This window comes from Elephantulus edwardii, unplaced genomic scaffold (assembly GCF_000299155.1).
Source record: "Elephantulus edwardii isolate Elephantulus edwardi_28Jun2011 unplaced genomic scaffold, EleEdw1.0 scaffold00096, whole genome shotgun sequence".
Taxonomy (NCBI): Eukaryota; Metazoa; Chordata; class Mammalia; order Macroscelidea; family Macroscelididae; genus Elephantulus; species Elephantulus edwardii.
The window spans coordinates 5,127,288-5,184,788 of record NW_006399846.1 but is presented as its reverse complement, the minus strand read 5'-3'; the positions used below and the strand labels follow the sequence as shown (position 1 = coordinate 5,184,788).

At 45.6% G+C, this 57,501-nt stretch overlaps 1 protein-coding gene across 1 annotated transcript; it reads left to right on the top strand.

Moving 5' to 3' along the window:
* The first annotated feature begins 21,338 nt into the window (after positions 1 to 21,338).
* On the top strand, positions 21,339 to 47,236 carry CCND2 (cyclin D2). The gene is made up of 5 exons (XM_006891299.1): positions 21,339 to 21,774; positions 23,536 to 23,751; positions 26,808 to 26,967; positions 35,909 to 36,057; positions 46,082 to 47,236. The coding sequence occupies exons 1-5, from the start codon at positions 21,580 to 21,582 to the stop codon at positions 46,229 to 46,231; spliced, it is 870 nt and encodes a 289-aa protein (XP_006891361.1). The 5' UTR covers positions 21,339 to 21,579; the 3' UTR covers positions 46,232 to 47,236.
* The last annotated feature ends 10,265 nt before the right edge of the window (positions 47,237 to 57,501 follow it).

The window sequence follows — 57,501 nt, the reverse complement described above, 5'->3', positions numbered from 1 at the left end:
GCAAGACTAGGATTTTTAAACTCCATCTCACATACTTTGAGCACATGGCCAGGAGGGACCAGTCCTTGGAGAAGGACAATATGCTTGGAAGGGTGGAGGGACTGTGCAGGAAAAGAAGATCCCGGATGAAATGGATTGACCTGGTAACTGGGACAATGGGTATAGGTGTGTCAGAGACTGGCTCAGGATAGGGTAGGTTTCAGAGCTATTGGGTCTCTATGAGTCTCAGATGACTTGATGGCATATAACAACACCAACAACACCACCATAATCAACAATGGGTCTTCCAGATCTCCAAGGACAGCTAGTCATGCTGTTCATAATGTAGATTTAGGGAAACTCTTACATCTTCTTTCAAAAAGGGTGTTTCTAAGATCCCTGGGTGGTGTAAATAGCTTGTGTTCATCTATGAACCTAAAGTTTGGTGATTCTGACCCTGCAGCAATCAGTGTCCTGAAAGAAAGGCTTGCTATTCTTTTTCCATAAAGATTACAGAAATAAAACAAAACAAAACAAAAAACAGTTCTCACCATGAGTCAGAATCCACTCTAGGGCACAAAGTTTGGTTTGGTTTAGTCTTATACTTTCTTAAAATTTTTGGTTGGACTCGGGGGGCAGGGGGCGGGGAAGGTGGCCTGAGAGCCTGAAATGCTTCTGCCCAGTGACTGGACATCACTGAAATGTGGTGGTTCGCCTTGGGGGGCATCATTTTTCTCTGGCTGCAGCTGTCATTCCCGATACCATGCACCCTCCTTCTGCAGAGAAGGTGAACACATTGACATTGTTTCTTCTGACCAATGGCTTCTCTCTGGCCTGTGATTGGTACCCCTGAGATTCCATTGCAATCCAGGCATCCCAGCTATGTCAGCGTGACTCAAGTTGTGTGTGTCTGACATCTGCACGGCCCCATAGAAGGCTGGCTACAGCGAAAGGCTATTTGGAACACTGATGCATGTTTGAAGGTCTGTCAGGTTATCTTTCTGGGGTTAAGCCATTAAAGTGGCATCTGATGTTTTATGGAACGAAGATGATAAACTTCAAGGTGAAATCCACGGTGCAGACTATGCATGGAGGGGATTTCTAGAGGTAGGTTTTTACAGGGGCAAATAAATAAGGAAGTTTTTCGTGGTGGTGGTGGTGGTGGTTGTTTTGTTCCCTTCAAAACTGTAAGTTTTCTTCCCCCAGTTTTTTTCCCACTTGACCCTAAAGCAGAAACACCCCCAAAAGATGAAGCAAAATGACCCATAGCAATAGATTCATTAAAAACTGGTACTCCAACTGATCTATAAAGAACACAGCTCTATCTGGCTCATATCACCCCCAATAAAGAACTGTCTGCTCCACCCTTAAACTAGCCACACAACTTTTACCAACACCCAGAATTAAAGCTTCTTTTTCAAGTGCAACAAAAACCCCCCAGGTACTTTTTATTCAGTCTATGATTGTGACTTCTCCCTGTATTCCCTTTCATCCCAAGGTGAGTGACGTTCCAGCCACACCAGACAATTCTTGGTCCTTTGCACACATTGTGCACTTGTCTACCTCAGTCCCCAGGCTTTGTTGTCTCAGTTCAGGTCACCCACCCTTTCCATCTCTGCCCCATATTCACCGGACAAATGGTACAACAAAGAGTCCGACACAAAACAGGCTTATCTCCAGGTAAAGAGACGAAGATAAGCAGACCAATCATTAGAGATCCCCCATCATTTTAGTGCCCCTCCCTCTAGCAACCTGCTCAGCTGTCCTCTCACCGAACCCCAGTCTCACTCTTCCTTCTATCCAAAATACTTTCTCAACTCCATGTTCCTCTTTCTTATACTAAAGTGAAAGCTATGCATATAAATGTCTGCACACCTAAAATACTTGTCGATGTTAGGTACCTTAATGTGTTTATTTTCTTTCTTGGACCAGGGAATTAACATTTTTCCCACCAACACTTAAATGTACAAGCAAACAAGCACAACAATGCAGGGTGGAAGATTATAAGACGGCGGGGGGGTGGGGGAATGGTGATAGAAGGAGCACCCAAGGGTCCATAAGAATTGTTTACATTATGGACAATCCTGACTATGGAGAAACACTCTGTGATTACAAAAAATAAAACAGATCTTTTGCATGGCTGCATAGAAAGACAAGATATCACCGTTAACCACAAAAATCAAGTTACAAAGCATTGATCAGAGTGATCCTATTTAGATTCTGGATGTATTAAAACTTCTCAGATGTGTTTAGAAAGGTTCTGGATTATCTGAAAATGTCAGTGAAGTAGGAGATTACAAAAAAAAAATTAAAATGAATGGTATATACCTTAAAATGTTATTTGAATTTAATATGCATCAGCATAGCTTCATAATATCTAATGTTGTTGTTATGTGCTGTGGAGTTGAGTATGACTCATAGCAACCCTGTAAACAGATCTGAACCTTAACCTATACTGTGTCATCCTCTTAATCTATGACATACCCAAGCCCATTGCTGCTGTAACTATATCAGGCCACCTGGTTGAGGGTCTGTCTCTTCTTCGTCGTCCTTCCACCTTCCCAAGCATGATGTCCCTCTCCAAGGAACAGCCTCTCCTGGCTGGCAACATGCCCGAAGTTTCTGAGATGAAGGTTTATCATCTCTGCCTTAAGGAACATTCTGGCTGCACCTTCTCTGTTCTTTTGGCCTCCATCAGATCTTCAGCACTCTTCTCTAACACCATAGCTCAAAGGCTCAATCCTCTTCTCTCATCCATTTTCACTGCTCAGCTCTCAGATGCACAGCATGTGACTGAAAAGACCAGGGCCTGAATCAGGTGCATGATGACCCACAAACTGATTACCATTGCTCCTCAATAATTTGGAGAGGTTCCTAATTTCAGACTTTATCAGTGTAATACTTCTTCTGACTGCTGGCATCAAGTGTACTGATTGTGGATCCAAGTAAGATGAAGCCAGTGCCAGTTTCAATCTTTTCTCCAACTATCATAATGTTCCTCATCAGCCCAGTGGTGAGGATTTTTTTCCCCTTGATATTGAGGTGTAATCCATATTGAAGGCTATAATGTTTAGCCTTCTGCAACAAGGGCTTCAAAGTCTCCTCACCTTCAGCAAATAAGGCTGTATCATCTGAATAAAGAAGGTTATTGATGAATCTTTCTCCAATACTGATACCATATTATTCTTCACAGAGTCCACCTTCTTGAATAATTTGCTCAGCAGACAGATTAAATATACATGGAGAAAGAATACAACACTGATACACATCTTTCACAATTTTAAACCATGTCGTAATCTCTTCTATGACACTGATGTGTCATATGTGATAATGGTTACCCATGGTGGACAGTTTGGTGGAGCTCCCAGATTAAAACAAGCTTGGAAGCAGGAGTGGCATCCATTTCGGAAAGAGCTTGCCTCCAGAAACTCTATGAACTTAGAGAAACAATGAAAGTTATACAAATGTTCAGGTCTTTTGTTCATAGGGTCATTATGAGTCATCTACGACTCAATGGCACTTAACAACAACAACAGTGTTCCCTTATTCTGTTTACACAATAGCCTCTTGGTCTAGGTATGGGGTTTGCACAAGCACAGTCAGTGTTCATGATCCATCGAGCTGAGTCATAATAAAGACAAAAGATGTTAGAAGAAGAAAAAACCAAAAGTGGATGTTAGAAGAGATCTTGAAAATTGTACTAGAATGTCAAGAAGCCAAAACAAAGGGAAGAGATGCTGAATAAAAGAGCTGAACACAAGATCCCAGAATGCAATTTGAGAAGACAAAGCAAACTACTACAATGGAATATGCAGAGATGTAGGAATTGGAGAGTAAAAATGGAAGAACTCATTTCTCAAGCTAGAAGAGTTGAAAAACAAATTCAAGGTTCAAATTGCATTACTTAGAGATGCTATGGGCATCCACTTCCAAAATGGCTTGCCTCTGGAAACTCACAAACCATGCTCAGGCTGTTCGTTCATAGGGTCGCTATGAGTCATCTACAACTCGACGGCATTAAACAACAACAACAACAATGGGCAAAATCTAGGACAATCCAGAAAACATTAAAAGAAGGAATACACAGAATCACTATACCAAAAAGAATTGGCTGACACTGACTTATTTCAGAAAGGACTATAGTCTTCAACATGGATTAAAGCTCAACGTCAAGAAAACAAAAATTCTCAACACTGGACTACTTGGCAACACCATGATAGATGGAGAAGAGTTTGAGGTTGTCAACGGTCTCAGCTTGCTCATTTCCATCATCAACCCTTGTGGCACAAGCAGTCAGGAAATCAAAAGACGAGTTGTTTTGGGAAAGTCTGCTGTCAAGAATCTCTCCAGAGTGCTAAAGAGCAATGATGTCAGTGTAGAGCCTAAGGTATGCCTGATCCAGGCCATAGCCTTTGCAGTTACTTGCTTTGCATCAGAGCTGGACAATGACTAAGAATGACAGAAGAATTGATGCCTTTGAGTTGCAGTGCTGGAGAAAAGTATTGAACATATCATAGAATGCCAAGAGAACAAACAGGTCCATCCTGAGAGGGTGAAAGCAAGTTGCTTTTAAGAGGCAAAGATTTTGAAGCTTCATCTCATATACTTTGGGCATATTGCCCAGAGGGACCAGTCCCTGGAGAAGGACAACATGCATGGATGGGTGGAGAGACAGCGTAGGAGAGGGAGACCGTGGCTGACATGGATGGACACAGTAACTAGGGCAATGGGGGCAGGTGTGTCAGAGACAGTGAGATTGGCTCAGGACAGGGCAGGGTTCAGAGATATTGTGCATAGGGTCACTGTAAGTCGAAAACAACTTGACGGCACATAACAGTAAAAACCATCTAATAAAGAGGGAATGGTGATGAATGAAGAAATTCAAGCTGCCCTGAAGGCATTGACCCAAAAAAGGTCCTAGGAATTGATGTGATACCAATTGACATGCTTTCAAATTATAGCTGCAACTCTGAACGTGTTCACCAGTCTGTTCTAAGAAATTTGGAGGAGAGCTACCTGGCAGACTGATTGGAAGAGATCCATATTTGTTCCCATTCCCAAGAAAGGTGATCCAGCAGAATGTGGAATTACTGAACAATATGATTAATATCATCGCCAGCATAATAGATCATATGATTCTCTGACTCAAAATGACATGTGAGCAAAATACTGCTGAAGATCATTTTTTAAATGGTTAGAACAGTACATAGAGAACTACCACAAGTGCAAGCTGGATTTAGAAAAGGCTCTTGGCACCAGGGATATCACTGCTGATGTCAAAAAGATCCTGGCTGAAAGCAAAGACTATTAGAAGAATGTCTATTTGTGTTTTATTAACTACGCAAAGACATTTGACTGTGGATCATAACAAACCAGACAGTGGAAGAAAAAACATTACAAACAAAAATATATGTGTGCTATTGTTTCTATTTATCCATGTAGCTGTCATCTTTTCATTTGGGCTGGAGCACTGCCTTTAGTATTTCTTGAGCAGTAGGTCTAGTAGTGACAAATTCTTTCAGCTTTTGTTTACATTGGGAATGTCTTCATTTTTTAAAAAAGAATAGTTTTGCTCAATATACAATTTTTGGTTGCAGTGTTTCATCACTTTGAATATGATATACAGCTGCCTTCTGGCTTCCACAGCTTCTGATGTGAAATCAATCATTAAACTCATTGATGATCCTTTGTTGATGATAGGTAGCTATTATCTTACTGTTCTCAAGATCAACTTCTCAGGTCTCCCCTGAGCATTCTGAGTCCTTATAAGTACATAGCCTTCTCATTCCCAAGATTATGTTGTAGCTTTTCAAAGTCCCCTATGGACAACACATTCTCCAGTTTTTCTTTTCAAGTTCTGTGGCCAGTCTTTTTTTTGGCCACACCTGATACTGCTGCTTCAGGTCGCTGAAATCTTAAACAGTTGCCACTGATTATTTTGGACAAGTGGCCTGTGCATAGGACTGTTCTCAGACAGTGAAACCCTAATGCAGGTCAAATAAACATAAGCTCTCAAGAACAGACCTTTGGGGAGCTCTGGTGGCCTAGTGGCAAGAGCTGTGTTGCAATCCCTAAGGCACGTAGTTCAAATCCTCCAGATGCTCTGCTGGAGAAGGAGGGGTAATTTCTGGATATGATTTGATGGTACACAACCACAACAACAAGTAAGTAAATATACATTAAAAAAAAGAATAGAGCTTTACCAAGAAATTGGCAGAAAAAGTCATATCATGACAATTCTTTTGGGGTGGGTTTTGGAGGGAATGCCAAACTTATTCTGCTTTGTCTAGGGGCTGCTAAGCTGTGGACTTTCATGGTTGGCTACCATTGTTGCAAGCTGCTGGACTTCAAGTTCCTGCAGAGCTGCAGAGAGGAGGATGTACACAGTTAATGTCAACTTCCACAGAGTTTGCATTCTGAAATTCCATTGTCTGTCTTGATTAAGTTGCAAGCCATTGGCTACTTTCCATAGTTCTGAAAACAGTTGGCTTTGACTATTTTGGCCAATGCTCTGATTGCTTTTATGGAGGAACAGATTTTCAGAGGTCCTTACTCCAGCATTCCAGAAGTGTGTCTAGATGAAAGAGTTTCTAACGAGTTTGGATGTCCAAACACTGTGGACAGACTTTACAATGCACATTTCACCAGTGAAGGTATTCTAACAGCATTAGAACTGGGACGCCTCTAAATGTTCTTCCAAGTCTCAGATATTATAATTCTTGGATTCCACACACCAGACCCAGCTTTCTATGCTCAGAACACATACAAATATGTTTAATCAATACATAATTATGGAAAAGCAATTTGTTTGTATGTTTCAAATCAAATCACAATAAAAAAATAACAGTACAGAATGGATAAACTAGTACATAAAGTATATAGGAAACAAAGCTAGGAAGATGATTTTTAAAACAAAAAGAAACACACACAAAAAAAGTTGCCCTGTTTAAGGATTAATTTTTATTTTTTTTTAAATAGTCAAGTTTGGGGAAATGACATGATACAGGAAAATTCATGTGAAGAGGGAAAAGTCACAGGCAGTTGCATTATTAGCAAAAAGCAAACGTTCCAGTTGTGAAGTCAAAAGGAGGGAAAAAAATCACTAAAAAAGAAACAAGCAATAAGAAGTATCCAAGGCCATTCAGACAAGAACAATTCCTCTGTGAAATGGAATAAATTCCTGTAAATGTTGACAGAAGAACAGGCAAATTATCACCTTACAATTTCAATGTACAGAATCTATGCAAAGGCTATGTCAGCCTCAGGTCGACCTGAGTGTCATCTGGGGTGTAAATGAGCTGTTGTCTCTCTTTGAACCTTAGTTTTCTAAGGAAGAGTTGTTGCTGCTATTGTTATGTGAGTGATGATGTTGCTGCTATTGTTATGTGAGTGGTAAACTGGAACCAAGCTCTTTACTTTCCCAGGGGTTTTCAGAGGCTGTAAATCCCATGGCAGGAAATGCTAGATTTGAGTATATTTTCAGGAGGAACCAGCCCTTGGAGGGAGACAATATCCTGGGGGATAAAAAAGAGACAGCATGGTCAGTGAAAGAGAGGAAGACCCTCGACAAGATGGACTGTTATAGTGACTACCCCTATGGGTAAAGTTCACGCATTGTTCATATAGTCACTATGAGTTTCAGTTGAGTGGACGGCATTGAACAACAACAGGTTTAATATCTAAAATTCTCTCCACTTCAGTGATTTTGTGGGCGAGTTATCCCCTAGCTCTTTCATTCCAGTACATGCTTCTAATCTGAAGCTTAGGTCTGAGATTCAGTCCTGTTGGCGGCCTGTTACCACTGACGGAGTAAGTGATCCACAGCGGTGATGACCAGTGGGTACAGGTAATCTGGAGTGAGATGTGTTACACAACCTTCCATATTTTCATGGAATATAAGAAAAGTATTAATTATTAGTTCCATAGGCTCTTGAAATTGAATTGGTTCTGAAAGAACAAAATAATATAGTCTATTAACAATAGCAGACACATTTAACTTTTGATCAGTTCTTACTATTTACCAGGACAACATTCAGGGCACGCTATAAATAGTTACTCTTATAACCACTCTGCTGGGTAGACAGTGTTATTCCCACTGCTCAGATATGAGAACTAAACAAAGAGCAAGTAAATGACTCATCAAGAAAAATAAGTAGGATTTATAAGTGGGTTTGTAAAGCAATTCTTGTTCTTGTAAGCATACTAGTACTTTTCAAACCTTGAGTATGATCCTATCTTTGCCACAGCAATGTGTCATCTGTATTATTACTTAAATTGCTACTTGGCAATACATTGGCTCTTTCATAAAACAAAAATTAAACACGGTGTTGGAAAGGAATTTCATATTATTCATGTGAAACCTATACTCAGGCCAGGAAGCAGTCCTCAGAACAGAGCAAAGAAACACTGCATGGTTCAAAATCAGGAAAGAAGTGTGTCAGGTGCACCCTATCTCCATATTTTTTCAATCTATATGCAGAGCAGATAATTCTGGAGGCTGAGATTTATGAGGAAGAATGTGGCATCAAGATTGGAGGAAGACTCAACCTAAATTATGCAGATGATACAACCTTGCTTGCTGAAACCAAGGAAGACCTGAAGTACTTGCTGCAGAAGGGCAAGGACAAGGATTGAAGCTCAACATCAAGAAGACAAAGATTGTCACCACTGGGCCAATTGGCAGCACCATGATAGATGGAGAAGAGACTGAGGTTGTTAACAACTACAGCTTGCTAGCCTCCACAGTCAACACTCCTGACACCAGCAATCAGGAAATCAAAAGATGAATTGCACTGGGAAACTCTACTGTCAGAGAACTCTCCAGATTACTGAGAAGAAATTATGTCAGTCTCGAGACTAAGATGTGCCTGATCCAGGACATGGTCTTTGCAATTACTTGCTATGCATCAGAGAGCTGGACAATGACTAAGGATGACAGAAAAAAATAGATGTGTTTGAGTTGTGGTGCTGGAGAAGAGTCTTGAACATACCATGGACCACCAAGAAAACAAACAGTTCTGTCTTGGAGGGGCTGAAACTAAGTTTCTCCTTGGAGGCAAGTTTTTTTGAAGCTCCGTCTCACATACTTTGGGCATGTGGCCAGGAGGGATCGGTCCTTGGAGAAGGACATCATGGTTGGAAGGTTGAAGGGACAGAGCAGGAGAGGAAGACCACAGATAGATAGATTGATACAGTAATTGGGGTACTGTGGGTAGGTGTGTCAGAGTCAATGAGACTGGCTAAGGACAGGCTTCAGAGCTCTTGTACACAAAGCCACTATGAGTCACAAGCAACATGATGGCACATAACAACAACTAAAAAAGTACTGAAGCCCAGCAGTACCATCCAAATATCTCAGGATGATGTTCTAGCTCTCTATAATAAAAATATGCTAGTATAATCCCCTATCTACTAAAACTGAGAATGTTCTTTTATCTACCATGCAGAATCATCTTGTTCCACTCATGGGGAAGCACTGCACTCTCTTGCCTTACAACCAAGAGCCTACTAGATCTCTCATTCAGCCCTCAGACAGTTGCAGAATTTCTCCCTAGCACCCCTTGTGAGTGACCAGGACCTAAACTTCATCACTGAATGCAATCCCTACCACAGTGGAATGGTTTGCTGGGTTAACTTTACAGAAGCAGAAATCTGCCTCCTTTTAAAGCTTAAGCAGAGACACCAGTTTTGGAAAAAACATATCATCAATTTATAGATAAGAAAATAAAGCGCAGTCTTGGGTTTTAGTAATAAAAGCAGTCTCCGGAAGATGGGCTAGAGCCACGCTCCAATAGTACTGGACGTGAGGGAGGAAAAGCAATGGGAGGGGCCCATGGTCCTGTTAAGTTTTGCTGTGACAGATTCCACAGTCTACAAGTTTCTGACGCTGCTCCAAGTTGGTATTTATACTAGTTGCACTGAAAGGTGGCTGTCAATGAACTAGTAAGAACCAGAGGAAAGTCCACTGGTAAATGTTTTTTGGTTTGTTTTTTTTTTTCCTGGTAAATGTTTTGAGAGAAAGGTGGAGCCCAGTTAGGGTAGAGGGAAAGATAAAGGGACGATATCTTAAATATCTGGCCAACAATCAACTGAAAATTATTCTTATCCCTTGTCTAAGTCATCAGAGAAAGTGCATGTGAGTAGAAAATGCGAGGAAGTTAGCCAATAACTAGCTGGGGAGCCTCTAGAAAGTCATTTCTCCGTTTAACCATCTGCACGTCAGGATCCAATGCCACATGGTGCTTGAGAAGCTGCTCTCAGGCTTAGCACAAGTTCTGGCACAAAGCAGATGCTCACCAGTGTAGCTCAGTCTGGATTTTCATGAAGCACCTTGTCTAACTAAAGAAACATAAAACATAAAAGAAAACATAGAATTGCTAGACAATGAGGCTACCTTTTGGAAATACTTCAGGCATCATCACCATTTGCCAGGGATGTTCTAAACAGTTCCTCTCTGGTGAATGGGAGTTTGGACTGAAAGACTCATGTAATGAATCCCTCATGGCCCTAAAATGCTAGGATCACAAAAGAGCCTTGTCCCAGGCCACACAGCTCTTGGAAGACTGGAGCCTAGAACTCGCCTTCTCCCACCTCAAGCCCATAGCTCTCTCCAAGACATCATGTGTAAGTTTTCTTTTTATATTTAAGGAACCTTGTTTAGAAATATTCCAAGTGTGATTTTTTTTATTAATTTCTACTGGTTTTCTTTTACAGTAGTCACAATTTGAAAAATTAAATGTTTGGGGTTAGAAAACATATAATTTAATAAAACAAATAACTTACAGCTAAGTGGATTTTGTTGGCACGCCCAAAGTCCTAATGGTTGAAGATGCTTGCAACGAAAAGCAAAGAAGAAAAGGGGGGCATGGGAAAGTTAGACTTGGTCTTTCCTATTTATTAGAACATGCTAGGAAAAAAAGGAGATGCCTTGCTTAAGATCGTAACTCTGGGAAATATGCTGTATTTTTTTTTTCTACCTGTGCTCTGTGAGTTCCATGTAGCTCAAAATGAAATGCATATACAATAGAGGTCTGTGAAGACTCTGAGGGAGCTCTGGTGGTCTACCAGTAAGGAGCTATGCTGGCAACCCAAAGGCAAACAATCCATGAGCCACTTCACAGAATAAAGGTGGGCAATTTCCTCCTGTGTGAACAACTGCCTCTAAAAATCTCCTGGAAGGTCCTCTATGTAATCAGGCTTTGACACAACGGTACCTAATAACAACAGGAAGGTTCAGAGTGGTCACTGCATCACTTAAACATGATCTACAAGTTATGGCCACTTCAGAATTATATGTCTATATGTGTCCTAATGTCGGCTCTATTGGAGGACTGTTATTTTTGTCACATGCTGTCAAGTCCGAGACCATTCATAGCTGACCCTCTAGTGGGTTTTCAGAAGCTGTAAATCTCACAGGAGATGACCCATCCGTTTTGAGAGGAGCAGCTGGGGCATGCTTTGAGTTGGCAGCACAACTCCTTACCTCTAGGCTACCAGAGTTTGAGAATTAGGAGTAGTATTTTGTTAGTTTAGCCTACATGCTGAGATTCCCACAGGTATGCTAGAATAATGTTCTATTTCTGAGAACTCTTCATTTTATATATTTTTCCAGACTGCCATTCTACTGTACTGACTTAGGACAAAGAGCACAACATTCGCCACTAGTGGACAACGCACTGAATGCCCCCTGGCATGAGGAACTCAGCTTAAAAGAGTTCAAGTCTTTGATGCGTTCTTATCAGAGAGCACACCTACATCCACAATTAAGAATTCTTATATAAGACATAAAATAAAGAAAAGATGTATCAAACAGATAAAATTCTTAAGGCACAACGAAGACTGCAATGATAGTACAGCCACTGAAGTTTTAGAAATGTAAAGCCGGAAGATAACTTAATGATCCCTTATTGCTGTGAGTTAATTCTGTCAAGGAGCAAGCTCAGACCCAGAAACCCTTAAGCTGTTCCCAAAGATCACACTGCAAGTTGGTGGCAAAGCAGGGATGAAACTGCAAGAATTCCGACATCTAATCCAGTGCTGTCCCAACCACATGATGCTCTCAGCATCAATTATTACCACTGATTCTAGGAGACACCCAGCTAATAATAATCCAAAGTCTATATACTGCTCTATCAGTGTCTGGGTGACCTAGGAAAAGTAAGTGAGCTACTGTGGCCTCAAGTAAAGAAGAGAAACACAAATCGATACCCTGTCACAGATTCAGGGAGGTTTCATTTAGACGAAAAACAGATGCTTTGAGAAACACAACTACTTAAAGAAAGGAATGCTGCTCAGAGAGCTGTACTAAGACAGCACCTTTATCTCTGGCAAGTCTAAAAGTAACGAAGTTCCAAGCAGTCGGCAGATATCCAATCAACTAGTTCTAATAAATTAGGAGCATCATTTTCCTTAAAAAGCAACTTAAGAACATTATTTTTAAACCCACAAAACCCTAGTAATAATTGCTTGACTCAATCGAATCTCTGCAAAGACAGGGTAACAGTGGGTACAGTTCAATGAGGATTAACTTTATAAGACATATTGAATGGGAATGATTGCATGGGATAGCATGTGAATGAAGGATAGTGTGCAAAACAATTTATAGGAATTTTGCAAGCAAAACAATATAAAATAAAAATGAAAACAAAAATATGATAAAGTGCGCACTCTCTGTCTTGTTTAGGGTAGGTTATGCTATATGAATAAAACAAGGAATCTCATTCTTTGCATTTTTAGTCTATAGTCATATCCCTTCCTACCCGCACTTCCCTGTTTTTCCAAGACATTAGCTTTCTGGGAAATTAATTTCTTCCCAAGTATCAGAAGGCAATGTGATTCCCAGAGGGTAAGAATTGTACTGTTCAACTCTTTTTTCCTTCCCATCTGACTCCCAAAATATGGACTGAATGTCTATCATACATCTACTACAATTCCCAAGTGCATTCCACTGGGTATAGTGCATGTTAAGGACTCAATTTTCACCAAATAAATTAATAACTAAATCTTAGAAACCAAAGCCCATTTCCAAAGAACAGAAACGTCAGCACATTTGAATTTTTCGTGAAACCCATTTAAATGTTATCTTACAAACTTGAAGCGTGCCCCTAACATGCTCCTATGGATCTCTGTGCAGACCTGTGATGTTATCAGTTTAACGCATATGTGATCTCTCAGCATGAATAACCTGAATGAATGCTAGATAGAATTTCACTTACAGACTCCCAGACACAGAAGGCATATTCAATGACTGGCCAAAATGTCTTGAGGTCCCATGGTCCATCCCCTTGTCTCAAAGCAAAACTGCACCTAACCGATCACAGAGAGAATGGTGCTCTCCTAAATCAGAAAGATTTACACTAAATGAAATGTCCAGTTAGGCTGCTTAATTCTTGACTGTTTAAATGGAAAGTAAGACTTTGATTTCTTGAGATGAATATGGTTTTCATTTCAAGTGTAACAAATCTCACTGGAGCTCTACTGCCGACTTATTTAAATCATTTGCTAAATGATATAAAATTGCTGGTAATTACCCTACAAAGAGCTATCACATGAACTTTTCCTATACGAAAGCAAGTAAATTTGAGCCTTATTCAATACTTCGTTAGGGAAAATTTAATGAGTTAGACCCTTTAATTTTAAATGAGAAACACTAAAAGAATATATATATTCAGCCAAAGAGAGAGGAGGTAGGAAAATACGCTATTTCCTCATTTAAGGGAATCACACAGTAGAGATCATGAGTGGCTACTTGATACAACCAAATTTTCTGGCTTTAAATTATTTTAGAAAGACCCATACACAAAATGGCCTGTACAGACCTAATCCATGATCTAGACTCCCTCTTCTCAAAAAAAAAAAAAAAAAAAATTTTTAATGTTTCATGATCCTGAAATAATTGATAGCCATGGGATGCCAGATGTAAGGCTTTTCATCTGAAATCTTAACTAACCCAAACCATTTGCTTTTGAGCATCTTCCTTAAGCAGGAAAAGAGCTATGGTCCTGGGTTTGCTTTTGCTTGATGGACCACCTGGCTGCTCTCAGAAACGGAAACATATGTGGGCACGACGAAGGGAAGAAAGGCTTTAGCAGGGAGACAAAGGAATTTTCTTTTTACTTTTAAATCCTGATTTTCTTTTTCTTCCCATCGACTATAGGTTAACTAAATATTGGTTGGTTTGGGTGTTTTTCTTATGGGTAAAATGAAATGCTTTTGCTGTTACTTCCCAGGACAAAAACTTACTATCCATAGTGTCTTTAGTTTGAGAAGTACTATGTTTTAAGAAAGAGAGAGGAAGATCACACACACGCTCAGTTTAAGGAGGAGGAGGAAGAAGAGAATAAAGAAGATGATGATAACAGTATTTTTTGCTCTTGTTGTTATCATTAATTAGGACTTGCAGAAATTTATTTCTATACAACACAAAGAATCATTTAGTTTATGGTTGATTGGACCACAATCAAAGTGTGATATGAAATGGCTAACTACAGAAATAAACTTGGATTTTCTGCTCTAATTTCACCTTCCACATAAACCCCTCTGCTCGGATTTGTGCTTTTCTACATTGTTTACATAATGCATAGGCTCAGACTTTGTTTCAAGTTCATGTAAGAGCAGATGCCCTTATTTAAAGCTGAGTGAAGAGGAAATACATTCCTCATAGAAGTCTAAATCCAACCTAGCTTGAATTGTATAGCACACTTACACAAACTTCTTGCTTTCAGGTCAGACCTAAAATATAAAGAGCATCTCTCCAGAGGGGCACATTTTCAAGATCACAAAATTTTAAAAGCAACATGTTTCACATTTTAAAACGTATTCCTTTTAATGCCAACAAAGGGACACCAATAAAATAATTTTAAAAAATTTTTTAAAATATAATCTGCCTTCTGAAATCTGTCACCAGGAAAAAGAAAAGAAGCTCAGTAAGAAAATTGTTTCTCCAGTTTTTATTAATTAGTTATTAAACGTTTGGAGTATAAGAATTCAGTATGTTGGAGGATTATGTTATAAATTATACTAACAGATGCTGGCAATCTTTGTGTTTAAAAGACAAAAAAAAACTATGAAATAGGGAATATTTATTAGAAATATTTTATATTGCTAAAGTTTGATAGTAACTGATACACAGTTGCATAAAACCATGAAATCAAAGGAATATTCAATTACAGTGGAAAAATGGGACATTTCACAGAAGAATGAAGGTTTGAACTTAGAAACAATACAAGTTTTTAGAAAACAAAACTTTCTACATTTCAAAAACATTTTCCAGCACAGGTAGTCTTGACATTTTACTAAGAATTTACATCCACAAAATGTTTAACTGGACTTCCCATAAGTTAAATGTCTGAAATGTAACTGGAGCAAAAGCTAAAGAACATTTGTCTTTTTGGGTTTTGATTTCTTCCTTTGGCTCATTCCTTTTATATATTTAGTAATTTATTCTATTTTTCTACCTTCGTGTACATCAACCTAGTGTCCATCAAATCAGGCACTAAAAATGAGCACCTTTAAACACAATTGATCCAAGCTCCACTTCAACAGCAATTATTGGCATTTTAATTAATTTTAAACTTTTTCCAAAGAAACCAAAGTCTCTTGGCTCAGACCAGCCTTCATCAAACGAAAAAGAAATAAATAATAAGTTAAAAATAGAAGGAATGTGTTAAAACGAAGGAAGAAAGTAAAGCTCATAACCAAACTCAGTCATCTTAAAAAATAAACACTTCCACGCTTAATATCGGATTCAAACAGAAAGCCTCTCCCTTATATTTGAAGCAAATAATTACACCTCAGATGCACATTTTCAAAGAAGCCTTTAACTTTCTGCATTTGATTCCTGAAACAAGTCTTTTTACCTCAAGACAAAAAGCTAGATGACAATTATTTTCTCCCAAACATACCCATTGAAGGTTCCTTGTAAATGTCAGCATCAATGTCACCATGAGTTTAGAAACTAATGACACATTTCAGAAACCACCCTCCAATTGAAAGATTCTTTTTTAATTGCCTAATTTAGGGGAAATGGAGGTGCGTGGGCTCACTGTGCAGTTGCCGGTGTTTTTCTTCTCTGCCCCTGCGGTCTAGAATGTTCTCCACGAGTAGATGCCACTTGGGCTCCCCCGGGGTGGGGGGGAGGGGAGCCGCCCAGCAGTTCTTCACCCTCCTATTGTGGAACTTTTTTGACACCCCATTTCTCCACGAATTTGCTCCTAAAATAGCAAAACCTGTCCAATATTGCTCATGTCCACCCACTGGGGTTAGATCCTGCATGTCATTTTCAGAGACTTCACCAACTCAGCTGATATTGAACGAGTGGATGGGGCAGGGAGGGATATGTAGCGCAAGTAAAATCTCTGGTGCAAAAATGAATGCACCCTTTACTGCCGAGAAAGAGAAAATCCACACGCACCTTTCCCCAGTGGCGGGTGGACAGAGAGCTGCGGCGGGGAGTCGCGATCAGCAATCGCGATATTAAGTGTGAAGTCGGTTATCAGGCGGAAATGGACCACGACCGAAAGAAAGATGTTGTGATCGTGGTAAAGAAGTCCCCCCTTATACATATACACTCTCCTCCAGGAGCAAAGAGCTGTTCCCAATTGCAAAGTTAAAAATAAGTAAATAAGTAAGTAAACTCCTCGGGGGAGGGAGCTGCAGGAAGGGCGGAAGATGGAGGGGGACGTGAGGGAGGACTTGGGAGCTGGGTGGCAACTCCGGGGAAAACAAGCAAAGCCTTTTCCAGCCGGCGGGCCGGCCGGGGACCAGCGACACTGCCCGCAGCTGCCAGCGCGAACCTCAGGGCGCCCGCAGCGCGCGCGGAGCGGAGGGTGCAGACGCCCCAGCGCGCGCTCCCCTCCCCGCGCCCCCTCCCCCGCCGCTTCCTCTGCTCTCCCAGCCCCTTCCCCCACGTGTGGGTGACGTCAAAATTCCGCGAAAAAGCCGCGTGGTGGCTCCCCGAGCGGAGGCGATGCCGCACCCGCCACCCCCTCCCAGGGGCGCCCGGGTCCCGCGAGCCAGCGGGGCTCCTACTCCACCCGCCAGGCGGGGCCCCGCCGTCCCAGGCAGCCTGGCGACCCCCGCCCCAAATCTTTTTGGAAAATTCACTTGTAAAAAGCAAATGCATTTCCAGGGCTATTTTTGGTCATGTGAGGCGTGTCCTGAAGCTGAATCAGACAGGAAGAGGGGGAAGTTTGGGTCTTTGCAGTTATTTTTTTCCCCCTCCTGGGGAGGGGAGTAAGATGGCTAGGTGGGTGAACAGACGGCAGGCGCGGCCTTCCTGACCACGCGAACTGCATCTGCTGTCTCAAGAATACGCCCCGCTCCAAGCTGAAATGCCCCAATGGGTTGTTTATTTAAATAAACAGGCTAGGCTGAGTCTGCCCCCCACTGCATCCAGAGCACCCCGAGACCCGACAGGCTGGGGTAGTGACTGGAAGGGCCCGGACGCCGGGGACTCGGAATTTGCGGAGGCGCGTTCACACCTGGAAGCACGTTATAGAATCGCCTGCTCCCCACCCACCCTTCCTCCTTGTACTATTTAGCTCCTCACCTTTTTCTTTACCGTATATACATATATGCATTTCCCCCTATCTGCTTTTACTCTTTTCACCATTCTTACCTCTTCTTGCCCCCCCCCTTTCTGACCTCCCCCTAGTTCTGGCACTCGGGGAACCCAGAGCGTAGTCAGGGCACACACCACCCTTCGCCATCTATTTTGAAGTAACCTTCCGGATTTAAAAAAAAAAAAAATTTTTGAGCATCCAACCCGTAATAGAGAATTACAATACAGCTTTATTCTTTGGGAGAGCTGGGGGAAGGGAGGGCGACAGTCCTCATTCCAGCATCTGTCCCCAACCTGGCCTGAGCACGTCAGCGCAAGGGCGACAAGGCTTGGCTCGAACACGCGAGGCTCCTAAGCTTTGAGCCTCCTGCAGGATCACCTGGCTGCCCGGCATCCGCCAGGTGATCTGAAGAGTGTGTGTGCGCGCGTGTGCTTAGCGTTGCAGGTTCCTGCAAAGCTGTGCTATAAACACCCAACCCCCGGCTGCACCTACACCTACAGCGTTTTGTACACTTTCCAACCGAAACTTCAAAACGCAAGGGGGGGGGGGTGGAACTCTGAAAAGGAAGGGAATAAAAATCCAATAAAACTTGGGTTAGCTAAGTTTATCACCGATCATACAAAAGACATCATACTTTTCCTTCCCTTGGGGAATGAGAATGGGATAAGGAGGAAGCAATGTTCTTTTCCCCCTTTTTTCCCTCCAGTGCCCCGCTTGACTTCAAAGCTAGCGCTTGCTTTCGGTAAACCTGCGCGTACACTCTAGAAAATGCGCACGTTTGCCCAGGAGGCAACGTGCATTTTCCCGCGTGCTGGGAGAAGCGGTGTTGTGTTGTTTGGCTTAAAAAAAAAAAATAAGTAAAATTAAGGTTTTAACACATGGTCGAAGTGACTAGCGAAAGAGAAAACTCAATTTCCAGTCCAAGGTTCCAGGAGACGCTCCTGCCAACCCGCACACCCTCTCGTGGCCAACCCCACGTGTGTTGGAGGACTCTAAAGCGACCGAGGGACAGCTTCGATGCGAGGTTAATGTTCGGGAACAGCCCATAATAGGAAGGGGAAGTGAATGAGGGAACTTAAAGTAGCTTTCAAAAGGCGAGCCTGCCATGCGGGAAGCGCCCGAACTCGCGGGTCTTCATGAATGAAGAGGGCTGCGGGAGAGGGGGGCATCCGCCAGAACCCCTTCTGTCCCTCTTCTCTGCCAGCACCCGCTCCCCGCTGGAATTTCTCTGTAAAGCCAGACGGGGGTGGGAGAAGGGAGATAGAGAAGGGGGGGGCGAGAAGGCCCCTCCACTCATTCCAGACGTGAGTGCTCGCCACCCAGGCTTCCTCCTCGAGGTGGGCGAGGACGACCACCCACCTCTACTCGGGTCCCCCTTTAGGGGGTCCCTGAGCTGGGGATGCTTTCTCCAAAGGGAGGTGGGGAGGGGGAGACCATGCTGGGTTAGTTACCAAGCTCTTGCCAGCTTCTATTGGAAAGACTTCTCTGCAACCGCACCTTTACCCTCACCCCAGCAGTGTTCTTTGATCCGCTCAAAGGTAGCAGAGGTGACGTTTCATGTCTTTATGGGGTCTTAGGTGAATGTCGCTCTCCAGAGTGACTCAAAACCTTAAGTCGGGAAGTCCAAGGTGACTAAAATCAATAGGTGACGGCGAGGGACCCGCCTGTATGCCTATGAACACTGTTTTCAGCCCAAGTGTCATCCGCTGCACGGAACTGTTGCATTTTGAGTTTGCATCTTGGGTTTTGTTTTTCAGAGTTGGGTTTGTATTATTTTTTTTCTTCCCGAAAGCTAATGGCTTCCACAGCAATTAGACCTTTTTCTCGCCCGCCCCCGTCCCTCCCCTTTCCTTACAGACCGTATATCGGATACTAATTCCCGCGGCTATTGATAAGGTGGCGGGCGCCCCGGCCTCTCGGCGGCCAGCCCGCCCTAGTCCCCGCTCTCCTCCGCCCTCCCCTGCCTTCCTTTTGATGTAGCGGGGAACGCGTCCTACAAAAAAAAAAAAAAAAAGTAATCTGCCCGGTAACAATCAGCGCGCAGTAGCAGGAGCCCCAGAGCCATTGGCTATGCAAATAGAGGGAGGGGAGACGGCGCCCCAAACTCTTACTCACCCTTTTAAAGCTATATTCCCCCTCCCTCCCCGCAGCCACCCACCCCTTCCGCCCCACCCTCGTTTAAAGAGGCTGGCTTCGGGGCCGACTTAATCGCTTGCACCTCTGGTTTATTCTCTGCCCGCCTTCTCTTTTCCACCGCCCCTCCTCCGCCTTTCAGGGAACCTTGTGAACAGCTCCCCCTGTCCGGCCTCCCAAGCCACCCCTTGGCTATCTGCGCCTCTGTAAAGGCCCCCATTCTTGGTAAAAGAAGTCTTTGGTCCACCTCGATGTGTCCAGGGCCCCCCCCAAAGCTTGCCAAGCTAACTGCACGTGCCAGCCTGGCCAACAGGTTGGGGGCGCAGGCCTCAAGCCCCTTCCTCCTAAAGTGCAAAGCACTGAAATGCAGGGGACGGGGGTGGCGGGAGGAAGGAGGTAAGGAAATGCTGCCGTCACCCCTGTAAAAACAGCCTTGACCCGAGGATGCATTTGAGCACGTGTCAGAGCCAGTTGCGCAGGCAGTGTCTCCACCGCAAACCAGCTCCCGGGGAGAAAGCCCTGGTTGGCCGGTGAGGCGTGAACTCGGGAGGAAGCGGCCAGGATGCGGGCGAAGAACCGAGGGTGGAAATCTCGGGCCTCGGAGGAAAGGAAGGGGTGGTGTTGTTTGCGCAGGGGGAGAGAGGGGGAGCCAAACCTAATCCCTCCCTCGCCCCCCTCCCCTCCCCCTCCCGGGCTATTTCCTAGAAAGCTGTATCAGTGTGGCCACGCTCGGCGGAGACACCTCGGGCGGCTTGTCAGCAGATGCAGGGGCGAGGAAGCGGGCTTTTCCTGCGTGGCCGCCAGCCGCGGAGGATCCGCTGGGAGCCCTGCCCCCTGTCTGCAGCAGCCCTATGGCCTTCATTTCGTCCCCCGTTTATTCCCATAGTGCCCCCAAGAACAGGAGGATTTCTGCTCCAGGGTCAAATTCTATCACGTCGGAGAAACGTCTTCTTCCTATGGGCACCTTCCTAACATCTGTCCCTTCTTCCTCTCCATGCACTGGGGGAGGGGGGAGGTGCAGCAATGCTCTTGTCTCTTTAACAAGCCTTTTGAAGTAACTTGAAATGACCGGCAACGTAACTCCAAGTACATGGTCCATACATAACCTTTATATCTAGGTATGCGTGGCTGCTGTTTTGGAAAACCACTCCCTTATTTTCCATTTACAAGATCAATATCTCAATTGTCCGAACCTACTCCATCTTCCAGTAACCTATATCCCGCCATTCTTGGATTCTTGAATACATGGGCAGGGTCTTGGGCTCTTTTTTTGGGGGGGGAGGGAATCCCAAGTTAGAAGGTCCTATGTTGGGTCTAACACACCTAGAGAAATATGTGCAACATTGGAGGGCAGGCATGGGAGTCGGTCTTTTTGTGGGCTCCCCTCTCTGGGGCCCTTGGCATGCGGGGCTGGACGAGGGGAGAGGGCCTCGGAGAGCTAAGACGAGGGTGGGGGGGCGGGGGACCGCGTTTGAAGTTAGGTCGGGCCAGCTGCTGTTCTCCTTAATAACAAGAAGGGAAGGGAAGGGAGGGAGGGAGGAGGAGGAGGAGGGGAGGAGGAACCCGAGAGGGGAGCGAGGCGAGAGGGAGGAGAACTAACTGCCTAGCTCGCTTGCGTCACTGCCTCGGAGTGCAGAGAGGAGAGCGAGCTGGAGCGAGAGACAAGTTTGAAGGGGAGGGCAGGCAGAGTTCAGCAGCCCCCGGGCTTCGCTTCTCCCACTGCCTATCCCTCTCCTCTCTTCATCCCTAGCTCCTCTCTTTACTCCTGATTTTCTCCCGAAAACTCTTCTCTTTTGCCAAAGGAAGGAGATAAGGGGAACCCCCTTCCCTTCCCCCTCTCCAAAAAAGGGGGAAAAAATCCCCAAACTTTTCCAGTCGGGAGAGGACGAGTGCGGCCCGGCTCGCCATGGAGCTGCTGTGCTGTGAGGTGGACCCGGTCCGCAGGGCCGTGCAGGACCCCAACCTGCTCTACGACGACCGCATTTTGCAGAACTTGCTCAGCATCGAGGAGCGCTACCTTCCACAGTGCTCCTACTTCAAGTGTGTGCAGAAGGACATCCAGCCCTACATGCGGAGGATGGTGGCCACCTGGATGCTCGAGGTAGGGCTGTGGGCGACGCTTTCTAGGAATTGTACCCCTACCCTGACTCACAGCCCCCCATTCAGGGACCCCATAAATGAGATAGGGCAGCCTCTGCACCCGCCTTCCCGATCCGGGGCGCGAGACCACCCCAGCCCTTTGGCAGGACGCGTGGCTTCCTCGCGGTTCCTTGCAGGATGCAAGATTAGCTTGGGGGAGGGGAGAAGAGGGGTGAGGAAAATCTGGGAGAAACGAGGCTGTCCCGGGCGGGGGTGGGGAGCATCCCGCGCGCGGGGTGCAGCATGTGGCTTCCTCTTCCTCCACCCCCATCCCGAGCTGCCTTTTGCGAAGCCGCGACTGCTTTCCGTGCGGGGAGGGCAGTCAGAGCGCGACTTCGGGACCTTCAATAGAAAGCAGGCCCCCCCAAAATGCCAAAGCATGCGCACCCTAGACTCAGGTCCTCGCATGTGGTCGAGACTCCGCGTTGGCACTTAAGGGGAGGGGGAAGGGAGGCGGGAGGAGGAGAGAAACCGGGAATTCAGGAGCCCCGGAAGTTCCATTGAAAAACGTGTGTTTTAGGGGAACCCAAAAGAACCACTTCTTTATCCTTGCTCCAAATCTTTGCCGAGCAGGCTGTGTGCCCACGTATGCACAGCTCTGGACCTGCCGTGGTTTCGCCATGTTGCTTTGCAAAAACTCCGCTTGGAAGGGCTGGAAACGTCGCTCGCTCCCCCTTGAACCCCATTATCCCTGCCACCCCACTTCGAATCTTGCCCTCTCCCCCGACACACACCCCACAAAGGTCACTTACAGTTGGACTTTCCAGCTTCCTCGCTGCGGAGAGCTGGGTGGGGTAGGGAGGGGGGAGGAGGTATGTGGGGGAGAAGACATAGGGGTGCCCCTAAATGAGAGGTCAGGCCCCCGCAAGCCTCATTCTGGAGGCTCCCCACCCCTGTCCTGTGCCCAGCTCGTCCCCATGTCCCTGGTGTCTGCCCCTGTGGGCCGCAGCCGGACACTCCGCCGCAGCCTAGCACCCCTTCAAGTTTCCCCCCGGGATCCAGAGCCCCTGGGGGCGAGATACAGACCTTTCCAGCACCCGAAACCTCCGTTCCGGGCAGCCTGGATCCTCCTCGGGGTTTTCACGCCAAAAGGGTTTTGCTATGATATTTCCTCGATTTTTAATTATTTTTTGAAGCCGTCCCCCCTCGCACCGACTCCAGCTGCCGAAGCTGGGCGCGCTTCCTCCTCGCCTCCCTCCCCTCTCTCTTCCCCACCTCTCCCCACCCTTTTTCCCATTTGCGGCGCCTGGGCCCCAGGGACCCCCCCGGATATTTTTTCCAATTGTCGGGAATGATAGAGCAGGGTCTGAGGCACCGAATGGGACCAAACTGGAGACCCCCAGAGGCTCCAGAATATTTTTATTGATTTTTTGAAAAGATGACGAAATCCAAAAAAAGAGAGTGAGCGAAGAAGTGAGCGGCGAAGGGGAGCGTCGTGCCGCCGCTGCTGCGCAATGCACGGACACCCCCCCCACACTTTGGAGCTTTTTAATTCACACTCTTATTAAGCCTCCGGAAAAATACCCGAACTTGGATGAGTAATTTAGATTTACTCCACTTTTCTCATCTTTATTCTTATCGCATGGGTTTTATTTATTTTGTTCCCCTCCCCCTCCTTACAAAAAGGAAATAATTTTTGTTTCCAGAGGTGGTTTCTTAATTCTCTTTTCTCTCCCCCGCACTATTTTCTCCCCTTCCTCAATCCTTCCCTATTCCATCGTAGGTCTGTGAGGAACAGAAGTGTGAAGAAGAGGTCTTCCCTCTGGCCATGAATTACCTGGATCGCTTCTTGGCTGGGGTCCCAACCCCGAAGTCCCATCTGCAGCTCCTTGGGGCTGTCTGCATGTTTCTGGCCTCCAAGCTCAAAGAGACCATCCCTCTGACTGCGGAGAAACTCTGCATTTACACCGACAACTCTGTCAGTCCCCAGGAGCTGCTGGTAATGACTGTCCCCTTCCTCTCTCCATGCCTCCCTCTAGGGTCTCTCTCCTCATGTAGTCCATCCAGAAGGTCCAGCCTTCTCCCTACACCTCCTAAAATAGAATCTCACCACTAATTCCAAATTATCCTATCACTAGAATTTTCATAGTGTGTGTGTGTGATCCTTCTGGGTGCTTGCTGGACACATTCCTAAGTACAGAAGAAGCTAAAGGGATATATAAGACCATCTAGAAGGCTTGCGTTGATGAGATTTTGTGTGTGTGTGTGTGTGTGTGTGTGTGTGTGTGTGTGTGTGTGTGTGTGAGAGAGAGAGAGAAGAATGGAACACAATGACAATTCCAATTAAACATTCCACATTCGCAGTCACTGAATTCCGAGTATGGAGCCTGACATATCACATGGCAGCAGTGGGTCATCTCACAAGGCAGCAGTAGTTTCCCATAATGGGAAAGTACTGGTGGTCTGTCCGAGAACCTGGAGTTGAAGATGCTATCTTCTGTGTACCCTCAGAGTACCTGCACCTAGTAGCTCTTCACGAAATATAAACTCATTAGCTTTTGCGCAAAGTCACAAGTTGGCAGTTTACTGAAGGAGTCTGAGTCCTGGGATCCTTCATCAGAAGGGGTTGTGACCTCTGTACAACCCTGGTGGTCCAGGCTTGCCTCTAGCTTTCTGGCAGGGAACCTTTTCCCACCAATCAGAATCACTTGCCCTTCAGCTCCAAACATGAGATACCCACACAACAGCAGCACTAGAATGGGGGAGCTAGCCTTTCTGCGGCCACCTCTTCAGCGGTCTCCACACCTTTATCTGTACTGTATAGAAAAGGGCCCCCTTCTTTTATCCCCTCCCCCTCTTAACTGGCACTGCCCGCACAAAGTCTACAGGCTTCTTGAACTGAATCCTTTGTGAGAGGCCTTTCTTTCTGAGGCTGTGCTGCCATCTAGTGGCAGACATGCGCAAGCTTGGGGGAGGAATTGCGGAGAATGTGGAGAGGGGCATGAATGACTTCACCTTTGAACTGCTGCCAGATTTCAGCTGCTTCTGGTTTGGTCCGGGAGGCCCAGAAAGGTACTTTCTTCTGGGAGATCTGCTTCCTTTAATAATGGTGCAAGACTAGAGGCTTGTATTCACATTCCCCCGTGAGAAGAAAGGGCTGGAGTTTCAAACCATCTTTGGGAGACGCTGTTTAGCAGTCTATATATAAGAGCCATTATGAGTCTATATTTAAGGGATACTCCAACTCACTGGAAAAGCTGATTATAAAGAAGTAGTAAGTTAAAATTGAGGTCTGGCTGTTTTTCTCGTGTTAATGCAAGAAAAATAATCTTCTGTCTAGTCCATTTGTTTCAACACAGTAGACTGAGGTGTCCTTCAGAAAACCCCAATATTTCCAGAACAAGCCAAGTTCACTTATCCATGCAAATAAACCAGATTTTATCCATTTCTCATCTCTTCAGCCCAGAAATCAGTATGCAGAGGTGTCTCCTGGTTCATCAATGAGGAAGCTAAAGCCAGGAACAGGGCAAGAGTGTCCCAGTTATGCCACCAACTACTCCCAACCCTAAAAAAAAAGAGATCAGTACACCACCAGTGAATTTCCTCTAACTCATAGTCAACTTCCGCTGGATTTCCTAGGTTGTAGATCTCCTCAGGAGGACTCCACTGATCTCTTGCCCTTGGAGTGCCTAGTGACTTCGAACCACCAACCTTTCTATGTAGCAGCCTGATGCTTCATATACCCCACCACCAGGGCTTCATAACATCACCAACAAGTGTAGTAAAAAGAGGATCAGGATTCTGATGCTGGCTTATTGAATGATTTTTGGCTTTAGCTAGCAGAAGGGATTTGGGGTTTTCAAGTAATAAGGGTACACTGGTGGCCTGGTCCCTCTCATTTATGAATTTGATTAGTTGAAAGGCATATTTTCCCTATTAATTGTCCATATTTGTTCCTGGCTCCAACATTTTAGCATGATTCCTCAAAAGTGTTTTAGTAGAGACTTCACTAGGTGAGCTGCTTATTGTGAGGCTCCCAAAGGAAAAGAAAAAAAAAAACCCCAAGTCTGTATTGTCCTGACTTGTACTAAGGGATTCTTTGACCTGGACCAGCCACTTAGATCTGGTTAGGGTAAGAGTCACTTCCATCTGCAAAGTAGGGTAGTAGCTGTTAATAGTTTCCAGGTCCCTAGATGGTGGTGCAAATGACAAACACCCTTTGTTGTTAACAGAGAGGTTAGAAGTTCAAGTCCATCCTGAGGCACCTTATAGTAAAACGTCTGGGAAGCTGCTTCCCAAAGACAGCACTTAAAAACCTCTACTGAGAGTAGTTCTGCTCCAACACTGTGAGGTCAGGGTTGCTTTGACGAAGCTCCTGGTTTTCTGGCGTCGTGTGTACAGAGGCCTGAGCAACATTTAGGTGAAAGGGTGCTCTGCGGCTGTGTGTCATTCCCCCCCCCCCCCTTGATTTCGGCCTGATGTTTCAAGGGGAAAGTTTTACACCACAGAGAAAATGGCACTTTCTTGGCACCCAGTGCGAGCAGGCTAATTGCTTGCCAAGGAGTTAGGTCACAGATCCTTATTTTGAGCTTTATCAATGTGAATAATTTTTCCGTGAGGATTGAAAAGACTTAACCCAGTGATAGAGACACAGTAAGTTACTACCAAAGGGACACAATGACCTTGGCAGTGTTTTAGGATAGGTGAGACTTTCTGGGTGGGCTTGAGGCAGCATTGCATGGAAGTCAGGGTTGGGTGGGAGTTGGGGGGAGGGCAGGCCAGGGGCCGCTGGAGAGGAAGTAGAAGAAAGGAGAGTCTTGGCAGCAGCTACCTGGCCTCTCATTCTTTGCAATGAAGCCTGACATTTGAAGGATAAGAACCATCAGCAGCTTCAAAGCTTTGGGGCTCCTTAATAAACAGCCTGCCTTCCGATCTCAGCAGCCTCTTAATGAGTGCCTTTAAAACGGGTCTGGATTCTAACCCCCGGGCTCAGGCACCAAGTCTGACTTTAGGTTTTAATGCTTATCTCTTGTACCTCCCCCTCCCCCCCCCAAGGAGTGGGAGCTGGTGGTGTTGGGCAAATTGAAGTGGAACCTGGCAGCTGTCACCCCCCACGACTTCATCGAGCACATCCTCCGCAAGCTGCCCCAGCCCAGCGAGAAGCTGCCGCTGATCCGCAAGCACGCACAGACCTTCATCGCTCTGTGCGCCACTGGTAGGCAGGCGGGGGTGGGAACAAGACTGGGGAGCTCAGGGCAGCGGGAGGCTTGGGTGGGGGACAGGCTGTGGGACCAAAGTGCACATATTTGTGTGTTTCTAGAAGGGTGGTCTAGAGTCTGTGCTTTCCTTCCTGGGTGGTGAGGTTTGTGTTGTGTTTTTTTTTTTTTTATCTGAATGGGTACATTCTCTTTCACTGCTGAACTCATAAATGGTTTATGAGGACAGGTGTGGTAAGGGGAAAAAAATGAGGGCCCGTTAAAGTATTCTTTATGATGTCTAAAGTGCTCTTTGAAGATTATATATACTGCTCGCTGGTTGTGTTTAAATCTTTAATCTTTTGAGGAAAAGGATGGCTCTGAGATAAGCCCAAGAGGAAACTTGGGAGGGGTGAGGGCAGATACAGGTTAAAGGAACTCCGTGAACAGAAAGGACGCTGCTGCTCCTGGTAAGGAGACGGAGGGATTCTCTTTACTGTAGGGCATTTATTACCTTCCATCCTTCGGTACAATGGTTGACTTTGGGCAAGGATTCACTTTCCGGAGGATGAGTGTTCTGAGGCCCTCGCTTTTTATGGCTGTGTTTTCATTGTAGCGTGCAGCCTTTGAAATAACATTAGCCACTTCCCACTTCTCATTCAAAGCTATCTCCCCCACTACCTCGACCCTACAAGTGGATCCATGGTTCCTATTGGCCCCTTTGTTTCCTATTTTCGTAAGAAACCAAAGGCAGTGATTTAATGTTGCCTCATGAAATTGAACCTTGGCCAGTTTCAGGGTTTTTTTCTAAGTAGTGACCATGGTGAAAACTCTTGAAACCTTCTTCACTCAAGGGAAGGAAGTTCATCTTGTCAAGAGTTCATATTTTCACAGTCAGAAATGTGGGGTAAAGAACTGACCATTTTGGAGACATCTTTCAGGGGTGGTTGAGGAGGGGGCCTCCGGCTCCAATAAATCAGGAGGAGCTGATCTATGTGGGTGGGATGCAGGGACCGTTTTACAATATCCATAATGCATGTGTCGGGATGGCTATGTACTGTCCGGTGCTATACACAGTTGAATGCTGGACTCCTGGCAGGGAGATTTAAGATTGGAAATCCTCCCAGAGACACGTAGGACGATAAGCCTGGTAGTCGACTTCTAAAAGGTCACAGTGGCACACAGGACCCCTCACAAGGTAGAATCGACTCAGCAGCAATGATCAGTGTGTGAGAGCCCTGTGTTCACGTTCAGAACCCCAGATGTTACTCCTTATCGCTGCCCGACCTTGGGCTAAATGTTGCCCCACTTTGAAACGTCAGCTTCTTCATCTGTAGAACACACCTATTGATAGGCAATCCAAGAGCCTTTTCTGGGTGGTTGGGGAAATATCAGTTGGCACGAGAGGTTGTGCCTGGACGTTCTTTGTGTGACAGACAGGCCGTGGCACTAATTATAGAAATGGCACCAGCCCCCAGTTCTGATGGTCTGTGTCCAGCCAACATTTATTACCTGATTCTTCAGCCTCCTTAGCCCTCAGCAGCCCTCCGGTGCTCTGCAGACGCTGGCCTGCGTAGGATTCCAAACCTTTCACATTTGATATGGGAACAGGTGTCCCACATGGTGACTGTTTTTTGTCTTGCCCTTCCTGGCCCGACGTGGGCCTCACAGTCTGCGTCTGCCCCTGCCCCTGCCCCTTGGAGGGAGCGTTAGCTGTCCTTCCTGCAGTCCTGGGGGCCTTCTTCAGAGCACTGGGGAACCTTGGCCGCCTTTAGACTATGACCATTCTTTTGCTTCCTCCCCTTCTCCTGCTGTCTGACCTGGGTCCTAGAGGTCATGGCCTCATTGACTTGTCATTTTATCTCCCAGACCCTGCTGTCCCTTCCCTCTCTGTTGTCCTGATTTCACTGTGGAGGAGAGGTTAGCCATTCCTTGGGCTCTGACCCTAGGATAGCTGACCCCCGATCCTAAGCTCTGCCATTGCCCAGCTGTTGATAACCAAGGTTCTGCTTTGACCTTGTCTCTTTTGAGTGACAGGTCTGTTGGGAGGAGATGTCTGACAGCCCCTCCTTTCTTTCTGCTTTCCTTTTGGGGTGGTGGGGAGTGGAATTCCCCAAGCACAGGCAGCTTCTAGGTTCTCTAAGGGCTCATTTTATAAAGTTGGAGGGCCCATCCCCCACAGCTAGCCTTCTTGCCCAGATCCTTGGGGGTGGCTGCCAACTTTGGGGCCAGAGTAGGGAGCCTGGGATTCAGGGACTGAGGACAGAGGTCTAAGGGAGGCAGAGAATGTCACAAAGATGCATGACTGCTGTTAAGGGCTTTGCATGCAGGGAAAGAAGCCACCTCTAGCCAAAGGGAAGTGACGCACCTCATATGATGGGACCAGCTGAAGCCGAGGGAGGGTCTTAGAGGTTTCCTGGGTCTGGGATGCCTATAATTGGCCTCACTTTCACTGCTCTGCTTGCAGTTGTTTGAGTGAGGCACATTCTGTGTAGGTTACAGCAGCCAGCGACAGCAGAAAAGCACAGGGCTGCCATTCTTGGAGGAAACCCAGCCACGAAGATGAGTCTGTGTTTGGGGGTCCGTGGTCTGGAGGGCAGCAGTGTTGAGGACTATCCCTGCAGGTAGCAGGCACAGAGTGGTCGAGGGAGAAATGGGAGATATGTGCGTTCTCCATGCAGTCCATCATCTCCCTCCCTGGCCTTGGAACCCCTTCCCCTGGACAATATGCTGGAGCTCTGGGGTGGGGGCCACCTGCCCCAGTTTTTTTGAGCCAGCAGAGGTGCAGAAGATGGTAGCAAGCCCCCAGGCTGTGGCTAGTTTATGGGAAAATGCTGGTTGTGAAAGAGCTGGCAGTGGTTCTGCAGCCTGTGGAGAGTGTATGTGTGTGTGAAAGGGGAAGAGAGAACACAGAGAGGGGTGCAGGAAGGGGAGCGGAGCATCCATCCTTCATCGGACTTTGGGGTGAGGGGGCGGCAAGGCTGAGAGGCATACGTCTTCCCTTCCCTACCTGGCCTGAAATGGCCTCTGAAGAAGACACTGCATTCCTGGTCAGTCCTCAGTGGAGACTTTGGGGAAGAGACCTTCAGAACCACCATTCAGAACCACTAGTGGTGGTTCTGATGTTTAAGCCCCCAGGTCCCCAGAGGGGAGAGAAGACCACTGGCGTTGTCATGGTTCTTCACTCATGATACCATGTGCAACAGATCATTCCAGTTAGTCTGCAGGAGCCAGAGGTGTAGAGTTGAGCTTGATTGGGGTAGGGTTGGTGCTTCACTTCTCTCCCATGGCACGCCACAGCCCCTAGGTTTACACTAGGATCTAATGTGGCCTCATTGTCCCAAGACACTAGTGCTATGCCCATGAGTCACCCCCCATCCCAGGCTTCCCCATCTCAAGGCCAGAACTCCATTAATATTCTCCCTTGATGGTAATACTCCATTTTGCTTTCCTGTCTCCTGAGTTTGCCATGTGTCTCACCTAAAGGTGTTTCATTGGTTTCCATCCCCAAGTTATGGCGAGGCAGTGGTGGTCCGAGGAGAGTGGAGGGCTTGGCCCTTGATCCGGAATAAGAGGTGCTACCTCCCCAGCTGAGAGGTCATGGGACTGACAGGAAGTGGTGTGCTGAACCAGAGTCTCGGTTCTTCTGTCAGGGCCGTGTGGGGACAGGCAGTGGGAGGCTGCCTATCTCACTTCCCATCTGGCTGTGAGATGAATGAATAGCAAGCTGCTTTCTCCCCTCCTCCATCCACCTATGCCTTTGGAATTAAAGTGTCATTAGCTGGTCATGGCAGTCCTGCCTTGAGAGGACAGGGTGTGCTGAACCTATTCTGGGGGTGGCAGATGAGGTGTGTGCAGCCACCAAGGAGGTTGACGTCATTCAGGAGCCAATGAGAGCCCTGGGTTCTGGCCTTTCACATTCCACCTGGCTGCAGGTTGGAGGTGGGGGCACGGTGGGGGAAATGCCTGGTGAGGGCTTCCCCGTTCTCACCATGCTTTAGAATAAGCATATCCAGCCCCCTAGCGGCGAGTGAGAGCAAAGCGGCCATGCTTTTCCTTCAAGGCCTCTTTAGCCAAAATAATTAGGGCTAAGCCTGCTGGGCAGAGAGCTTTGTAATCCGTGGTTTTAAAGGTCTTTAACTCAGAACTCTTTCTTCAGTGAAATCATGCCCAGAAGTGCAGTTACAGAGTTGAACGTGGAGGGTTGCTGCTCATCCTTGCCTGTGGCGAGGGCCTCTGGCCTCCTGGGAGGCAGAGCTGCCTATAAGGGTGGGCACACAGCTGCTTGGTGCTTGGCAAGGATGATGACTCATGACTTTAGACTCCCAAGCCAGGGATTTTTCTTACAGGCTTTTCTTCCACTTGTGATCTCAGTAGTATACGGTAGGTTTAAGGAATTATTTAGTGTCTAAAAAATTATAAAGCATGTTTTATCAGGAGCCTAGAATTCAGATTTACCCTCCCAGCTGGCACTCATAGTGAGTGGCATAGGACCTGTCACCTAGTGCCTTAGGATTTCATGCATTCACCTGTAAAAGGAAGTGTCTGAGCCAGGTGGATTGTGGCAATGCTGCACCTCAGTGAGCACCACTCGATGATGCCTTCAGTCTCTGAGGTGTGCCTGTGTCCCCGGCTGCTCACATATTCCTGGACTCTGGGTGGGGAAGTAAGACGCTAGGGTTGTCTGTCTCACATTGTGTTCATGTGGGTGCCCTCTCACTCCTGACAAAACAGCAGGCGGCTTTGGGGACTCGATGAGGTCATTTCTGGGACACACACAGCTGGTTAGTGAGATTCTGCAGGAAGCACAGAGCCCTATTCTTCCCGGCCTCGGCATGCCTGGATGTTCTTGGCGCCTGCCTGCAACCATGGGATCCCCTCACCCTCCCAATGATGAGGAGACTCCCCGGTGGTCACACTGACCATTGCCATTCCCTAGGAAGTTCCAGTAGAGACAGTGGGGGCTGAGAAAGTTCACCTAGAGCCTGGCACTGGGCTTTGATTTTACACAGATTCTTTTAGAACCACCCAGTGAGGTACATTGCAATCCTTATTTGCAGATAAGCAAAGAGAGCCTCAGAGAGGTCTGGTAACTTCCCTGTTGTCACACAGCAAGTGTGGTGGGCCGGAGGTTCAGTCCTTGTCTAGAACGACAGCGTCTCCTTCTGTGGGAGGTGAGCCCAAATCTTGGGCAACTGGGACAGTCAGCTCCTTCGTGACCAGGTGTGCTGGTCAGATCCCTGGGTGCAGCGGGCTGGAGGACACCCACTCCTGTGTCTCCAGGGAGATGGAGACGGGTTGTCATTTGGATCCTAGCTTCTGTCTTGATCAAGGCATAGGCTGCACATAGTTGGGGGTTTTGCCTTCATTGCTCCCAGATGCATGTAGTGCACGTCTCTTGCTCCTGTTCCACAGTCAGAGTGTAAGGTTTTCAAGAAAGGGCTGAGTGGTGTTTTCCCAGGAGTTAGGCAGGGGGCAAATTGGAGGCAGTACAAGGACATGACCCTTTAGATGTTTCATTTTTGTGCTTTTTTCAGTCCTTCCCCCCTCAGCCCGCAGAGTTGAGAGTGCTCAGGTTCCTGATACCACCTAGAGTGCTACTCTCAGGAGAGGGAGTGCTGGGTGCAAGTAATGTGGAGAGTGCCTCTTCCTTGATCTTCTCTTTCGGGGGCTGCTGTTACTCTCATTCCTGAGCCGCCCCCTTACCCCCCATCAGAGCAAATTAGGACTAAAAGGCACCTGAGAGATTGACCTTTTAGAACCTTTGACTTCCAACTAGCTAAGGAAGAAATACATTTTATATAATGACTCAGGATACACTGGGTGCCTTAGAACTGATACAAAAGTTTCTTGAAACATTTTTTCTTAGTATACTCATACAATACTTTTGGATATATTTTATCCTATTCTTTGCAATAGTAAGAAGTCAAATGCTGGTCACGACCCACAAATGAATCCCATAGCCTACTAAGAGCTACAAATAGAACTCTGGAAAATACTGATCTTGCTCAACCATTATCATAGACAAAGCAGAGTCCAGAGGCTTGAGGAAGTTGCCCTGATGGTTGAGAAAACCAGGGGAGAGTGGAACAGGTGGGCTCGGGGCTAGAGGACTGTGGGGCGGGGGCTTTCTGCTGCAGGGGGCCTGAAGGGTCCCTCTCCTTGTCTGCCGGTGTGAGACCTGTTAGCCTGTGCCCTTCTGTGGACAACAGCTGCAGCCATGCTCCTGCATGCAGTGCTCCCCAGTTATGTAGGGCCGGGAACAGTGTCCCCAAAATGCAGAACTGCCCTCTGCATTTTCCTAGTGAAGAGAGAACTGATCCCTGATGTAACTTTAACCCCTGCCTTCAGCACTTCCCAGACCCCAGGTCAGCCCACATGCTCTCCTGAACATAGGAGTTGGTAACGAAGGTACCAGGACTGCAAGGATGGGCCTGTTCGAGGACTGCAGCCTGGTCTGAGGCCTGGGGCAGAGGGGAGGGAGAGCCAGGGATGCTCTCCTGCCCCTTCCCTGCCAGATGCTTCCACCCAGGGCCTCCATGGGCCCAGGGCCATGAGCTGGCTGCCTCGCTTACATTATGAATATCACAGAGGGGAGCTAACGAGGTTATTGGGCAGAGAAACACTCTCATGTGGCCCCATGTGGAAGCCGACCTACAGCAGAGCAGGAGGAAGGCTGGCTTGTCACACTGTCTCCAGGAAGAGAGAAGGCACAGGAGGGCCCAGTGGACAGCAGGCTTTTAGGGAGACACTGTAATATTCATCCCTCAAGAGGTAGATGTGGTGTGTGTGCTCAGGAAAGACACCAGAGAAAGCAATCCAAGGAGGAAAAGAAATCCGAGGAGCGGGGCCACCAGGCATGTTCTGCCTTCATGAGAATCTGCTGCAGCAGGAGTGCGGCCCCCATGTGCTTCAACTGGGAAGACGAGATCGCCATGCAAGACACTTCTATAAACCTTGTTACGATAGGACATTGGTTAGGAAGGAAGGGAAAGTCTAGAGTGAACTGGTTTTGTAGATTTACTTTAGTGTTTTTGGAAACTTGCAGTGTGGCCCACATCTTCCTTGTATACCACACAAACACACACACTTCCAAGCTCTGTCCAGTAAAATCATTGAGGTAAGGGGAAACCAAGGAGGTCCAAGTGCTGCAGTGATTAAATGCTTGGCTGATAACCAAAAGGTGGTTGGTTTGAAACCATCCAGCAGCTCCACAGGAGAAAGCCCTGGCGATCTATTTCCAATCTGACCTTCCATAAAGAACAGAGCTTAAAAAAAATCCTCCAGGGCCATGCTACTGTGTTGTATGACGTCACTCTGAGTCAAAAATAGATTGAACAGCACCAAACAACAAGTGTGAAACGAGAGTGAGATCCAAGAGTGACTTGCCTCTTACTAGGTTTCACTAGAATGAGTGACAGCTCTAACCTTGTTAACACATCATAAGACGGGAAAACGGGAAGCCCTGTTGGCACGTTGATTAAACAATAGCCTGAGAACCTAAAGGCCAGGGATTTGAACCCGCCACTGCCCGGCAGGACACAGATGTGGTAGTCTGCTACTGTAAGGCTTTGGGCAGCTCTGCTTTGTCTTTTAGGGTTGCTGTGAGTTAAAATCAGCTCTGTAGCAGTAGGGGTTTTGCACTGTTATTTTCTAAGGACAACTTAAAACCTGTTTCCTCACCTAAAACAAGGGTAATAATAATTGTGTGCAGTTTCTAGACTTCCTGTGTAGTTAGTGGGATAGAGGGCGGATCACAGACTGCACATGCTGGTATCAGGATTAAGGTCTGGGTGTCTGACTTCCCGTGATGGAGGAAAAAAAGTTGGATGGTGGTCAGTCAGCCAACTTAGGGGACCACTCAGTAGGTGAGGTGTTTGCACCCCATCTTTTGCTCTTGGAGGAATGGAAGTGAAGAAGGTTTGGGGGTTCCTCAACTTTGGTCTCACTTGCTCTTCTCTAAAACATGACTCTTTTTGCTGTTAAGAAATGGGTCATGAGTCGTAAAATGTAGAGCAAGTCAATAGTGGTGAGCACGTGATGTGTCACCTTTGGTGACTGATTAAGTTCTGCCCAACGGTCCTCGTGTGCTTGGAAGAAGTTAGGAATTGTGTGATCGTCAACCCTTTACATCATTGTTTCTCTCACTTTATCCCCTACTCCCGCTTTTTTTTTTTTTTCCTTTTTAATAAAATAGTATCTCTAAGTTTTGGACCAGATTCCGCCCCCAAGGCTGTGGCAGGATCTCTTCTGGATTTTCATTCTTCATAAAATCTTGCCTGATAACCCCCTCACCTGCCAGTAACTTTTTCCCCCCCACACACAGCTTCTGGGTCACTTGGATGACACAAAAGGATGTCTTACTGCATGCTGGTCTTGGCAGCCTCCGCTCTTTGCTGCCCCTTAGGGAATCCATGCCTCTCCCCTCACCTGCCTCATCAGAGTCCAGATCAGCACCTTGAACCTGCTCGCCCACACAAGATAGTGAGATGGACTGTGGAGATTGGAGGATGCACGGGTTCTGTGTGAACTCGCTATGTGCCTTTCTGTACACCTGCATTAGCCACCGAGATCCCAAGCCGGTTCCCTTCCGGTGGGTTCTGCCTCAGGTGTTAGCAGAAAGGAGTTGGACTTTGTGGCCTTTAATGTTCATGGGAGCAGATTGTCAGTCCTTTCTTCCTTGGTACCACTGCACAGGCTTAAACCGCCAAGCTGTAGGTTGATAGTTGAACGCTAATCATCCGCACTACCCGGGGTGGTCACAAGGAGGATAACTGGGTGATCCTGTGATAAATACATGATGACTGTTTGTGAATCAAGGACAGACTTGGGGTGAGGGGTAAGGGGCATTCAGCACAGCCGTCCCCCTGCCCTCCTGTTATGGTGAGTATTTGCAGACTTAGGGAACTTTGGGAACCAAATGCTTCCCACCTGCTGACCTACTCCCCTCTTTTTTCACAGACTTTAAGTTTGCCATGTACCCGCCGTCGATGATAGCAACTGGAAGTGTGGGTGCGGCCATCTGTGGGCTCCAGCAGGATGACGACGTGAGCTCACTCACTTTCGATGCCCTGACAGATCTGCTGGCCAAGATCACAAACACCGATGTGGTAGGTGGCCAACGCCAGGCCCTTCTTTTCCTCAGCTGCAAACCCACTGCCATGCATTCAGTTCCAGCTCATAGTAACCCTGTGGGACAGAGTAGAACTGCCACATAAGGTTTCCAGAGGCTAAAGGTTTATAGACGCATCGGCCAGTTTCTCCCAAGAAGCAGCTGGTGGGTTTGAACCATTGCCCTTTTGGTTTGCAGCCCAGTATTTACACCACTGCGCTACCATGACTTCTTGCGCAGAGGACATAGTTGTTTGATTGTGATGCATGAGGCTCATATTTTTGAGGAAGGGGGTGTCCTATCTTCAAAGATGAACATCCACAGTAGTCCTAAACGGAACAGGTGAGACCTCGTCTTAGGTTTTTAAAAGCTGGCGCGTCATGAAATTCAACCAGGAACTGAGCAAGCAGATAGGAGAAGAGAGGGAAGGGTGTTTACTAATTTTTCTGTGTGGCATGGGCTTCCCAGTGGGCCTGAATTGCTGCTTCACTTCCATTTATGTACACGCTGTCAGGCTGCCTCTCCTCCAGTGTGGAGCCTGAGACAGTGCTGCGTGCTTGCACTCACAGGCAAGGCCACCAGGCCCCTGGAGGAGAAGGAGAGACAATTAGAACAGGGAGTCTGCTGCCTTAGAGATATCTGGCCTTGGGCAAATCTCTCAAACCCTCCTGTTCTTCTCTTTCATTTTGTGTTGTAATGGATTAAAAGCACTTTTAAAAGATTAAAGTGCTATACGAATTTCATGAAACTATTATTAGCTGGAGATTTTTTCCATTCTGTGTGCCCCGTGGACAGCCCAGAGGCAGTTCCCTTCTGGTTGCTAGAATCTGAAGCTCATTAGAAGAAAGGTTTTGAGACAGGCCAGAGAAGGCTCTGAATTCAGCTGGTAGAAAAGTACAGAGCCAGCCAGCATGGTGCCCTGAGCTCAGCGTGGTGGTGCTATGAGCTCAGTCGTGGAGTCACTATATTTTCACGCAGGAGGCCCAGAGAACTGAAGTCACCAGCCAGGGGGTGGTTAGAGGGCAGTGCTGGGGCTAGAACCCTGACTTCCAGCTGGTAAGTTTTATACTCCATCCAGGCTGCCGTTGCTTGGACCTTATTGTTTGAAAAAGGCCTTTGCTTTAAAGGCAGCTGGAAAGAAGGGGTGTCGGCTTGGAGGCCCTCCCGAGTCACCATGGTGAGGCCCAAGAATGCAGGGAACTTCTTGATGATACCCTCTGGACATTCCAGGAGGATTTAGAATGCCCTAATGTGGGAATATATTGAGTGAAGGGATAATGAGGTGAAGCCTCAGTGGGCCATAGGCTGCCTCTCCTTGCTTTCTCACCACCCCCCTGGGTATTTGGTGTTGAGATTTGTTTCCAGCACAAGGAGAGGCTGCAGGGAAGTGTTTAGGGCCTCATTAAATAAATCCCAAATCCAGGGCCTCCTTTATCACACTTTAGCCTTAAAAGTTTGTGTGTTCTTTTTTTTTAAATAATGATGGCCCCCAAACTTACCCTTTTAAAGTAGGGGCTCCCAGATGCAGATTGAAAAGACCTCTTCAAGTGCAGCATGAAAACTACTTTTCTGATCCTCCTGAGAAAAATCATGGGCAGAACTCAATATTTATAGAATGTAATCTACCTCCCCCCCCCCCAAATATCTCCTATTAAGGCAGCTTTCCAAACAGGCCTCCCAGTCGGATGAAGGCTGGCCCCTCCTTTACCCCCAGAGACAAAAATGTCAGTGACAGGGCTTTGACCCAAGCTTCGTGACCTCTTCTGATATTCATGGCCTGCTCTGATTGGTTTTTGCACCTCCCCTTGTGTGGTGACCAGCCTTCTCTCAGGTTTTTCTAAGGGTGCCTCTTACTGATTTCAGATGCACAGAGGTCACTTGGGGGCAAACTTCGGAGACTCTAGGAATGTGCCTTACTTCCAAGACCACGAACCAGAATGCCAGCTCTTCCTAGACAAGCTGTGTGTCCTTTTCAGAGACTGTAGCCAATCCATTCAAGACAGCTGTGAGAGGAAAGTAAACAGACTGGGAAGCCATTTCTCCCACTCGGCACTTCAGCTATAGAGTTGCACCTGGTTTCTGTAATGGGCCTGGGCTGTGTTTCTTAAGTGTCTGGGAGGCACACACTAACTCAAAAAGGTTGGAGGTTCAAGTCTGCCCAGGAGTGCCTCACAAAAAAAGGTCTGGTGATCTGCTCCTAAAATTTAAGTCATCGAAAACCTTGTAGAGCATAGTTCTGTCTGACATATAAGGGGTTTCGTGAGTTGGATATAATGACAACTGGTGTTTCCTAACTGGAGTCTGTACATGCCTTCTGCCAGCGATGAGACTACTTAGTCAAATGGCAACTCCATGCCACTTTTTCTGGCAAAATTTGAGACCTCCATAAAGGATCTCTGCTGGTTTAGTGGCAAGGAATTGCTCTACCAACTCAAAAGCAGGCAGTTAAAATCCACCAACTGTTTTATGGGGGAAAGATTGTCAGTCCACAGCCCCACCCTTGCCTCTCTATGTGATTTAATTGCCTCTGAAAACTCACTGGAGGGTCAGCTTTAAGTCAGTTCTGACTTGACAGTATACAACAACATAAGGTCCAAGCTTACCTTTGGCATCCTCAGATTTTCTCAAAGGTATTTATTCCCTCTGGACTTTTTTTTTTTAATGGGATGGTTTGAGAAGTACTAACCTAGGTTGTTAAACTTCCCAAATATTAAAGTTCTTTCTGTCCATCAGCTGTGAGAAGTAAAGTTTAGAGTGAAACGAATGACAAGAACAAGAATTCAGAATGCATTAGCACTTAGAGGGAGGTGAGTTGTGTGCTGCGTGGCACTTCCTGAAGAAGTGGTGGATTTCCATTTATTCCTGGAAGTACTGATGGCTCATTTCCTGCAGAATGCCTTGTTGAGAGGTTCCCAGCTGAGCAAGGCATGGTCTGTGTGTACCACAGTAAAGCTTTGCCAAGCTAGAACAGAATGCATGGAAAATAGAAGATGAAGTCCCTGCCTTAGTGATCGTAGAGAAAGTCAAGATCAAAAAATCTATAAAACCATAGCAAACCTGTTTTAAGATCGCACATGAACAAAGAGCATACACTTGACAACATAGCATGAACTATAAGTGTCAGAGAGACGCAATCAGAAGGAAGGCATTTCTTGAAGACTTACTATAAAATGGCAGATCTTCCAACAGAGTAGATTTTGCAATAAAAAGTGTCCTCCAGGCTGGTCTGTGAAGTGCCCAGAGCTTCATGTTGAGCTCTCCCAGGGAGAAGTCACATGCTCAGACCACATTTTGCCCATCGGCTCCGTCCCCATCATGTACTGACAGACTCATAAAACACTCATCGCTCCATCCACCCTGAATCCCTGGGGTTGTCTTCTAGGCTCCTCTGAACACCACGATTTTGCCATTCCCTCAAGCTCAAAATGTCCCAGTCACTGTGGGCGACAGGTTTCTGGATTGTTGGGTATCAGGGTGCTGAAGGAGGGTCCCTGGATCTGAGTGCTGCGTCTGTCTCCCTGGTTCATTGGTCAGTAGCAGATAGCTCTGTCAGGAGGGAGCTATGCGGCTCTGAGAATGCTGGTCTTGGTTGCTCCTTTGGTTGCCAAAATAAACCGGAACGCTTCATTCCAAAGAGAAAGCTGAGTGAGAAGCCTGACAGTTTTACAGGGAATAAAAGTCTCAGAGGGTGGTATATTTTAAGTACTTTTTTCCTTCCAATCATGAGTGTTGCTAAAAACAGAGGCTAGCCAGTTCTGGCTTACGGTGGGGGACTTCTACCGGGGCTTCCGTTGCCAGGGGTACATGTGAGAGAAGGGATCGGTTCCCGGCAGACCTGTCCAGGCCTCCCCAGACAGCGTGGAGGTTCCTCTTCCGTCCCGCAGCACTTTGTGCATGCCTCTGTGCCAGCATTTATCTCACTGTTTACTTGTCTATAGAACCCCTTGAATAGGACCCAACTGGCAGAGGCATGGGAGAATGATGCTGAGAAGAGGGAGGGAGGGGAGGAAGGAAGGAATGAACGAAGGACAAAGGGCGGTCAGATGGATCTCAAGGGTGTCTCCATTTCTTCGGATCCTCTTGCGTTTTAGAAGGCCTTGTGTTTTTTAGCGTTAATGTTAATAAAACCTGCGAAAGCCAGAACCTGTGTAAGGGGGAGACAAGTCAAAAACAGGAGACATTTTTCCATTCAAACAAGCCATCAGGTGTGGTAAGACTTCATCTCTTAGAGGTAGGATACTTTGGAGACCTAGAGAAACAAGGCCGTCCTGTCAAAGTTTTGGCCCTCGAAGATTTTCACTGTGTATTTGAAGGCTCACTTAGGTTGAAACGCGGAACATAGCCCGGGTTCTATCTTAAGAGCAGTAGGTAGACAGCTCCAGTGGTGCAGTCTGTGAAAAGCCGTGCTCCTGACTAACCCTTTGGGGTGTGCATCTCCGGCAATTTGAATCCACCAGAACGGGCCTTGAGATAGAGACGGTTGTCTCCTTTCACAGTGATTTATTTACAGCCTCAGAAGTTTGGAGGAACACTGTGAGTCAGTACCAGCTCTATAACTCAGACACTAGAGGGTTTGAGTTGAGTTTATCTTCGAGGAAGGCATGCTGTTAGCACAGTAGTTAAAGTACTCTACTGCTAACCCAAAGGTTTAGGGTTTAAAATCCACCAGAGAGTAGGCGGCATTCTGCTTCCCTAAAGATTGAAAGCCTGGGAAACCATAGAGGGGGATAGTTTCATGGGATCGCTGCAAATCAGAATCAACTTGATGACTTTCGAGTTTTTTTTAGGTTTTGAGGTTGGGTTTTTTTTTTTGTTAGAAGAAGTCATGATTTGAACAAAACACTTTCACTTATTTGCTTCCAATTTAAAAAAATACACATTTTAGGCTTACAGGCTATAAAGATGGAATTAGGCCAGGTGAAATGACTGGAAGAAATGAAATAGAAACAAATACATAGATTCTCCCTCTCCTTTTTTTGTTAATTTTTTTTTAAATAGCATTTAGTTTATTACAAAAACTTAGTATTGGCTTCCCATATTTTCCCCCTTCTGTTTTTATCATAATTATGTTATCATCTAGATGAGCGTTTTTTGTTAATTTTTGTGATTCATATACACTGTTTCAGCCAGCCCTTCATTTACATTTTGTTCCCTTTTTTCCTCTCTTATTAAATCATCCCACCAACTACTTTGTGTAAGTATGTAAACCAGCTACTTCAGCTTCATAAGTTCTTAACATCTAGTCATCTTAACCTGTTCTCCATTTGAGTTAAATAAAATAAAAATCTGTCCCATTTTAAATATCCCCCAAGAATATTCCACGAGGTCTTTTCCTTAGGGACATGCTGGCATTTTAGCATTTTGATGCTCCATTCATTATTAAAAGCCAATTAGGAGTGCAGTGTTAGAAGTCACAATTTTTATTGGCTACGTGCAATCCATAGGGGCCCACTGTGATGTTTTTGTCCGTAGAGAAAAGCACCAGGCCCCCCATGCGTCCACACACCCTGCTCTAAAGGCACCTCCATAACTGATGCTATGTTTTGTAGAACTATAAGCCCTGTGGTCAAGAACCTTTGAAGAGTTGCTGGAAGGGAAGCTGGGGGTGGGGAGGTGGATGGAATAGATTTGGGGGCTGATGCCTCCCTCTCCTGCCTCATTTTTTCAGTGGGTCTCATTCTGTATGCAAGGAAATAAGCCAAAGAGCCTGTGAAGAAAGGAAGAATGAGATAGTTTCCTAAGTTGTCTCTGCCTGAGTTGGCCGCGGGTCTGGGGTTCATTCAGGCCTTTATTCTCCCGTTGAGTGCAGTGCGTGTGTGGTGACAATGGAGTGATGCAGTTACACTGAGGGCTAATGGTAGGAGTTCCGTCAGCCCATTCATGGAGGCAGAGGAGGGTGCAGGGCTCGGAGCCTGAGCCAGCAAGCAGAGGAAGTCAGAGGCCCGTGTAACGAGCTGGAGATCACAAACACTGCTGTCAGGGCTCGGAGGCTAGGGGGGTGGACAGGGGCAGCAGGCGAGGGGGGGCCCGGGGAGGGGGCCTATCATCCTAGAAGTTGGAGGTTTGCCCGACCTCCAGCGCTGTGGAGTGCCACCTGTCCGGGCTGACAGACGAGCATTATGGCTTTCCTTTTAATCAGCTTAATTTGGGGCATCTTAACACAATGGCTGGTGCTTTTGGAGGCTGCCGGAAAGCAGAGGTCCCCGAGCCGCTGCACTTTACATGCACGTAGCATCTTTTCATTGGAGGCGCCAGGCATTTTTTTTCTGGCCACTGGGGCTGGCTCCTTTCCTTAGAGCTGCTTTGCCCTATATGTCTCTACTTAGAGCCCGGAAGGGACTGAGTTGTGTGGGGAGAGTTCAGCTCTGAACGAGGTATAAATGGCACAGCTAGCTGCCGCACTTCTCCGGCTTCAGTGCCCTCCCTTGTAAATGAACACAGTTAGCTATTTCCTCTCCAAAGGCCCCACTGACCGGCCCCTCAGTTTGACCACTCTGTGATTATTTGTGTTGTCTTTAATGCTGCTCCCTATTGTGAAGGACTGTGACCCCCACTATTGCAGCTTTGCCTCTTCTCATCAGGCTCTTTAACTCCTCTCCCCTTCGATTTTCTTCTCCCAGCTCGACCCCCACGGTGTCCCTTTCTCAGAGGCATGCCGTAATAGCCTGGCTCGATTTGAGGTGGAGTCTTCTTCCTCCCCGTCCATCCCATGCAGTTTTGAGAATTAGGAGGTCCTGGGACAAGGATAGAACTATGTGGTTGGTTTCACTTAGTAGCAGGCACACCCACACATTTTTACTTCACTGTCTCACAGAACATGGGTATGCTTTGAGGGAAACCTAGAATAGTACTAAACGGGTGTTAATCTGTCTCAAGGAAGAGGACATGTTGGAAGACCTCGCCACCACATTAAGTAAAATGTTCTGCTCATTCCTGGTGTACCACACGCTCCTGCCTCAAGGTACTTGGGCTCCACAAGATATTCAGGGGTTAATTTTTTGGGAGGCGTTCTAAGGCACCTCTGGGCAGCCGTCAGACCACCAGCTTTTTAGTTCTCAGCGGAGCACGTTAACCGTGCACATCTAAGAACTCCACATTGAGTTTATCTAGGAAAATCCATTGCCATGGAGTGGATGCCAACCCATGATTGAGTTTCTGAGGCTAAATTTTAATGGGAGGACACTGTTTTTGTTTTGTCCCATGGCGTCACTGGTTTATTCAAATTGCCTACCTTTTGGTTCGCAGTTCAATACGTAACCCACTATCTCACCACAAGTCCTTAAATTGAGATTGTTATTATGTACCATCGAGTCAGAGCTGGCTCATAGCTTGACAGTGGCAGTAAATCTCGCTGGAGGAGACTGCCTATCTTTTTTCTGTGTGCCAGTTGGTGAAATTGACTAATGTTTCTTTGAGTTGGCAGTATAACTCCTTACCATGTTAAATATGTTAGCTTCTGACCCCCAAGAAAGGTGACTGGAAGCAAATATTTTTTCATCATTTTTGGATTCTAGATGGTAGTTCCCCTCTAACCTTCATCTTTGATGCCGCTGTTCTTCACCTTGAGTAGTTCAATCCAGCTCTATTTTTGATATTTGGAAAATAAAGATAATGAGTTTGTGCTTGGCATACAGTCTTTAGGCAAGTGAGGGAAAATTTTGATAAAAATAAAAGGAGGGACATGTAAAATTGATGAGGGCTGAGGAGATGCAGTGTGATACGGCTTACACATATGTATATGCTATTTAATGAAGTGCAGAAAAATTTTACAAGGGGGAGAGGTAACATGTTGCCTACTAAGAGCAGTTTCTTTAGTTTGAACCCTACTTGGGAATGTGGCCCATGGTCCCTTCCTGGTGATACCATGACTTGGTCGTTACATTCCACATCATCCAACTAACAGATGCTTCTGCCTGAAGTAAACACAGTCTGAATTTTCCCCACCAAATATAGACTAATACCAGGGCAATGCTGTACATTCTTGCTTGTTCCCAAACTGAATAATTCCAATGCTTAGAATTCTGTAAACATGCAGTGTTGCATTTTTACCAGAAGTGCCAAAAAACCAAACTGGTTGCCATCAAGTCACTTCATACTCTTAGTGACGCCTCGTGTGACAGGCCAGAACTGTGCAGTAGGATTTTTCTTGGCTGTAAACTTTACAGACTGGAGCTTTGGTTTTGTTTTGTTTGTTTTTGTTTGTTTGTTTGTTTTTTATGTGTGTACCGTCAAATTGGATCTGACTGGTACAGGAGGCGATTGTTCCTCCTTCTTCAGCAGAGCATCTGGTGGATTTGAACCATGCACCTCTGGGATCAGACTGGAGCTTTGGTACCTGAGTGGTGTGGTGCTGTGCTGCCAGCTCAGAGGAACCCAATTTGACTTCGCCATCCACTAGCTACAATGCAGGAGAAAGATGAGCAATCTCGTCCTGTGCAGTTTGCTGCCTCTGAAAACCCTCTGAAGGGTCAGCTGTGTGTCCGTGCTGACATGATGGCACATTGACGACAATCTTTATGGAAGTAGAGCCCCATGCCTGTCTTTGGTAGTACCAGTAGATGGGTTGAGACCACAGGTCCATCAGTGGGTAGCTGAGTCCAAACCATTTGCACCACCCATGGAACCTTAAGAGAATTCAGAATAGAACAGCTCCTTACCGTGATCAAGTCAATTTTGTGGAAATGCCTTGTTTTACAGAAGAGGGTTCTCTTGGATGTAATCTTCAGGGAAGCAGATCTATAGGCCTTTCTCCCATGATGGGTTTGAACCGCCAACTGCAGGTTAGTTGTGTTGTACTTCTGAATCCTAGGGATGCTATGACAGAGTGTAGAACTGCCCTATAGGCTGTGATCATCATGGAAGTGGGTTACCAGGTCTTTCTTCTCACAAAACTATTGGTAGTTTGGAACCATCAACCTTTGTGTTTGCAGTGAGCCCTTCATCCTTGTTTGACTTGGCTCTTCTTAGTCCATACAGACCATTTGTGTTACCTGCTAAATAAGGAATCCAGGAGTTAAAAAATAAAAATCCACAAAACCAACAAACTACAACACATACACATTTTATGTGAGAAACCATAAATTTTAGCCCATTCCTTTCTTTCTTGCCTATTCCTTTGACGCTGAATTTGTTTACTGCTGTAGCATCTTTTCACTGTCACCTAACTTTTCCCTGCTGGTTGATTCACTGAATACCAGGCAGTGCTAAGTCCCTGCTTCAGTAGATTATATTTGGCCCGTGCACTCAAGCTCGCACATGCTGTAAATCACCTGGGGTCCTGCTGAAAATGCACGTCCTGATTAGACTAAGCTTAAAGGCTCAGTCTCTCTCTCTCACAAGCTCCCAGGTGGTGCTGATGCTGTTGGCCCACTGAGCCCTCCTTTGTTATATGTGGAAGGCAGTATACTGTCAGAATGCATCTCCCTTACCTCACACTTATTTGTATTCCCTCTCCTCATTTATGTAGCTAGGGCTGCAAGGACCAAGTTATGGGGAAGATGGAGGAAGACCGCATCAGGTCACCAAAAGAAGGGCGACTTCATCAATTAGAACTGCCAAACCATATCTTTATGGAGCTGCTAAACCACTGAGAAACTCAGCAATCACAGCCAGCATTCCTCTCTGCCTTGTGTTTGTTACTGCAAGTAAACATTGTAAAAATTGTGCAGAACAGGTGACCTCATTCACAGGGAGTTAGGCTGCGCCTCACTAGAAAGCTGTTCCCCTCACTGGAAAGCTGTTCCTCTCTGGTGTCTTGTACGGCCTCAGAAACCTGCTGGAAGGTCAAGTACGAATTGGTTCAGACTCCACATTAATGAGTTTGAATTTTTTAGATTTTTTTAAATCAGCTAGTCCGTTACCATTTATGGTAAAATGTTGAGTCACTAAGTGAGGAATCGGGTGCTGCTGGAAGACTCTGAACTGATAATGTGAGGCTTGCATTGAGTGTATGTGCATCATACAAGTCTCTGTAGGCTGCTCATCTTGCTAACCGCTGTGGTTTGGGCTATTCTCCCTTCTAGGATTGTCTCAAAGCCTGCCAGGAGCAGATTGAGGCAGTGCTTCTCAACAGCCTGCAGCAATTCCGTCAAGACCAGCGAGACAGCGGCAAGGTGGAAGATGAACTGGATCAAGCCGCCACTCCTACAGACGTGCGGGATATTGACCTGTGAGGATGCCAGACGGCCCTGGGGGAGAGACGCGGTCATAATCTTCTCTCTCCTTCCCTCTGGTTGTATTTTGTTCTTTGTGTTTTAGGATGAAACTTAAAAAAAAAAATTCTCCCCCCATTTAGATGGTATTTAAACATCTTTTAGAAGTGAGAGAAAAGGGTTCTATAATAACAGGATAATAAAAAGCATTTGGTGCCTATTTCAAGTACAACAGAAGGGAATCCCTTATATATGCGAGCAATTACTATTTGATTGTGTAAATGTAATAGTAAAATGCTTTCAGGAAAGCCTGCAGAGTAGCTAGAGAAATTGTACGCCTGCAATATGGGAACAAATAGAAGAGACCTTTTTTTTTCATGTTATGAACTAGTGCATTATACACCCCTTTTAGTATAATTTCAAGGAACTGTGTATGCCATTTATGGCTTGATTGGATTGCAAAGCAATGAACTCAAGAAGGAATTAGACAAAGAGGGACATGATGGGGAGGGAGCGTAAAACAATTGCTCAACATGATTGAACCATTTTGGATGTAGAAGTGCCTTTGTTCCTAGCCACCTGTTGTAAGTCCAAAGTGTTGGATCTCTGTGTACTCTTGCTGTCAACAGTAGCTGCTACCTAAAAAAAAATGCTTTATTTTGCCAGTTGAACATAGGTGGTTGGCTGGTTTCCAAATTTTAAGATTTCTTGACATCCTGCTTCTTCTTCCAAATATGGTTCATTGCAGACACCACCATATTTTTATCTGATGGGGGAACCTAGCTTTGGGCCATAATAAAAAATTCATAAGAAAGGAGGCAGCCAAGGGTGGGATCTAGAATGCAATCTTTTTATTATTTTTGTTTTTATGAGGATCGTGTGACCTTGGCATCCCTTACTAGGAAAATCTAATTTTTGGTGCTGATTGACATGTCTGGACAACAGTTTTAGCATTGTTATAAACCATTCCATTCGAAAAGCACTTTGAAAAATTGTTCCCACGGGATAAATGGGATGGTTTATGCAAATCATGCTGAATCAACTCCTCCCCATCTTCTTCTGCCTCTTCCCCTCTTCTCCCAGTCTGGGCTACTATTCACTTCTGGTATCTGACATTTTCTGGAACCTAATTCTGGAATCCCTGCCAGAACGCAAGAGGCACTCCTTTCCACTGACATTCCCATCACAACATTCCTCACAAAAGGCTAAAAGCAAAGATCTCTTCCCATTTTGATGTTCTAGAAGGATCTTCATTCCCTGTATCCTGCTTTAGACATGGAAAGAAAAAGTATTGTTGGTGCAAAAGACAAACAGCTGAACATCAGGTGTGGCATTCTGTTCCCTTTTCTATTTTTCTGTTAATTTTATTATAAAGGCATATTCAGTGTACTTGAATTTTTCCCCCTTCTCCACTTCTTGGAGACATTCAGTTAGCAAAGAGGTTGGAGCAAAAACAACATTGTGTTTGTTTTATTTTCAAGTTTTGCACAGTTGAAATTTCCAGGTAATGAAGCTATTTGTTAAAATTTTTGCCTTTTAAAGAAAAATCAGAACAGGGCTACATTGAAGAATTAAACCAATTCTGCCTTGTTTTGTAGTATGAGGGTTGAAGATGGAAGAAATTGTAAGGGTCTCTTATTTGCATTTTATTTTATTTTGTTCCGTTTTTGTTTAGTTTTGATTTTTCTTTCTTTTCCTTTTTTTTTTTTTGCGCTGCTACAAAGCTAAGATTCCTCCTTATTCACATTAACAGTACCTAGCTGTAATGTTCACAGAGTGTGCTGCTATTTTATAAACATTTTTATAATATATTATTTTACTGCTTAAATTCCAAGTCCTGAAGTAGGTGGTTGAGATTTGAGTTTCTTTGTACTGGAAAAGCCCTTTCATAGTTTGTTTTCTTCTGGTAGCATATTCATGTTATTGGTTTTTATTTCCTTTTTCCATTTTTAATTTTTTATTTTTATTTTCTGATCACGTTCTTCAAAGACAGAGTACTCTTTACCTCAGGTTTACTGGACAAAATCAATAACTACAAAAGAAAATGATTCACATTTTTCTTTTTATTATACCTCACAACCATGTAGTTCCTGCTTGGGAGTCTCTTAGCATGGGAAATAGTGAAGGTGGCAGGAGGCAGCCCTCCTCGCAAGTGGAAGGCAGAGTGGACTTGGCCCTGGGTCTCACACCTGGGGACCTTTCCAGTCATGAAGGCCATCCGACTCCTGTTTTGATTCCGGTATCCTCTTCATGATGGGGAAAAAAAACAAACATTGAACCAAGGGATCCCACTAAGGCAGATCTTCGGCACAAACTTTGTATGCAGTGGATTTTAGGAAGTCATAATACTGCACGAAGGAGACAGATTAAAAAGAATTGCAGCTAGTAAAGAGACCCTCTTTGCAGCCCATTCAAAAGCAGGGCTTTTGACTGTTTAGGGCCCTTTCGTCTTGGAAGTTTCCCTGCATTCTCTCCCCTTCCCTGATATGAAAACCCCTCGTTGAGGATAATCTCAGACATTTTCCTGGCTCAAAATCTGTAGGTATGGGAGGCTAGCGTGCAGCGTTTGTGCGGAGTCCTTCTTTTCACCTCTGTCTTTGATGATGGCAAGCACTTGGCACGGCCAAGTCCTCTGTTAAAAGCGGTACTAAGAGGTTTCCAGGTTTTGAATGGCATTGAATTAGTGTGATAGGAAGGAAAAGTTTGATGAGTAGTGGATAGTAGTTGAAGGAGTTGGAGAGGCTGCCTCTCTGCAAAAATAACTTCCAGATGAGTCAGTCTCTTTTGAAGGGTGTTTAGAAATTGAAGGTTCAGGTTTTGGTGAGTTAGCATGACCCTGGAATTCTAGGGAATTTCTGGTGGGACAGTGGGTGGTGAATTTTAAAGCTTTGGAGAAGAAAGCTGAGCAGCTGGTCAGTCATTTAACTTTGTTGTGTTGTGTTTTGTTTTACTTTGTTTTTAAATCAAGGGCTTACTTTGCACAGGACATTCTTCTTCTGGGCACCACAGAGTCCATACTTGGGTGTCTTCGACCCTAAGAAGAAATGAGGTGCAGATATACTTAACAGTGACCAAACGCTAAGCTCAATCAGAAGCAGTGGATGAAAGAACCTGACAAATAGAGAAGGAAACAGGCCTCCTAGATGCTCCTTGTGGCATGAGTCTTTCCACTTTGCCTTTGTCACTAAGGTCTTCTTGCTTTTTGTTCTCCCAAACCCTCTGGGGTCTGGTGTAGTAGGAGGTGTAGGCTTGTTAATGGAGATGGGTGCTGGGCAGACTGGCTTTCTGCCTGCTTTCTGCTTAAACAATGGGAGGAGCTCTGGTTTTGTTAAATGACCCCTCTTCTTGGATCTTGGTTTCCCCATAGGAGGTTCTGTCCCAGAGGGGTTAAGTTCTTTCTGTGGCTTTGAACCTCTCTCTAGTTTCTCTTTCTTTCTCACTTGCCACTTAATAGAGTCCCATATCTATTCTGGTCTCACTCTTCCTTCATACCTTTCTCTTTTATTTCTACTCTTTCCATTACTGGTTTTTATTTTCTTTTTCTCCATCAATGGTGGGGGGGGAGGGCCACTAAGTTGTTCCCCTAGCTGCCAAATTTCATTCCTTCCCCTAGTTTGGCCAAATCCTACCTTAGGGGGAAGATCTAACTATGCCAAAAAGCAATACCAAGTATAAGTAAAACCCATGCAGGTTCCTAACAGCCGAGAAGCCTGCAGGTGGAAGCAAGGGTCTGTTCCCTCAGCAGAATGCCTCACATTTGCTGAGACTCGAGCTCCTGAGAGAAAGGGGCTGCTCTTGGGGGAAGCTTTATTCTGGAACTGCCCAGGACCAGGTCCTACAACTGGGTCATCTTTATGTAAGAGGCTCTGTCCTGCCTCTTGGCTCAGCTAAGTCAGGAACACTCTTGGCTTGGAGGCTGTGGCCTCCAGCAAGGTCTTGCGTGGCAAAGCCAGAAAGGGAAGCACCCTGTGTGCATCACAGTGCATCCCCTTGCTAGCAAGATGCTTCAGAAGAACCTCTAGCTTTCCTTCTGTCCAACACAAGCAGAGCCTTCCTGGGAGCCTTGCCTTGTGGCCCTGGCATCTCTGGGTCGGACAGGATAAGGACGTTAGTCTGGGTTGAATGACTTTCTCAAAGAGGACAGAGGAATTTTCTCTCCATGGGCCATAGGGGGCAGGGCTGGGAGAAGAAATAGACTTGCACCTTATCACATGTAAATAGTGATTTTTCTAGTTCAAGAAGATGATATTGGTAGTATGAGAATGGGAATATAAGAATGAGGAGGAAGTCTGAGTAAGCCAGTTGGCTTCTAAGCCAAAAGGATTCCTCTTTGTTTATCTTTGAGTCAGTCCAACCCTGAGAATAGCTTTAAAAGGGAAATTAGTGCTGAGACGGTGAAGTCCCCCTAAGCCAGCAGATTCTCGGTAGGGATAGAAGGCGTGCAGGCTTCTGTGGCCGTGGAGTTGGACGGAGAGTTGTCGAGAGCTATATATCCAGGCAGCCATCCATTTGTACAAAACAGGGCAGGAAGATTCAAGAGGATGTTTATTACTTCCTTAGACCACATGACTTTCCATGATTCTGGATCTAAACAACCCGGGATATTCATTTCAGTCAGGACTGTTCTACATTTGTGTGTCTCTGCTTTTCAACTTGGCTGGGCGATCAGACCCCACTCTTGGCTCAGGTTTCAAGATGCCATCAACAAACATACACATGCGTGCTGTGGCTGCAACTGACTCCTTTGCCAGCAGCCTAATGTGGAGAGAAAAGTGCCTTACTGACTGTAGCCATTACAGTATCCAATGTATTTCGACAGGTGCCTGTCCTTAATCTTTTTCTGTTGTGGTTTGTTTAGCATTTTTGTTTTTGTTTGGTTGGGTTTGTTTTGTTTTTTGTTTAGTTCTTGGGTTTTGTTTTGTAATACTATACTGGCCAACTCTTTACGTCCCCAGCAGATCACCAGGCCATATGTTCATTATCTTTTACCATGTACCTCAGATCTCTTGCTCTTTTCTCAGTTACACAGTTGTTTATCTCTTAACTTTTTTCCTTTCCCTTTTTTAAAATTTTTTTTTTTTGCTTTAAACGAGAGTGATGCCATATCAAGTCAATGTTATTCTCTCACAATGTACTCTTTAAGAGGTGTGGGTGTTTATTTGGTCGGGATGCTAGAAAGTGCTAAAAAGTAGCATGACCGATATAAACAGGTTTTTAGGAAGTATGGAAAACAATGGTTTTATTGGCTATGATTGTGACATGATGATAATAGTTGCCTTTTAAAGAGGTCTTATCTGTTCAGTGTTAAGTGATTTTAAAAATAATAACCTGTTCTTTTAATTAGTGTAAAGATGGATTTGAAAATGTTTTTTGGGTTGTGTTTGTTTTGTTTTTTTGGGTTTGTTTTTTTTTTTTTGGAATGCAATTAGGTTATGCTATTTGGACAATAAACTCACCTTGACCTAAATTTTTTTGGCCATTTTGACTTCTTTCTAGATCAGCAGCTTCCAGAATCAAGGTGTCCTAGCGGTTCAATGATTAGCACTCGACGCTAACCAAAAGATTAGGCAGTTCAGCCTCACCAGCCAGTCTGTGAGAGGACAGACCTGGTAATCTCCCATCGAGGATACAGCCCGGGAAGCTGGGGGGGGGGGGTGCAGTTCTGCCCTGCTAATAATGCAGGACCACTTTGAGTCAGAATCAGCTTAGTCACAATCTTCAGGATGGAATCCATCTTGCTTCTGTTGGCCCTCTTGGCAACAACTGGTAGACACAACTTACTGAGGAAAAGAATTTTGATGTGCTTGTGTATGCATTAAAAGTGTTTGCTGACTTGTGTGTGTGTATTTTTGGATCACCCTTGCAAACATCTTAAACAAGAAGTCTCTAAATAGCTTTGTAAAGTGGGTGGATTGCTAGTATTATAAGGGAGCTCTGGTCCCTTAGTGGTAAGTCGTTACACAGCCAATCCAAAGGCAAGTGGTTCAAATCCACCAGCTTCTCCTCAAGAAAAAGATGAGCAGTCTCCTCTCAGGAGATTTACTGCCTCTGAAAACCCACTGGCGCGTTAGCTGTGAGTTTGTTCTGACTTGACAGTAAGTAACACACCCAGTCCTCAGGTGGAGGACTGCTGGTGTGTGTGCCATTTGGGGTTCTGATCCAGCAAGACCCAACAGGACAGAGTAGAGTATGTACCATAGTGTTTCAAGGCTGAAATCTTTACAAAAACGTGTTTTCTCCTAGTTTACGTCATTCACTACCATTGAGTCAGTTCTGACTCATAGGACCCTCCACTGGGTTTCTGAAGCTATAAATCTTAACAGAAAGAAATGCTCTATCTTCCTCCTGCAGAGCTGCTGGTGGACTTGAACCTTCTGAGCCCTGCAGCCTTTTGGTTATCAGCACTGACCATTGGCCATTCTGAGCACTTAACTGTAGTGCCACCAGGGCTCCTTAGCCCTCAGGTGGTTATATCCAGTTATCCACTGACTGAGAGGGAGAAGTAAGAGCCTCTTAGTGCCAGAAATGTTACAGGCCCTTAGTGTGTCCCAAGATGCAGGGAGTCTGGAGAACCTGGGCAAGGCTCCGCCCCTGCACTTGGCTGCTCCTGCCCGCTGTGTTCAGTAGCCCACATGTCCTGCTTCTCCCGCATATGAGGTCTACCAGGTCACACCTTTGGTGGACATTGTCAAGGCAGAGCCTGGGCATCATCACAGGAACTGCAGGTCGTGCTCACATTTACTCTTAGACCTTCACTCTGCAGGCCAACTGCATGCCCTGAAATGACAGTGATGCAAAAGAAAACGGCTTAGTGACTGTTTTAACATTACAATAAAAAGGCTTTGTAATGCTGTTGTATGCTGTGGAGTTAGAACAGGCTCATCATTGACCCTCCGGTGGGTTTTCAGAGGCAGTAAATTACACAGGACGAGATTGCCCATCCTTCTCCCGTAGATTAGCTGGTGGATTTGAACCATGTGCCTTTGGGATTGCAGTGCAGCTTCTTGCCATCATGCCACAAAAGCTCTATGTTGTGTCATTAGGTGCCATCAAGTCAAGTATGACCCATGCTGACTCTGTGAACAACACATCTCTGAACCTTGTCCTATCCTGTGCCATCCTCACACTTCTGTCACACCAGAGGCCATTGTGACAGTCATTGTGTCAACCCATCTGGTTGAGGGTCTTCCTCTCCTTTGATAATCCTCCACCCTTCCAAGCATCATACCTCTCTCTAAGGAACAGCCCCTCCTAGCAGCATGCCCAAGTATGTGAAAAGAAGCTTTATCATCTTTGCCTCCAAAGAGAACTCTGGCTGCATTTTTTCCAAGACATACTTGTTTGTTCTTTTTGTCATCCATGGGATATTCAGTACTCTTCTCCAACACTACAGCTCAAAGGCATCAATAATTCTGTCATTCATTGTCCAGCTCTCAGATGCATAGCACATGATTGAAAAGACCATGGCCTGAATCGGATGCATTTTAATCTTCAAACTGACGTCATTACTCCTCAATAATTTGGAGCAGTCCCTGACTGCAAACTTTCCCAGTGTATTATGTCTCCTGATTTCCTGACTCCTGGTACCAAAGGTGTTGATTGTAGATCCAAGTAAGATAAAGTTGACAGTTTCTATCTTTTCTCCCTCTCTCAATATGTTGCCTATCAGTTCCGTAGTAAGAATTTTTATTTTATGTTGAGATGCAATCCATATTGGAGGCTATAGTCTTGAATTTTCTGAAACAAGTACTTCAGGTCTTCCTCACTTTCAGCAAGCAGTTACGCAAACTGCATAATAAAGGTTATTGATGAATCTTCCTCTGATCTTGATGCCACATTTTTTCCTTTTATTAATTTTAATGAACATTTACAGAGACTTTTCATTCATTCATTGTTGCAAATTTCTCCCTGCCGACCCCCTCCATTCACTCTTCTCCTTGAAAAGTAAATGAAAAACTCATTGTTATGCAGTCTCTCCCCCCGCCCCCAAGTCCACTCCACTGTGCAGCCTTCATTCTGGACTCCTGTCATGACAATAATATCCATACCCCTTTTAAACAGTTCTCTCCCTCATCTGTTTCAGTGCAGTATGCATCATTCATCCCCTCCTCTGTCTTCCCTCAACCCCAATATCACTTTCTCCCACCCCATAAAGTCCAGATTCTCAAATAGTTTGCTTGGCATACAGATTGAATAGATATGGAAAGAGAATATAACCCTGACACACTTCCTTCTTTATTTTAAACCGTGTAGTGTTCCTTTGCTCTTCACACATTAGCTTCTTGGTCTGGGTATAGATGTCACATAAGCACAGTGAACTGTTCTAGGATTCCCATTCTTCTCAATGTCAGCCATAGCTTACCATGATTCACACAGTCAGATGCCTTTGCATAATTAATAAAGCATAAATAGACATTCTTTTGGTATTCTTTACTTTTAGCCAGGATCCATCTGCCATCGGTGATATCCCTGTGCCATGGCCTCTTCTAAATCCTGCTTAACTTCTCAAAGTTCCATATCTATGTAGTGTTCTAGCCATTTTTGAATGATCTTCAGCAGTATTTTGTGTTTTTCCGTAGCCTTCACATTCTGTTGGACCTCCTTTCTTGGGAATGGGAACAGATAGGAACCTTTTCCAATCTGTTCATCAGGCACCTCTCCTCCAGATTTCCTGCCATAGAGCTGGTGAGCACATCTAGAGCAGCATCTGTTAATTGAAACAAGTCAACTGGTATCCCTTCAATTCCTGGGGATTTATTTTTTGCCAGTACCTTCAATGCAGCTTCCACTTCATTACCATTGGATCCTACTTATATGGTACTGCCTGACATTTTTCCGTGTCAGCTGTTTTTGATAGAGTGACTCTGAATATTATTACTTCCATCTTCTTTGATGCTTCCTGGATTATTCCATCTGGGTCACACCAGTGCTCTGTAGTCATTTAAAAGCAAAAAAACCCCAAACCTCCTCAAAACTCATTGCTGTTAAGTCAGAACCTACTTATTGGCGAATTTACAGTAGATTTTTGGAAGCTATAAATGCACTGAAGCACTTTGCTCATTTTTCTCACATGGTGCCACTAATGGCCTATGTCAACAGAATTTTTTTTTTTTTTTTTTTGGTATACCGTCGAATTGGATCCGACTGGCACAGGAGGAGTTTGCCCCTCCTTCTCCAGCAGAGCATCTGGTGGATTCGAACCATGCACCTTTGGTATTGCAGTGCAGATTCTTGCCACTAGGCCACCAGAGCTCCCTAGAATTTTCTTTACAGTAATTACTGTTGTACCATCCAGTGAGACCCCTCAGTGGGTTTTCAGAGGCAGCCAATTGCATGAGAGAAGAGTGACCATCTTTCTTGAATGGAGCAGCTGATGGCTTCAAACTTGTGCCTTTGTGTTAGGAGCAAATGCAACTTGCCCGTATGATTCTGATTAAATTCGCAAGTCACATGATTAAAACTTGACACTGGGAAACATCCAGATTAAGATAGTTCCTGTTTCTCCCATCATTCAACTTCATATGTTTGATTTTTTTTTAAATTTTTTTTTTATTTATAAGGGCTCCAGAAATCCCCCTTTGCCATTCCCTGTTCTCAGAGACAAGCAGGGGTGACTCTTCTGGCTTTCTGCCTAGTGAAGGTCTACTGGGCCTCTTGGGAGTTTCCAGCGTCCCTGGTCACCAATTTTGTCTATCCTTGGAATTCTCTGAGTGACCTGTTGTTCCCTGGGTTCCTCTCTCCAGCCCACATCTGTGGGCTCTGCCGGATTAGTGCTGGATCTGTTCATAGCCACAGCTTCACTCCCCCTCCCAAATGTCATCCAGGCACACCAGGAGCTTATCCCATATAATGCCTTGAGTGTAGAATAATAGGCAAAATGCAGCCACACAGATGGCTATAATAAGTCTTAACTACCCTTTTACATGTTTACAGACCCAGACGACCTTACAATTGAAATGTCAAACTTGAGAGAAGTAACCTTTTAAAAATGGATGTGATGGTGTGAGAAACTGGGCGTTTCAGATCTTTTGTGTCCTCAGAAGGATACTTGTGTGGCTCTAACAACCTTCCAGAGACCTCTGGTGGCCTAGAGGTAAGAAGTCATGCTGTCAACTTTATGACATATGGTTTGACTCCACAAGTTGCTCTATGAAGAAGGATGGGAATTCTCTTCCTCTGTGATTTAAAGCCTCAGAAAACCCCAAAGGTAAGCTATGAGTTGATTCTGACTTGATGGCACACAACCACAGAGAGCAAGTTCTTAGTACACATAGGCACTACCAACATGCCAGTAAATGAAACTTTTCATTTGCCTGTCGTGCTTGACTCTACAGCAGTCAGCAACAACAATAGTAATATTGTCAACATTCCCTCATAAAGTAAGTATTAAAAACTCCTATGCCAGATAATTTCTCCCCTGCTCTTGAACTAACAACAACAGCAAAACCAGCGTGGTTAAAGTGCCGTAGGGACTACAGCAATGGGCTTGTGAGGATGGTGCCAGCTCGGGCAAAGTTTCAATCTGATTTCCCAATCATGTTTGGGTTTATGATGAGTTAAGGTCACTTCCACCATGACAACTGACAGGGTGCCAGAAGGCTGGTGTGAGGCATGCCTGGGGGCAGCTAATGGTTGACTACTAAACGGAAGCTCAGTGGTTAGAATGCTTCCAGAGTAGCCTTGATAGAAGGCCCTTTTGATCTACTTGTGCATATCAAAGCAGGCTTTGGAAACCTTATGAACACTGTTCTATTCTGAGGCACATGGAATTGGCAAGTTGACATCAACTTGACTGTTTTGGAAACTGTGTTGGCTTTAGTGGTCGTGAAGGTTCAGGGTATAAAATAGCCTGAGTGTCTACAGCCAGCATAAGTGGGCTGGGTCACAGGGCAGCCCCTTGATAAGCTGAGTGACCACTGGGCTTTCACAGAAAAGCCTCATCACAGTCCTACTGCTGTGGAGTTGGCTCTGACGTGGCCACCCTCCACTGGGTTTGTGAAGCTGTAATTTGTTAAGAGATCTTGCCCCACCTTTCTGCCTTTCGGTTAGCAGCGCAATACCACACCCCTAGACTGTCAAGGCAACACAGAGGAGGCAAAACCTCTGCTCAGTGACTGAAGAAACTGTTCATGTGGAGACAAGAGCACACGAGCCTGAGAAACAGCAGAGGCACATCAATCAGCTAAGGAGAGTGAGGAATCACTTGATGTGGAAGCGTTGGAGAGGCCACAGCCTGAGGAGAGGGAGCAGGTTTCCTCAAGCAAATGAGTTTTCTTTTCTTTTTTTTTTTT

Bases quoted from the DNA above. Each gene is read 5' to 3' on its own strand.
- CCND2 (XM_006891299.1), top strand. From the start codon at position 21,580: ATGGAGCTGCTGTGCTGTGAGGTGGACCCGGTCCGCAGGGCCGTGCAG. The intron at 21,775-23,535 runs GTAGGGCTGTGG...ATTCCATCGTAG, and splicing joins TGGCCACCTGGATGCTCGAG to GTCTGTGAGGAACAGAAGTG. The intron at 26,968-35,908 runs GTAGGCAGGCGG...CTTTTTTCACAG, and splicing joins CATCGCTCTGTGCGCCACTG to ACTTTAAGTTTGCCATGTAC.